The sequence below is a fragment of the Neltuma alba genome, unplaced genomic scaffold (genome assembly GCF_004799145.2).
Source record: "Neltuma alba isolate B1F8T4 unplaced genomic scaffold, ASM479914v2 tig00011576_pilon, whole genome shotgun sequence".
Taxonomy (NCBI): domain Eukaryota; kingdom Viridiplantae; phylum Streptophyta; class Magnoliopsida; order Fabales; family Fabaceae; genus Neltuma; species Neltuma alba.
The window spans coordinates 1-62,151 of NW_021636230.1; the positions used below are offsets into that span (position 1 = coordinate 1).

General features: G+C 31.5%; 6 protein-coding genes across 7 annotated transcripts in view; 4 read left to right on the forward strand and 2 right to left on the reverse strand.

Moving 5' to 3' along the window:
• Positions 1 to 5,972: 5,972 nt before the first annotated feature.
• On the forward strand, positions 5,973 to 7,163 carry LOC114715147 (transcription repressor OFP5-like). The gene has a single exon (XM_028899940.1). The coding sequence runs from the start codon at positions 5,973 to 5,975 to the stop codon at positions 7,161 to 7,163; it is 1,191 nt and encodes a 396-aa protein (XP_028755773.1).
• A 3,587-nt stretch (positions 7,164 to 10,750) lies between these two features.
• On the reverse strand, positions 10,751 to 18,694 carry LOC114715150 (heat stress transcription factor A-4c-like). Of its 2 annotated transcripts, XM_028899943.1 has the most exons (5): positions 18,684 to 18,694; positions 16,766 to 16,772; positions 14,470 to 14,891; positions 13,316 to 14,349; positions 10,751 to 11,463 (listed from the first exon to the last, which is right to left on the reverse strand). In XM_028899943.1, exons 3-4 carry the CDS (start codon positions 14,683 to 14,685, stop codon positions 13,363 to 13,365), a joined length of 1,203 nt encoding a protein of 400 aa, XP_028755776.1. In that variant the 5' UTR covers positions 14,686 to 14,891; positions 16,766 to 16,772; positions 18,684 to 18,694; the 3' UTR covers positions 10,751 to 11,463; positions 13,316 to 13,362. The 2 variants fall into 2 exon arrangements, with proteins under 2 accessions (XP_028755776.1, XP_028755775.1); XM_028899942.1 differs by lacking the exons at positions 16,766 to 16,772; positions 18,684 to 18,694 and having other exon boundaries at positions 14,470 to 15,346.
• Positions 18,695 to 28,579: 9,885 nt separating this feature from the next.
• On the reverse strand, positions 28,580 to 29,270 carry LOC114715151 (uncharacterized). The gene is made up of 2 exons (XM_028899944.1): positions 28,775 to 29,270; positions 28,580 to 28,670 (listed from the first exon to the last, which is right to left on the reverse strand). Exons 1-2 carry the CDS (start codon positions 29,252 to 29,254, stop codon positions 28,626 to 28,628), a joined length of 525 nt encoding a protein of 174 aa, XP_028755777.1. The 5' UTR covers positions 29,255 to 29,270; the 3' UTR covers positions 28,580 to 28,625.
• An 11,039-nt stretch (positions 29,271 to 40,309) lies between these two features.
• LOC114715146 (probable pyridoxal 5'-phosphate synthase subunit PDX1) lies at positions 40,310 to 41,730 on the forward strand. The gene has a single exon (XM_028899939.1). It carries the CDS (start codon positions 40,444 to 40,446, stop codon positions 41,368 to 41,370), a length of 927 nt encoding a protein of 308 aa, XP_028755772.1. The 5' UTR covers positions 40,310 to 40,443; the 3' UTR covers positions 41,371 to 41,730.
• Positions 41,731 to 48,621: 6,891 nt separating this feature from the next.
• On the forward strand, positions 48,622 to 49,689 carry LOC114715154 (nodulin-26-like). Its single transcript, XM_028899948.1, has 4 exons — positions 48,622 to 48,735; positions 48,819 to 49,043; positions 49,147 to 49,353; positions 49,624 to 49,689. Exons 1-4 carry the CDS (start codon positions 48,622 to 48,624, stop codon positions 49,687 to 49,689), a joined length of 612 nt encoding a protein of 203 aa, XP_028755781.1.
• Positions 49,690 to 61,410: 11,721 nt separating this feature from the next.
• Positions 61,411 to 62,151, forward strand: part of LOC114715158 (nodulin-26-like) — a 2,590-nt gene continuing 1,849 nt past the window's right edge. The window contains exons 1-2 of the mRNA XM_028899952.1: positions 61,411 to 61,778; positions 61,873 to 62,097. Coding sequence (XP_028755785.1) covers positions 61,671 to 61,778; positions 61,873 to 62,097 — 333 coding nt within the window. The 5' untranslated portion in view covers positions 61,411 to 61,670. The remainder of the gene's footprint in view (positions 61,779 to 61,872; positions 62,098 to 62,151) is intronic.

Sequence of the window (62,151 nt, forward strand, 5' to 3'; positions counted from 1 at the left end):
GGGCCAACTTGGGCTAAACCCACAACCTATGAGTTGGAGGGTGGCTTGTCTTCTTCATTTTTTATATATAATTAAAAATAAATATAAATAATTTAATATTTATTTTATTTATACATATTTAATTACAAATATCTAGAAAAGCTACTAATGAATTAACAATTATATGTGTCTTCATTTTATTATTGGTTGATATTTTCCATATTTCATCCATTTTTTTAAACTGTAGATTCGAATACATTTCTTTTAAATTCTAAGCATGCAATACTTTGAAAGTGGATACGCAAATAAATTTTAAAAAAATTTATTAGCCATATATTTAAAATAAAAAAGCATAGAGACATATATAGGCTAGTCCACATATAATCCATTAATTGAAGCACCAAAAAGTGATTTGGTCCAACCCAACCCATTCTTTTTCCTTTTCCCAACCTATAATAGGTCAAAACTCAAAACAACACATATTTATGTAGGGTGGGATAAGCTACATTCCCTCATCTAAGAATGTACACTTTTTGCCTTAGAGTTTCAAAGTAGAAGGATGACAGGAGTCCTTTCATATATGGCGCAAGAAATAATGGTAACCAACAAAAGAAGAGATTCCCTTTGAATCCAAGTTACTGAGAGTTGCCTTGCTTCTCGTCAGCATAAGAAAAAAGAACCTTACTGACTGTAAGGCCCTAAAAAATCAATTTAGTCAATAATTCTATGGCCTAGTAGCCTAAAAATTCTCTTGTAAATAGAACGTGGCAAGTTCAATCTCATTTATAATCTCAGGTTATTAGTGTCTACAAGTTTGAAATAATTTAATTATATATAATTCTTATAAAAAGAAACTAAGAATGTTATTATTTGTTGACCATATGAGTCCTTTGTTCGTTTGGAGTGGTGATTGAAACCTTCAAAAACAGTTTTCCAATCACGATTTACAAAATATGAAGTAAATATATAAGGAGAGTTTTATCTTAATTTATATAAAAAAATGCTTATAAATACTTTTAGAAATGATTTCAAAAGAGCACAAAGTTAATGGCCTACTGCATATCCCAATGCTAGTGGGGTTTTGCATAGGGGTTCTTTCCTATTGCTAGGGTTTGGCTTGATTCAATTTTTCTAGCAAGGTCAGTTGGTAAGAAAAATATTGGATAAAAAATTACTAAGTGATTTCTAAAATAAAATTTTCATGTAAATCATTGTAAAGACGAACACTTTTGGGTTTAGTAGCACAAAATGTCACCCCTTTGTAGGAGAGATCACGAGTGCAAACATGCGCTGATGTGTGCGGATGTGGGTGCTTGGATATATGTATGTGGCGTTAAATTGTTAAGTTAAAAAATATAAATCACTAAAAAATTTCACCTATTTTCTTTTAATTTTGTTAAAAAAAAAAGTAGTGCTACCTCTAATCCTTAATATAAGAACTAATTAGAAGCTAGATTTGGTCCTAAAACCTGAATATAATATTTCAATCTATATGGTCTTTTAAATTAACAATTTTTTTCTATAATATCAAGAGGTTTTCACTAAGAAATAATTTTAATACACATTATTAAATATGGTAGTTAGGGGAAGTTAATACATATTTGTTATGATTAACCAACTTAACTAGTTTTTTTAATCTCTTTAAATTAATTATCTAGTCTTTCTATTAAAGACTAAGGGTTTGTTTGGTTGGAGGGGAAGGTAGGGGAGGGGAGGCCCCTCATTTGATTAAAAATTTTGGAGGGGAGGCAAGCCAAAATGTCCCCTCCCCTCCTCTCCCTCCCCCCATTTTAACTCCCCTCCAAATTGGGGGTTTTTGGAGGGGAGCTAAGTTTTTGGACCACTATACTTTTATGGTTTTTTTAATATTCCACTACTACCCATAAAATATATTATTATAATTTATTTTCAAATAAAAAATATATTATCCTAAATAAAAATAAAAATAAAAATTATTATAATTAAAAAATATATTATAAAAAATTATTTAAAAAAAAAAATTATAATATTATAAAATTAATTGTTTTTTATAAATACATTATTTATTAAATATATTTTAAAGCTGAAAAAAAGGATAGCCTAAAGAGAATAAAATTTCATTTTTCTTAGAACATATAAAATTTTTTAATTTGATTTTTAAATATATTATTATATTAATTAGAATAAAAATTACTTTACTAATTTTTTAATGCACATATTAACATGATAAGACTGAATTTTTATTAAATTATGTAATTTAAATCAGATGTAAATTAATTTATATAATATATCAATAAAAAATATAAACTAATATGTAAGGATAAAATGGTAAATTAATTATAACTATCCTTTCCCTCCCCTTTTTGAACCAAACAAGGGATCATTAAATATCCTCCCCTTTCTTTCTTTTTAATCAAACCAAACAAGGTGAAGATAAAATCTCTCCTACCCTTCCCTACCCTGCCCTCCCTTCCTTCCCCTACTTTCTCCTCAAACCAAACAAGCCCTAAAGCTAGTAGGATAGATATGGTTGGATGATATCAAACTGGCCAATATGATTGACTCTGTCTGTTACCAAACTTAACCAAGTAGTCCAATATACTACCTCTGGCCCTAAATATAAAAATCAGTTGACTAATTTTAGTAGATTAAGAAAATAAGTTAAGTTTGTTATTTATAATAAATAGATGTTGTTTTTTTAAAATATCCTTGTTAATCAAGTTTATTGGCTAGAACTACTACTATTAGGAGGACTATCTTAGAAAAAAAAAGATAAATATGAGAGACAAAGTGGATTAGGATCTTATATTTAGGATCAAAATAAAAATCAAATAAGTTCTTATATTAAGAACCGGAGGTAGTAATTATTTATCCAACTCAAAATATTAGAACAAGTCCTTTACATTCAAATGAAAATCTGAGAGAAATCAGAGTGTTTATAATTTGCGAAAATTATTATGAACATATAACCTTTTCTTGCATAATATGAATTGAACGAAACTAGATAGATAATTTGCAACCTTGCTATTCTTTTGGGAAGACAAGGGTTGAGGCATATAGGTCCTATTTGGTATAATAAAGCATTAAAAATAAAGGATATAGATGAAATTGTAATTGAAAAAAAATATTAAAAAAGTATTTAGCATGAATAATTACTTGTTACATATGATTAGACAAACCCATTGAGGTGGGATTGGAGAATACCACATTCCACTATGGCGTTCTCCAATCCCACACACATATATATAGGTTTGTCTAATTCCACGTAACAAGAAATTTTTCATGTTAAGCATTTTTTTAACAAAGTTTTTCAATCCCAACGGCAATCCCTACCTTTTATTTTCAATGCTTCCTACCAAAAGAGACTATAGAGGAAAAAACACGAGTAATTATGAGCACAAAAGCTCATTACACAAATTAATTAGCAAATATTTCTACGCCCAAAGGAGGATCATCATCTATATATAATTAGTATCGTTATTTGCTTCTCTAAACATATGACTAATTTCCAAAAAAATATACAAGGTATGCTCTCTTTTTTCACTTGTGCAACCCTATTATTTATTACTCCCCTAGTCCTAAATATAAGACTTATTTTATAATACAATTTAAATTATAAAATAGGTTTTATATTTAGAACCGAAAGAGTATTTATGTGAAGCAAACGTGACCAATAAAATATAGAATTAATTAAAGTTACTTCAAGACTGGACCCAAATTGAAGTTATACTTAAAATATTTTTATTTGACCTAGGAATGTTTAATTATCAAGTTTGGATCAAATATTAGACATTTCTATGCATACCAGAATAGAAGTTTAAAATATGTCTAGTTTAACCCAAACTCAACTATTTTATTCAATTCAAACTGGAACTTCACAGACACTTAAAAAGCTAAGGTCTGCTTAAATTTGAAACTATTCTCAAAAAAAGAAAAACTCCAATAGCCATGTTATAATCTACTTTATCAATAATGCTCATAACTTCTAAAATCTAACGTCTGCCACTATTCATCAGTTTGCATCACTAATTATTTCCTTAACCGAATTGTCCATTGTTTGAAACATTACAAGTAATAAACCACATTATTTCCTTGTGCATTATAAGCTGTGTAGTTTACAATAAATTATATGCTTTATTTTAATATTAATGATATGATTAATACAAGCTTTATTGAACAAAAGATAGTTTTTTTTTCACGTAGAAAATGTAGCCCATACAAGTTTTCTGGAAAGAAAGAAAAATCCATTTATCTTGTGAAATTTCTTACTAACACATATAACCTAGCTACGAAAGAAATTAAAGAGAAGGCTTTTTGTTGGTCTAAATTAAACTAGAATAATTAAAAGTATACAAGTTGACACGTGGGACCCAAGAAGACCATCCCAACCCAGAAAACCAAAAAACCTAGCAACAGCCACACTGTACAAACCATGGATAGATGATTCAACGGGAAGATTGAGACACATTGTGTAAAGAAATAAAGCCAGAAAAAGAAAAAGAAAGAAAGAGAAGCAAAGACTTTGCAGGCAGAATATGAGTGGAAGGAGAACTTAGCCTTCTACATCACCATATTACGAAAAGAGAAATCTTAACAACTCCTTTATTCTTGTCTTTTATATGAATATTATGAACCCACATGGTTTCCTGCTAAATTATGCACGAATTGCTACAATAGACATGCTTCCTGTTACATAAACATTGAAGCTAATCTCCATTAAAGACAACATTCCACCTAATGCCCTGGTGTTGATGAAAATGACACATTGTGGGCTAGATGTTTAGTTATGATGATTACTTCAAGGCCACAGGCAACCTCCAGTAAGTCAGTCTTCTTGATTCTGAAACTAATCCATGTGTCCTTTACTTTCTAAGTCTCTTACTCATAACCTATGTTTAACTAAGCAGTCACAATAGCCCATTGGAATTACTATTATCTTCTTCAGTATTCGGTCTTATCTTAATGAATCTATCTCTTTGGTTTGATCAATGAAACGTAATGCCTGCTAAGAAAATTTTAGATTGAAGATAAATGAGAATGAAAGTGAATGAATGGTCTTGAAAAATCTAAGTAAGGGAAAAACTTAATTGAATTTCATTCCTGTCAATTTCCTTCTCCTTTATTTCCTTTAATCCACGTATATCTCAAGATTCATTTCTTACCGACTTCAAGATTAAATTTTTCATGCATCAACATATGAAATTTCATAATAGAATGGATCAATATAGTCTTCAAAAGATTACTCATATGTTGATCATCCAAAAATTAGGGTTTTCAAGATAGAACCGGAAAGATTGATTTACTCCCAATTTATTCTTCAAATATTTTAGCACAATCAAAACATTGATTTGAAAAAAGAAATTCAATTGTGGACTCTTCGACGCAATGAAATCAAACTCTGATCTAAAACATAATTTTTGTGATTAAAAACACATGTGGAAGCACATGAAATTCTATCGTTAGCTACATATAGAGATATGTTGATTTGGTAATAATACTTCGGGCCTTAAATTGAGAAGCATAGCTTTTGAGAGTGACTAATATATAGAGAACTAAATGAAGAAAAATAAAATCCTTTACAAAGAAAATTTAATCTACTCAAAAAGAAGATTCAAAATAGTGGCAATATTACTTTGTGGACATTAGGAGAGGTCCCACTATGACTTTGTGGGCCTAGAAAAGTGGTCCCCAGTGCTGGCACAAATCTTTTTACCAGTACACAATAGAAAGTGGGAAAAGTAGCTAAGGGGTCACAGGAATTGGGGCGGGTGTCTCCTTTGAAAACATAGGCATAGCGGGGATAGAAAAACAACTAGTAAGAAACATGCCTTCCTATTTAACAGCCTAACCTTCCCACTCCCCTCAGCCACATAAATCCCTCTTGTTCTTATGCCTCTTTCTTCCAGACAACCATAACTTTAGTTCTCTCCATTTGAAACTAGCATAAGCCAAAATCCAACCAATAAATTCCAATCCAAAAACACGAGAATCATATCTTATCAATACCAGCAATTATGAAGTGGGGTAGAAGAAAATCCTCCTCAGTTTCTTCTTCATCTAAACGATCTTTCATCTCTCATGTATCTCCCCTTTCATGGCTGTCCAAGTTCAAGAAGATGAGAATCAGCACAGAGCCAGTTCCTGGAAAATTGAAACAAAAGGGTGTGCTGAATTCTCCATCGGCTACTTCAATGCAGTATAGTTGTGGTAATGATGGTAGGTTGTACGGTAAGGATGATGACGCTTTTTGGAGACTTTCATTTGGCGAGGACAGCCATGAACGTAAGAAAAGTGAAGATACTGTGAAATCAGCAAGGCACAATTTGGATATAGGTCGTAGATGGAATGCTGAGAAACAGGAAGGAAGAAGAGAGGGGACTTCAACGTTCAAGGAGGATCAAAGAAAGTTGCCAAATGATACTAAGATTCTACCACAGATGAATGAGCGTAGTCGAGGAAAGGAATTTGAAAAGTTGAGGAGGAGATTTGAGAGGAAAGCTCAAAGAGTATTGGAAGAGCAAGTCTTAAAATTGGAAAGAGAAGCAGAGGATGCATCAGCTTTATCGTTAGTGAAGGAGACGCCACAACTTGGATCACCTGCAACAATTTGGACACCAAGAAGACAATCTTTTGCCCATTTTGATGATTTTAAGAAGTCTAGCCATGCGCGAATGAAAGATCGTGCATTTAATACTCTGAGCCTTCAGAAACATGAGAGACAGATTTTACATCAAACTGAGGAGTTGAAGGCAAAGACTGCAAAGAAGAGTGAGGCACCTCAAGTGAGCGGAGAAATCCAAAGGAGGAAATCAAAGAACAGCACTAAGGTCAAAGTATTTTCTCCAAGGATGAGCTCCAATGTTGAAACATGTAAAATAAAGGCTATAGAAGAGATGAGGAAAGCGAAACTAAAGATGAAGAAAGCAAAGGAGAAAATCAGGGAGGGAAAGCAAGGCTTAGATAGCTTTGCCGTGGTAAAGTTTTCATTGGACCCACAACAAGACTTCAGAGATTCAATGGTTGAGATGATCAGAGAGAAGCAGATCAGCCAGCCAGAGGAAATGGAAGAGCTTTTAGCATGTTATCTGACTTTGAATTCTGATGAATACCATGATCTCATCATCAAGGTATTTCGGCAGGTATGGTTCACCATGAACTTAGATAGTAAGGGTATTAAGTTAAACAAGCAATGCTGCTATGACTAGAACTTCTTTCTAATTGATAGCAAACTTGAGCAGAAATTCAAGTAGTTAATCTTCAAACTTCTGTTTTTTCCCGTGATGTTTTGCTTTTAGTTAAAATTCATTCCTTCCTTCAAATATTTCTCATGAAATTCAAGATAAGTTGCTTTAGGTTCACGCACGAGAAACTACAAACAAGAGTTTGCAGAGACGCCAAAAGTGATCTAGCAGTGGTAGGTTTGAGTAGTTATCAAGAGATTTTAAGTTCAAACATCCCCTCAGCTACATACAGTTCATTGTGCATGTATACTAGGGTATATATATAATTGATGTTGGGATACGTGTAGCAATATTTTGGGCATTGGCTTTGAGTTCAGCTACCGGGGGAAAACCTCTCGAGTGTTAGGTGTACTGAAAATTTTTTGGGAAGGAATCCAAATCTCAAGAAGTTATATTAATGATACAGTAAGATTGATGCATTGCTAAATCCACATCAATCTGATCGTAGTTAGATTTGTGCCTGCCTGGGAGAAAAAGTTAAATCTGACTCATCATATGTGCTTGAACAAGCACAATTTGCCCTCTTCTGGAGGCACATTATCAAAGCCTTTGCATTCTGATATTTTGAAAACCACTTGTGAACTTCAATGCAGACGACAAAGTTATCAGGCATTTTGGAAATTTTAACACTTCATTAGTTCAGAGCTCCTCTTACAAAGTTTCAAGTATCATATCGCGCAATGAATTTAAGCGATTATGTAGTGTTATCAAGAAATTATTTTGCCAGTGAGATCAATAAATGGTACAGAACATATACTACGTATGAGGCCGTATTATAGGCAACAAATTGGAGTAAATAGGGAATTGATGGGTGGCCCAATAGGACCAGTACACAACCCAATAACAATGTCTATACTACCTATAGTTTAACAAAAGCCCTTAAGGATGCTAGAGACCCATTACCTGACAGCTTTCAAGGCTCGCATTTATGCCACAGCTACACAGTGCCAAATAAGTCGATAAACAGTTATAAGGCTAAGACCTAGAGCACTTATAGAAGTTGGCTATCATAAAGCGGGAAGCAAGTAAGTTCTTGCTGACCTTCCATGGATTCATAAATACGTGCCATCAACTTTTGTCATGCTGCGAGAAGGCTCGATATCAAGTAACTTACTTTGCGTTACCCCTTGAACGCCTATCTTCTTGTAGATGCATATACATATTCGTGACCGTGACATATAGCTTGATGACGTTGAGCTCCTAAAAGACACATATTGGGTGACTGAACGGAGGCAAAACTAGCTTGATGGCATCGGGTCATAGCTCCCAGAAGTGAACTCTGCTAGATCCAACAGCTCAATATCACTCGAAAGTTGTAAAGCTCCCACGTCTCACCGAAGCAGAGCACGCCCCACTTCATTACACAATACCGTTCGTCTTTGGGAATCCTACCTCTTGGCCTTAAATGCCTATCCAAAAACAAAAAGCACTGCTTTTGGGCATTTAATCGAGCATATGCTGTGCATTTTACGAAGAAAGGTCAAATAATCTGCATTCGTAGTAATAATGAATACGATCATATCATCACAGTATTTTGCCCTCATTTCCCTATCAAATAGACGTACTGAAAGATAACAGTAGAAACATTTTCAAAAAAAAAAAAATAGGAGATAAAATATATTGAGATTTTAAGTTTAAGATCAAATTTAACATCCAATTATCTATTATATTAAGGACTCCAAATGGTACATATATGTGTTCAAAGAAATTACTCCCTATTGTACTTAATATAAAAATGAAAAAATTTCAGAAAAATACTTTTAAAATTTTAAAATATCAAATCAGGAATTATTATAAAATGGATTGTTATTTGTTTCTCAAATGTAGTCAATTGTTATTAAAGTAGAGTAAAAAAAATTTATTTGGAGTTTTGAAATTCAAGAGGTATTTTTTTGAGACTTTTCATATAAAAGTTAGATAACTTATTTGTAAATATAAAAAAAAATTAGAAAACATAATTATTTCTAAAAATATCTTTTAGTTTCTCTAAAATACACTCTTGAATTTCCCATTTAACTACAGTCAGTTAAAAAAATGTTATATTTTGGTTTTTAAATTATTTTCAAGATGCTTCTGAAAATTTACGGTGACCTCTAATTTTAAACATACTAAAAGAAAAAACTCCACAGCTACAGTCAATTTATTTTAACTTGTAAATTTAAATATGCTAAAAGAAGCAGACATAAAATTTGACTTGAGATTTTTGCTATCACACTTCTGCATATCATGATATGACGTCTATTTGCTCGTCCTTTTGCAATGGCAAACTAAACAGGTTTCTTGGTGCCTTTTTATGAAATTTAATAAAGGGAAAACCATATTAGAGGTACCTATACTTTTTTTCAATTTTCAATTTGGTACCTATGGTTTTTGTTCTTAACTAAATCTTTATTTTTCCTCTATTAACATCATTAATCCTTATGTAGAGACTAAAAATATCAATAGAACAAAGTTATAAGAGCTAATGTTGCTAAAAAGATAAAATTAAATGTTTAATTAAAGAGAAAAAAAACACATAGGTACCAAATTAAAAATTGAGAGAAAGTATAGGTACCTTCAATATGGTTTTCCCTTTAATAAATAAAGTGTATTATTCATAACTTATAAATAATATAATTCATTATAAAATATGAAATTTATAGTAATTTATGTACCTTTAGAATTTTCTAGTATTATATTTAAGAATTAAGAAATACATATTAATATTGATTAATAAATAATGACTCAGTGAAGCATACTCGCTAGATTCCTGTTGAAAAACTCATTAAACTCAATCAATTTGATATGTAAAATGGAATGAGAAAGAAAATGCAATAAAAATAATTTTAGAATAATTATCTCTTCAATCTTTTAATAAAAGAAATGATAGAAAGAAACTAATATTATTGAATAATAATAATATATAAAAGTACACATAATACATATACCAACTACCAAGAGTCCCAAATGAGGGGAGCAGATCCAATCTTTGACTTGACCAAAACCGAATTGAATTTGACTAGAACAAGTATGGATTACAGCTCGGAATCAACTTCCTTGGATGCAACGTACCAATGAGTGAAGAATAAGAAAATTCAAATGAGGACGCTTCAACTCCAATTTATAAATACATATAAGACTAAAATATATATTTAATCTTTTAATTTTGTATAATGTTTCAATTTAACCCCTTAACTTTAAAAAAATATATCTTTAATTCTTTAACTCTAAATTTTTTTAAAAAAAATGATGACATCTAGATCTTAAATGTTGATAAAACATTCTCAAATACTAACATATTAAATTTAATTTTCAAAAAATCCATGATCATTATAAAAAAATCATTGAAGCCTAATAATTTTAGGATTAAAAGGCCAAATATATGTTTTTTCAAAGTTAAAAGACCACATTTAAATTTTGTGCAAAATTAAAAAATCAAATATATACTTTAACTTACATATAATTATGAATTTTTTTCAATGGCATGAAAAATACAGCCTTGGAGATTTGGCTTTTGGCTACTAGGCCACATGAGGAAATGTCCTGTACCTGAAGTAATAGAGAGAAGAAACTGGTAAAGAGGAAATGAATGGTACATAAATTAGAGAAAAGCTACATGCTAAGAGTTAATTTTACAGGTGATCAAACAAAAATAACTGATAAGGCTGTGCAACATCTCAATCCATCCAATAAAAAATTGGAGCTAGCCTCAGTTACATCTACATTCTAACAATCATTTAAGTTCAGATCCATCTTTCATAGTTTCATCCCATGCAATAAATCCCAACAGAACTGAGATATCTGCAAGTTCTGAATCTGCCGTCTTCATTCACTTCCACAGAGCATCACCATCCACGACAACAAGAAGGAGCAACATTATCCCGCTGAGTAAGGTTGGCTTACATGCATCACATAATGCCACTGTACTGCATGAACCACTTTCACCAAGCAGAGCATCCATGCTTCAAATTCATTGGACACTCCAGAATGCAGATTCTTTTGTGTGCAAGGTGCGCCCTGTTTCCATCTCAGTATATTCACCTTTGTGTTCCTGCCAGAGCTAGGGCAGAGGAACTCCAATCCACAAACAACTATCGAACAAAAATCAGCGCAAGTAAAGTTCCGAAATGAGAAAGGTGGAAAGCCTTCAGTATTTGCTTTACACGTCTGGCATCAAAGCTTGCAATTAGCAATTCAAATTGTCTTCATATCCACAAGCCCACCCAGCCTCTGGCGCAATACCCAATTTGAAGCCAATTGTCGCATTCAATCAAAATCCTGATACCTGTAACGATACAACACGTCAGGTCAACTGCTTTTGTCAATCTCTAAGAGCTAAAAATATATTCCATTCCCATTTCAGAAAAGACAGGTCCAAAAGAAGCATGGAATAAGACAGGACCAGATTGTCTCCAAACATCTCTGATATAAACTAGTTAAATAGTGTGCTGGAAACACACGTGTCAAATATAGAATTCTGATCAAATAGAGAGCCAAATAGCAGCAAGAATCAACCTTTCAATTAATATGGAACTCCACACACACAGAGGAGCATGCGCGCACTTGTCACCTGAACCATAATAATCGTTCTTCTTTTTTTTTTTCTTTTTTTTCTTTCACAAACTTAAAACTAAAACAAAACAATTTGCCTAATCCAGGAACTAGTAGTAAGATTAGGCAGCCTGATTCCAATAAGAAATTATGTGCATAGCTTCTCATCATATAGCGTAGGATTTTTCATTCCCAACTATCAGTCTTATATTCAAGGTTCTCACTTCTCAATCATTAAACTTGAGAACAATACTCACTTCCCAATCATTAAACTTGAAAACAATGTACCAATTCCCATATGACGAAAGCTGTCATCAAAAAGAATGGCCAAGTAATTTATTGAAACTGGTATCAAAGCCCTGCAATGTGCTATTTAATGGCCTTGCAGATATTGCATGCCACAAAATCTTAATTACTCATCAATTTTTTGCTATAATAAGTTATTTGTAATAGGATCTATATTTTAATGCCCAAAGAAAATTCAGTTGTTATAAGGACCTTCAACATAAGGCCCAAAAACAAAAGGAACCTTCACCAAGTAAGGAATGTGATGATGTCAGAATTTCACCAAATGGTTGGACAGCAGACCAACATCAAGTAGCATCTATGTTACTCTACCCCTCCATATATCAAGAGATTTACAGAACTTGCAATTCTTTCGTTCAAAACATGACAACTAAGAATAAGCCCTTGCTACGCAGAGAAAATATCCAGGGTAAAACTTTCATACAATCGCATAGGTGCAGCAAATCACATTAATTTTAAACCCCCAGTAAAGTGAATGAATTATAACACAGAAAAGACGATTTTAAGTAGCCATAAGATTTATTATGTAGTTGAACCCCACCTACAATGACCTTCATTGCTGGGCAACTATGTTGAACTTTTTACTGTATTATATGTCAAATCAAACTTCTTGCACATGGTACTCATTTGTGGTAAGCCACATAGTATTGAGGAGTTTTTGAGTGACGAATATGCATAATATCTTGTATTTTTCAGTATCCTTCTTTCCAGTAACATCTTATCCGTAAGTGAAAAACTAAATTATTAATATCAAACCAATAGTCTTTTCTACTCTTACACATCAATTTACATTGCGTATTCTCTCACTTGTCTTATTTACAGTTAATATTCATGACATATGCAGAAATGCTCTCGTTATCCAAATTCAACTGTCACAATTTGGTGCCCTTCGCCTCTTCCTCCCTCCATAGGATATAGCAATTCTAGATCACAATGGCAAAAACAAGCTTTAATTCTTGAAAATTACATCACATCATCATCTTCAATATAATTCAAAGGTCACTCTCGCTGGAGAAAGCATCAAAGGGCATCTGCAAATAATTTTTTCCCTATGGTGAAGTATAAAAATGCCAACATCACAATTTCATAAAGGTTTAGTCCTAATAGAACACAGGGACTAGTTGCAAACCACCCCCCCCCCTCAAAAAAAAAGTGAAAAAGAACAAAAACACAGTCAGATTAGTGAACAGTCTAATCCACTGAAATCAATGGACGAAGAAACGTTCAACTCAGCGTGTGACCGTGTGAAATATTACTGTTGCAGAGCAAACGAATCATACCTAAAATTTTTGTTGGGCATCACAAGCCGGATGGTAATTCACTGCAATTAAGTTTTCTCTGCTTGACTAAGATGCCCAATCTGTTCCGGAAGATTATTTACAGTCGGCACATTCCACCAAAATCTATTTACTTCAATAGGTTTTCCTTCATTCTTTCTGGCACCAGAATCCTTCATTTCCATCGGCACCTCTTGTGTCTCTGACGAACCGGGATTCTCTGTCAAGAACTGTTCCCAGAAGACATCATTAACACCAGTCGCCACGGTGGTTGTTTCCACTACTTGTTCTTTTGATGGAACAGTCTCAGGAACAGCAGATGCAGCAGGCTCAGCATTCATGTCTATTCCAGATGACTTTGGCTGAATTTCAATATCTAGTTGCACGCACGATATAGATGGACTATCAGGACAACTTGTAGACTCATCAAAGTCCAAGTTTGAAGAACCCTGAATAAAGGTATCACCAAAGTCAAGTGCAATGTTCTCCCAGAATAACAGAGATGATTCCAGCTGATTCAATCGCTCCATGTCTGATGTCAGCATGGAGATTTCTCTAGGTAACATTTGAGAAGTCTCCATAGGATCTTCAATGCTAGCTTCATCAGAAAAGGATCCACCTCTCGGCATCCTTCGTTTTCTATCCGGGGATTCTGAAAGTGACCAGAGATTTAAAGCAACCCCAGGTTTCTGCAAGGCTTGAGAAATTGAGGAAACCATCTTTTGTTGCTTCTGTTCCAACTTTTCCAAACGGTTGCTTGAACAATGTATTTGTATCTCACAAGTTTTCCATTCCTGTTCATATCTCTGTAAATCTAAGGCAAGTACTTCTTTATCTTGTTTAAGCCTCATTATTTCATCACTGAAATTCTGCCTTTCTGATTCAGACAATGGAGAAGGCCCATGTCCCTGCTGATTCTGCAAAGAATGACTATGAACTGGTTTTCGCCTATGGATACTCTTCAAAAGATGTGGTTTTCCCCTTATAAAATCATCATTCGCAAATTCCCACCGTTCTGGGTCGACTTTTCTAAAACCCTGTTCAAAAGGAGAGGGAAAATGATCAAACACAGTCTAAGCTATCAAAACACAGAAAGGAAAAATGAAATGCAAAACAAGCTGTAACTACAAGAACGTGAGAAGATTCGATCTTCTTACATAAGTATTCAGCTGCCTGATGAAACTCGAGAAGTTATTATGTTTAAAGAATCTTGGTAGCAAAACCCTTGCAAATTCGGTCGGATCCCATACTACAAAACTTTTACTAGTGCTGGTCCAAGAAACTACCGAATCCGAGGAAGGATCCTCCACCATCTCATATGTCTTCGCCAGGAAAGGAGGTAAGGAACCAGAGCCAACCTGAGCTTCATCCATGGGAGAAACTCAAACCCAATTAAAATCCAAGAGTCAATTAATCACCACTTAAATTCCCAATTTGCGACAGAAAAGAGAATCTTCAATCCACATACATATACTGGGCAGATTCCAGATCAAAGGACAAAAACCATTACTCCTCCGTGCAATTTGACCGAGACAAAAACCTACAATGATCTCATTCTTCCTCACCGGAATCAGCCAATCTATAATCCACAATTCATTAACAAAAGCCAATGATTGGACAACTCTATCTGTCCTTCAGAACCTTCGCGATTAAACAAGACAAATCCTTCAACAAATCAAAGCGCACGCGCTTCGCTTCTCTCCATTCAGATGCTCGAACGCTTCATGCTGAAAATAAAAGCAGCCTCTATTGTCGCTGAAAGCAAAACCCAACAAATCATTCTGACCGGTGTTACCTATACATACCCAAGCGAGTAAAATTCGTTCTGTCACCACACACGCTAGAAGCCCAGAGGATTCTTGCCGGCTTTGAATAGTACTGCGGTCTGATTTTTCCAGAGCGGAAGGAAAATTTTCTCCTTTTTATGAGAAAATTATAAAAATGAAAGCTTGCAGGTAAAGTAACAAGAATAGGTTAATTAAAATCCAATGAAAAATAAAAGGGATATAAAAGGATGAAATAACAGGGAAAGCGGGACGCGGAGATGCAGAGGAAAGGGTTTCCTTTTGAGGGTCATCTCCGTTTGACCCACGGAGAGAAGTTTCGCAGAAATTAATGGCGAATCAAAATCAACGGATCCATATAATCAATAAAACTTAAATCTGTATAAGTATTATTTTATATTGTTGCAAGCCTTTTTAATATATTTTCTTCGGTCACGGCGTTTCTGTTTTCTTAATTATTCTAATATTTTTCCGGTTGTTAATATACAGGACTTAATTACTAAATTAATTTTTAGTCTCAATATATAATCTATTTATTATATTTATTATTTTTTAAATTATTCTGACTGATAATCTCTCAATAACAATTAAGTAAGATATAAAGAATATTAAAAAAGATGATTACAATATTTTAAAAAAATATGTCATATTTCTACTAACTTACTTTTTTTTTAGTTAAATTGGTGTTATATTATGGAGGAGTGTTATTTTTTAGGGGAAAAAAATTGACCACAATCCTCATTTGGTGGATATTATTCTGGTTTCATTCAATATTAATATAATAATATAAAGTATATTAACTAAATTTTTGAGGATTTTCTTGATATTAACTTTGATATCTTACGAAAAAAATTGCAGAAAAATTCTTCATGGCAAAATTTATTTTTCAAAGGTACATGAAATTTGTTTAAAAATCCATGTGCAACTTATTTTCAGTAGGTACAATTTTTCTTTAATTATGTGCACCATTTTTCAATTATATACAAAATAAAAAAAATTTAAATGTAATTAAAAATAGATTGTACATGGCTGAAAAATAATCACAAAGTTGAGCTGCACCCACTCAATTTTAAAAGTGTATGTGAATACCTTTTTTTACATTTTTATAAACTCTATTTTACTCTATCTATGATACTCTATCGATCCTTAATATAAGATCTATTTAACTAATTTGATTATATTAAAGAAGTTAGGTAAGCTAGTTAATTACAAAAACTATGACATATTTTTTCTAAAATACTATAATCATCTTTCTTAATATCTTATCTTCCTCTTTTACTTGGTTATAATTGAGAGAGTATCTATAAGAGTAATTTAAAAAAATTGATAAATATGATAGATAGATCTTATATTTAGAACTTAAATCAACTCAATAATTAAGTTTTATATTAAATACTGAAGAAATAATAAATAAAATAAAATATTGATAGAAAAGTTCCGAATGGCTGATGTGTAAACCATTGCACATTTGCTTAAGTATTTTATTTAGGATGATAAAAGTCATGTCACGTGACAGATAAGAGGAGCATACCTTATTAATTTGTTATGAGAGGCACACGTAATATGTTTTTGACCTATTAATATTAACCAACGCGATTAACGACAAAAAGAATAGTCTTGCGGATCTTAGATTTCCCAAAATAGCCCTGAATTTCATTGGGGGGCCGACCATTGGGCTGAAGAGAGGCGGCGGCAAAATTCCACAATGTGGGGCCCATCTTATTTTAAAATGAATTAATTAATGGCTACGATATTTTAAAAATTTGTGATAAAATAAAATAAGACATTTGGGCGAGGGACAGAGGATAAGGATCACAGCTTCATTGATGATAGGAGATGGCGTGGCTTCAATCTGTGTGGTTTGGTACTTGGAATGATGGGATTGGCAAGACAGCATGATTGTGTCTCTTTTTTATATTAAAATAATTGCCTATAATTATCTACGGTAGTAGTATTTTTAATTGAAGATTCATCTATGATACTTATATTTTACATGTTTAATTGCTGTTACAAAAATTTTACCTTTTATATTCAAAGCTACAAAGCAAGCATTAGATATTTAAGATACAAAGAATGGCTAAAAAAAAAAAAACACTACCTCCGGTCTTTAATATAAGACCCTATTTAATTTTTATATTGGTCCTAAATATAAGACTCCAATCCATTTTGTCTCTCATATTTACTCAATTTTTTTCAAAATAGTCCTTCTAATAATTATAGTTTTAGCCAACATACTTGATTAGTAAGGATATTTTAGGAAAGACAACATTTATTTATTAAAATAAATAACTTAACTTCTTTTCTTAATTTTCTCAAATTAGTCAACTGGCTCTTATAATTAGGACCGGAGATAGTATTTAAGAAGAAAGAAGTAAATTTTTGTATTATATTTTTCATATAAATGAACATCCTAATTTTTGAAGTACATCCTAATTAAATATAGTTAACTTTTTTTTATGGTGAATAAACGACCAAATGAGAATTAAGTAATTTTTTTGTCAAGAATATTTTAAGATGAATACATTAATTACGATCTTAATGTTTCGCAAAATTCTTTATAAATGGAACCATAAAATACAACTCATAATAATAAATGAGTATTATATATTTTGTCATATGAATATAAAATTGGAATACATATTTTTAAGGGATGTAGGTGGAAGGAATACTTATCAATCAAACCTATTATTTGTCATATTTTGAATGCTTGATACATTTTTTTTCATGATACATTGCTTATCAAATTGAAACATTGCATTTAAAGTCATATTTTTTTGTAAAATAAAGTATATTATGCACTTGTATTGTTCTCATATGTATCAGAAAGATTCTGATCATCATGATTTAACAAAGCATTTATTCTAACTAATTTACAGAATTTATTTAATAATGATATCATTGGAGGGGTCGTATCAAACAAGTAGTACCGTAAAATGCTATATTATATATTTAAGACTATTACTATTAATTAATAATCACAATGGAAGGGAGCTTTTGATAGAGTGGCTCAAAATGCACTCTTGCTTGGTAACCTGATATGCGGTTGGGATTTGGGAATAGCCGTCCCTTTCATTTTCAGTTTTCATTTTGCTTTCTCATCATTTTTTGTTAAAAGTTATCTCTTTCAAGTTTTAAACTGTAAGCAACTTGCCCATCAAGTAAAAATAAAACATAAAAAATTTAAATAATACATCATTTGATGTGAAAGTTAAATGATATGTTTTTATAATAAATATATCGTCAGGGTCGACTATATGAATTGCGTGAGGTCGGGGGCCTCTCTACTATATATCCATCTGGTCCACTTCTTTCCAGTTCCACTGAACGGTGCCATTTTATTTATTTCTTCCACCTCCAACTGTGTCACGCGGTTTTGTGATAGTCAGAACATATCTAAACAAATAATTAAAAAGGAGCGAACTCGTGAAGGCAAAAAGGGGAAGAGGGCAAGGATGCAAAGGCCTTATCTTCTTTCTGTCAACAGCACTGGAACTTGGGGAGGCAACGGATGAACAGTAGAGAAATTTCAATCAAGAAGCTATTTTGATATTGGATAGTAATGGACCGATTCTGAATATAATACTTACTTTATGTAATGTAAATTATACTACCAAATAGACGAGTAGTTTGGTATGACTTATTTATCTCTTACATATTAGTCGTAATCCACATCTCTATTTTTTGTTTTTTTTCAATCTTTCTTCCAGATTCTCACTCTTTTTTTTGGGGTACATTCTTCTTTTTTCTTTTTTTTTCAGTTTCTCCTTTCAGTTTAGGTAATGGATACAAATATGACTCCCACACTTGGTCTCGAAATTTGAAAATATAGAAAAGTCATGGCAATATTGGGTTGACCATGGGAGAAGAATATGATTTGGTGTTAGAAAAGAAAACTCTAATAAGAGCAAGAAAGATAGTTCTATCATATATTACAAATATGTTTGTCATAAAAAAGAAGTGAGAAAAACAGATAAAAGAGATTTTAAAACTAAGAAGTTTTGACAGGAAACGAGCACAGAGTTACTGAACTTCTTTTGGACCATGATCATTTTTTGGAGTCTCAAGAAACTATTCATATGTTTGCATCACAAAGAAAATTACTAGAAGTCCAAGGATATGCTTTGGAGCCTGCCAAAAATGCCGGGATTAGGCAAAAGACCTTTTTAATTTAACAAGTAAATATACAGAAAGGAGGGCTAATTTGGAATACACTAAAGATTATTTAAAGAGTTATTTAAAATTAAAAAGGCAGCGGGAAATGGAATTTGGCACAACAAGGTGTGTAATTCGTTATTCTCAACATCAACTAATAGAAAATCCTTCATTTTCATGATTTGTAGAGTATGTCATATCGAATGAAATCACATCGCATAATCTATCAGCATACATGCTTCAGCCCAAAACATATTAGTTATTTGTTCTTTCGAGTCTATCTAATAAGCATGGAAAAAATGAAATACTTTATGTTAGTTGAAGTTGAAAATAATGAATTAGACACCCCGCCACACCAAATTCCATTTTCCGCTACCTCCTTGACTTTAAATAACTCTTCAAATTATTTTTAGTATATTCCAAATTAGTCCTACCTCTTGCATATTTACTCACTAAATTAAAAGAGGCTTTTTGTCTAATCCCAAAATCTTTGGCAGCCTCCAAAGCATATCCTTTTGCTTCTAGTAAATTTTCTTTGTGATGCAAATATATGAATAGTTTTTTGAGGCTCCAAAGAATGATTATGGTCCAAAAGAAGTTTAGGAACTCTGTATTTTTCATCCACCTTTTTAATTATCATTCGGACTTCACATCCTATTCTTGTTTCTTGTTGAGGTTTTTTAGTTTTAAAATCTTTTTTTACCTGTTTTTCTCACTCCTTCCTTATAACAAACATATTTGTAATATATGATAGAATTATCTTTTTTGCTCTTATTAGAGTTTTCTTTTACCCTATTATTCTATCATAGCCAACCTGATATTGCCTTGACTCTTCTATATTTTCAAATTCAAGACCAAGTGTGGGAGTCATATTTGTATCCATTACTTAAAGTAAAAGGAGAAACTGAAAAAAAAAAGGTACCCAAAAAGAGAGTAAGAATCTGGAAGAAATATTAAAAAAAAGCAAAAAAAAAATAGAGATGTGGATTAAGATTAGCATGTAAGAGACAAATGAGTTATACCAAACTACTATCCAATATCAAAATAGCTTCTTGATTGAAATTTCTCTACTCTTCATCCGTTGCCTTCACAAGTTTCGACGCTTTTGGCAGAAAAAAGATAAGACCTTTGCATGCTTTCCCTCTTTCCCTGTTTTCCTTCACGAGTTCGCATCTTTTCGGAGAGAAAAATATGAAGAGGGTTTTTCTTATTATTTGTTTAAATATGTTCTGACCATCGTTTAGTGGAACCACAAAGAAGTGGACCAAATACATAGTGGAGTCCAGTTAGATTGCACGATATCATTAAGTTCTATCAAAGATCAAATCTTTAAAGATATTATTAATTAAAAGATCTCGCTTGGTTTATAATTTTATTAAGCATTCTCTTTAACCCTCATCAACCACTTTTTAGAGGACTTCATACTATTTAATTAATCATTCTCACCAGCGCATCGAAAGGCTTTTTTTAACTGTGACCAAACCATCTCAAACAATTTTTTTACCGTTTTCTTATTGATAGCACCTATTCTAACTTTTTCGCATACTAGTTTATTATGAATCCTATCTTTCTTGCATAATTATATATCCCTCTCAATATTCTCATCTTAGCCACCCCCACTTTATACTCATGAGATCCTTTTAAAGTCCAAAACTCACTACTATATAATATTATTAGTCTTATAACAGTGCAGTAAAACTTCTTTTAATTTTATTGAGTACCTTCTCATTACAAATAACTCTTATCCTTTTTGACCCATTTTAAATTCTATGATTAAATCATTTACAATTTTTTGACCATTTCTTTTATTAAAATAATAATATTTTGATCTTTCCCACCTAAAGTCTTGGGGGAAAAAAGTTTGAAACTAAATTGAACAACAAAATTAAAAGAAGAATCAGTATTATTAATAAAAATCATGAGAACTCCGATAAGCTATAAATGTCAAACACAATGATGAACATAATGTGCTAATCACTATACTACAATCTAAACCATCCGAAATCTAATATGGATGGTTCAAATTTAAAATTTTTAATATACAATTTTTTTAATGATAAGTTTATTTTTTAAAGATATGTTAGTTATGATATTATTTTATTTTAAATTTTGTATCTGTTAAAAGAAAAAGTTGATTAAAATATATAAAAAATTTAAATTCAATATGAACTATCTAAAATTTATCTGAATAGTTCAAACTACAATGAGTATTATATACTCGTTATTATGATGAGTGTGGACTGTGCATCCAACAACGGTCCTCCCTCGCTGGTCAAAAAAAAAAAACAACGGTCCTCCCTCTTTATGCGAGTTAAACGCGGTACCACAATTCAAATGTTAGCTATAGGACATACCAATGTGTCGTTATAATCTTTGGAAACAACCTTTTTGTATTGTTAATTTACATGAAAGCGGTTTAAGCCAACCCATCCCATTTCCAGTAATTTTTCCAATCATGAGTCTTTACCTATAATGTTCAATCAACTATTTGAATCTATTTATTTTAAGTGATCTCACATGGTACAGAGTAAATATATGAAAAAATTTTATCTCATAAAAAAAAAAGTAAAGCTTATTAAGCACCCTCACAACCACGTAGTTGTCAGTCTTGCTGTGAAGTCACTATCAGTAAAAAAAAAAAAAACTAAAAGCAAATATTCCTAAAAAGAGAAGAACAATTTCTGAGTAACATAAAGTAGTTATTGGCTAAAATTATCCAAAAAATATAGATCGGATAATGCTGCAAAAATTGGAGACGGCAAAGAGGATAATGTGGCACCCAAACGAATTGGATGGCATTTCCTTTTCTGCCAGCTGCCATATCCAATATTTATATAACAAAATTTATGCCTTGCCATAATTTTTGCCAAATCATAATTCATAAAGTATATTTTATAATTCAAAACTTGAAAAAAAAATTTTTTAGATATATGCAAACCAATTTTTAGGAGTCATGTAAATTTGGATCCGACTAATTTAAATTATCACATGAACCAATTTCTATCAAGTATTTTTCATTTCCATTTACAATTAGTGAAATTCTGAGTTATCAGAATAAATGTTAAAAGAATTTATAGAACTCAACATTAATGAGTTAAATTTGATTATTTTTCATTTAAAAGAAGTTTTGCTTTATGTAGTGGAGAGGATCTCCAGATGCTTCTAAACAATGTAATAATTATAAATCGAGAACAATATATTGAGATTGCAGTCACTGCAAGTTTTTGTTCTAAACACATTTAGCTTGTTTTCGATTGATGCTGATAAAAGTTTTTTTCTTCAATTGACATTTGCAAATTAATGTTGAGATAAAAGTCTATTAGTATAATGGGATTTATATTTAAATAAATTTTTGATAAAAAAATAAATTTGACATTATTGATTTATCTAGAAATACTTTTTTAGGTAGTTGTATAATTTTTCAAACACCTTCTAAATATAAAGAAATTAAAAGTCACAAGTAGAAAAAAAATTACTCAACCAAAATGACTTTTGATTGATTTTAAAGTCATGTCAAATTTTTTTTCCATCTAACTTGAGGTCAAATCAGAAAAGTTCTTTTCATACCCAAAACTAGTTCAGTTTACTATTTTGCCAGAAAAATCTACCCGATAGGTTGGATGTAAGGGCCATTTTAACCATTTTCCTCAAAAGGTTGGCCATTTTTTCATAGCAATGGAAATAAGAATCTGAATAAGAATGAAGGCTGATGAGAAAAATATAAGTACATTTGACGTGTTTAAAAAGGGAATGCCTTGTTTCCAGCCAGACAATAATAACTCTGGTATAAAAATATATTGAAATATTTGTTATTGCTTTTTTCCCGGTAAAAAGCAGAAAAATTTCCCCATCTTTTCAATAGGTAACTGTAAAATATTTAATTTACTTAATTAGAAAAATTGTTATTCACGTGCCGAGTATTTTTCATCACAACAACATTTTCTTCTAGGAACATGATTGAATGAAAGTGCTCGGCAACCATATCAAAACAATCGACCTTGGGATGCACACAAATTTATCATATTGAGTCAAGGGGGACTTGTGCTCTTGCTCATACTTTTCTTTATAAGAAATTCAAAAATTTACATTGTGTTCTTTTTTTACCATGAAATTTTTATGTTGTGTTGAACTTTACAAAACACACAGATACAAGTATGATTCTTAACATAGATCATTTGTGATATATTTTTATATAAAAAATAAATTAAATTGACAAATTTTTTTAATTTTACCTATTTTCTCTCTTTATATTTACAAATCATTCACGTATTTTTCCTTTTTTTCCAAAAAGAATTAAATAAAGGCAAAATTAGAAAATAAGTATTAAATATACTATAAGTGAGTTACATGTAGGACAAGACTTCTCCTTACAAATGACTTAGGGCTTGTTTGGATTGACTTATAAGTAACTTTTTAAACGTGATTTATGGAATGCGAGGTAAGTATGTGAGAAGAGTTTTGTCTCGACTTAAGTGAATTTACTTAAAAGTCTATTTTAAACAAAACTCTAAGGGTGAAAATAGATCAGGCGGCCTGTTAGGGACCTACAGCCTAGCCTGTTAAAAATTAAACACAGGCTCAGGCTTTTTTAGGGGCCTACTTTATTTATCAGGCTAGGGTTAAGCTTTTTAGAAAGCCTATAAAGACTATTATGCCGGTCTGGGCCTGTAACATATATTAATAATATGTTATGCTCAGACCTAATGCCAAGAAGATAAGAGCTTTGCCACTTGCCCCAGGTGCTCAGTTGTCACCCAACAAGCATGGTTTATAATTTTAAACCAAATTAGTTAATTAGTTGGCAAGAAAAAAATTATTTAATCTACATTGCCCTCGGCTTCTTTTATGATGATTCACGACTCTTCCTCTTTAGTTCAAACCAAAACTCTAGCCGCTCCTGCTTGCTCTCTCCGGTCTCCACAATCGTGCTCAACTACTGACTCTCCAGCCTCCGTTTTTCGTCCGCGCTTGCCATTACACTACTCGGTCTCTAACATTCATTTGTGCTCACCGTTGCGGCTACTCAATGTTTCTTGCCTTGCCTATCAGGTAGGATATATATTAAATCATATTTGTTTTGAATGGGAATGGGGAATCATAAATTAGATAGTATAAGAATGGTATAGTATAGTCCAAGTGAAATATTGTATTTGTTTCATGTCTTTTTCCCTTTCCCTTTCCCTTCAAACGAACAATGTGTTTCAAGCTCAACCCCCATGTTCTGAAATTTCCTGGCAAAGTTTAACTTGATTCTCTTGAAAATGCGGCGCCGGACTAAGCTTTAAGTGCAGTCCACTCTTATCTCCTTATGGTTCAAAGCTCTTCTGTTTCACTTTTCTTTTTTCCTGCATTGCGCAACCTTTCTAAGTAGGTAGGCATTTTATTAGACAAATTGGATTCCACTAAACCAAAAGTTCATTTCACATATCGATGATGTTAGAGTCTTTATGTTCTCAGAATTACCAGTAAGGGCGAATTCAAAGATAAACTTGAAAAACTTTGATTGGAATTGGATGCTTTAAGTTTCAAAATTTTTCTTAACCTTTTCAACGTCTAGCCCTTGAATGCAAAAAAAAAAAATCGTAATAAAATATTTTGTTACTCTAACTTCACAAGCTTGCAATCTTCTTCAGTTCTTTTGTATATATTATTTTTTAGGCATTCTGTTTCTTCTGTTGCACAGTCGTATCAACTTTTATATTTTATACCCATGTATCTTCTGATATACAGACATTGAAGTCTTTCAAAGAAAAAACCAAAGGTCCAAATTCCAAAAATGATGCTTTTCTTTATTCTTGTTAAATTATGTTATAATCTAATATTATTATTTTGATTTCTTTTTTTTTAAGGTGTTCGAGCATGAAGAAGAAATTAGCTTAAAAGTTTGATGATTTGCAGCTAGTGGCTATATTTCCTTTTGGTCTAAGTTGTTGTGATTTTAATCAAAATTGTTCTGTTGTTGTATTTTGTGTTATCTTGTTGATTAATCAAATCCTGCCAACCCATATGTTGTATTTTAGATGATTTTGGATGAGATTGTGTTGTTATAATTTTAAATTGATTTATGTAATTAAAGCCTATTTTCAGCTTGTTTAAAGGCTTAGGCCTGTTTTTTGCGGATTCCTGTTTTCGGCCTGTTTGAAGGCTGAGGCATGGTAGCCTGTTTGTAGATTTTGAAAAATACAGACCTTTTAACAGGCTTTAAGTCAGATCAGGTTTCTGTACAGGCCAGGCTCAGGCTAATGAAAAAGATTATAACAGGCCACAGGCTAGACTCAGGCTGTTTTGTTACAGGACAAGCATGGCCTGTTAAGAGGAAAACCTGGTCTGTTTCCACCCCTACAGAACTCCAAACGAGCCCTTAGTGATGCAATTAGAAGCTCTTTGTTTTTTTTTTTTTTGAAAAATACATTTGCAGGTCCTTATAGTTTGATCAGATTTTGAATTAGATCCTTATAGTTTTATTTCTTTTTATTGAATCCTTGTAGTTAATTTTATTAAATTTACAACTCCTTCCGTTACTAATGTTGCAAACACCGTTAACCCACAATAGCAAAGGATGATCTGACAGTGCGCTCTCTCTCCCCTTCGTCCTCATTTTGACTTGATTCCTCAAGTTTTAAACCATAAGTTTTGGTCCATTGGAGAGGGTAAAATGGTATAAATTTTTATTAAATTATAAAGACCAATGTTATAAATAAAAATAAACTCAAGAGAATAAAATCAAAATGAAAGCAGTTTAAGGGGTCAAAGTTTGTGTTAATCATTTAAATATGATAATTTTTTTAATTTGATTTCTCTCATATTGCACTTGATCATTTGCTTAATTTGATTTCTGTCGTAGTCCCGCCGTCGATCGTTTCTCTGGCTTCCGTTCAACAACGAAGAGGGCGAAGAAGTGTCATAAGCGACTGCCACCAGAGAGGCGTTGACGAGGAGGAGAAGCTCTTTCTGAGATCTGTCAGTTTTCTTGCAAGGAACATGTGGTTTTTTCCCTCCTAAAATTCAACCCCCACAATTTTAAGATAATACTCTTTTTGTCTTTAATATAAGATCTATTTGACTAATTTGATTAGATTAAAAAAGTTAGGTGAGTTAGTTAATTATAAAAAAATATGATATGTTTTTTTAAAACACTATAATCAACTTCTTTAATATTCTCTGTCTTTTTCTTACTTGATTATATCAGATGGAGTATTAACATGAATAATTTAGAAAAAAATTGATAAGTATGATAAATAAGTCTTATTTTTAAAGTTAAAATCAATTTAAAATTAAGTCTTGTATTAAGAATCGAATAAATATTTTAAGAAAAGTAAAGTATGGGACTTTAATCTTGTCTGTCCTTTTACATTTTAATATTTTTTATCCGAATTACTTGTTCTTTTCGGAGAAGCACTTTAAGAACAGTAACATTTTTTTTAACCTAATAATGACAAAGAAATAAGTTATAAATTAATAAGGAGATTTAATTGCAACATTGCTGGAATCATCGTTCTATCCTAGTCTAGCCATCAATTTCCCAATCCGATCATGCCACATATATGACCCCCCCGACTGATCATATACATTAAAGTGGGAATTTACCTTAAAAGTCTTTACTGATGAGCCAATTTTACTATTAACAATATTAACGCTTAATATTGACATTTTAACAGTTAATATCAGTTTTTAAATAAAAGTGGGCAACATTACTATATTTGTTTTGGTCAAAAGGCAATGTTATTATGTTTTGAAACTTTCAAAACAACATTACTCCTGAACAAAAATTTCTACTCTTCCAGTTCTTAATATATGACTCAATTCTTGAGTTGGTTTTGGTCCTAAATATAAGACCCATTTCTCATATTTATCAATTTTTTCTAAATTATCCCTATGGATACTCCCTCAACCATAATTAAGTAAAAGAGTGAGATAGGATATTAAGAAAGATGATTATGGTGTTTTAGGAAAAATGTATTACTTTTCTTATAATTAACTAACTTACCGAACTTCCTTAATCTAATCAAATTAGTTACATGAGTCTTATATTAAAGATCGGAAGAGTAGATAAATTTGTATCTTAACTACATATTCTTTCGGCGCTATTTATATATTAAATTTTTAATATAAATGTATTATTTTGTCATTCATTTATTATAATGTGGATAGTTATTTCTTTTGAAAGATATACATTAAATAGGGGTAAAATTAAAAATTTATTATATTTTAATGAAGAGTTAATATATTTTAAGATTTTCCTAGCTTATGTGAAATATATTAAAAATGTTTTATAAATAAGATTAAAGGAGCAACGTAGAAGAACGTCAAGAGATCAGTAAATCTTGAAAAGGCCCAAAGACGCAAAACAGGCTGGTTATCGTAGCATAGAATATAAGAATTAAATTGCCCCACGACACAAGGCCGGAAAAACAAAAAGCCCAATGACTGGAATATTGTTGCAGAGTACTAAGGCCTCCATCTCCAAGGTAATTAGGCCAGGTCCTGGTTTTACTATGCCGTTATGATTGTCTGCTGGTCTTTTGTGTTAGAGCAAATGAAACACACCACTTGTTCGAACTCTCCAAGGAATCAAGGGAGAAAATTAATTAAGAAAATTAATTCATAGCCAAAGGCCCCCCATAATATAACTAATATAGTGAATTTCCTCACTAATTCAAACAAAGAAGCTCCAAAATCTAGACATAACTACACTGAATTCTTGATATTCTTACATGACCCTTGTGATGATACTATTAAGGGGGAGAAAACTTTATCGACATCACAAACATATACTTTTATTTATAATTTAAATAAAACTATTTAAAAATCTATGATTGAGAAAAATTAAAAGTTTAAGAACTCTGCTATGAAAAAAATTATGATTCCCTGGATGTTCAAGCTGACGAACAATAAAAAAACAGAGATTCAGGGCCAGAGCAAAGAGGACTGTGTTTGTAATGCGCAAAATTGTAAGTTAAAAACTCTAATAATTTCACATTTTCTTCCTGTTTAAAATCAAAACACTGGCCATGTATGCTTATTTATAAACAAATACATTCCTTTTTTGAGCAGAATATACAAATACATTCATTGATACACTCATATATATATATATATATATATATATATTTACACACATACATTACAATGCATTAGTAACAGTAAAAAGATTACCTGTCTGACAAGATCACAATGTCAATTCTCCAAAGCTTATGAATTTCTTCACAGCGTCTCTCATGTCTTCAAAACTATCGGAGACCTCAAAAAATTTGATCAGCTTCCATAGTTCTTGATCACCAAGATCATCGATAAATGGCCGAATGCGAATCGCGTTGTTAGGCTGTTTCGCATACGAATTTGGGTTATCATCAACGATAACAACCCGTTTCAAATCCCTACCCATCGTAGACAAGTCCTTCACAAGCTTCCCATCTATTTCCCTGCACGAATCACGATAAAGCCGGTGAGAAATCCGTCCGTTCCGGTCAATCTGATCAAGAACAATCGAGGCATAAGCTTCCAGCGCAGCCGTGAAAACCACCACCTCATACTTCGCCGCCAATGATTCTAAGAAGTCATCCACTCCTGGCCGCTTCAGAACATAGAATGTCATAATCTCACCGTCGATTTGCGGCCTCACAACAAAGTCAAATCGTTCTGGTGGTGCATTGGCCTTGGAATGGACTAAGGTTTCGTCCAGGTCGAGAAAGACGGTTTTTCTATCGGGGGAATTCAATGAGGGTAACAAGAAGGGATCAGAAAAGAGATTTATGCGAAAAGAGTTCAAGGATTGTTCATAAAATTGTTCTTCTTTCCAGTGGGGTATCTTTTTCAGGAACCGATAGCGTTTATGGCGACGATTGGGAGTGGAGATTTGTGTCAATTTGGAGAAGAGTTTGGTGATCCGGCCGCGGATGGAGGAGAGGACAGCGGAGGAGATAGTCACCACATGTTCGATCGGAGATTTTCGCTTACGGCGAGGTTTCATGGATTTTGTTGGAATTCTTTTGATCTTTGCTACCATTGAGAAGATTTTGAACAGCTTTTTTTTTTTTGGGGGGGGAGGGGGGAGAGACCGTTGAGGTGAGATTTTGCTGCGAAAGAAGAAATAGAGAAAAAGCAGAGAGAACGGTTTTTTTTTTTTTGGGGGGGGGGGTAAGAGCAGAGAGGATGGTTGAAAACAAAGCAATTCAAATCCTGGTTTGGTGTAACGGTCACGCGTAGGTTCGGGATCGAGGTTAGATTCTTGGCTAACATAGTCGCAATGCAAATGAAAACAAGGATAATTACACTCAAGGACTAGTATCCTGCCTAATATCCAACACAACACAACTTAATATTTAAAGAAAATTACTTTCACACCACACAACAATCCAAAGTAAAAAAAAAAAATCATTTAAAAACACGGAATTATTCTTAAGTCTTGTATCTTTTAATTTTATATGAATTTTAGTGTAAATTTATCAGTCTCCATGGTTGGTTGCCGAAGATCATCGCCGGCCAACTATCGCAGCCACCACCATCGGTGACAAGTAAATAAAGGCAAAGTGACTTTGATGCGACATAAATCTTGGATTTTTGTTTTTTAATACTACGTCTGGTCCTTAATATAAGAGCTAGTTGGCTAATTTAAGTATATTAAGAAAGTTTGTTAAGTTAGTTATTTGTAATAAGTATGTATTATTTTCTCTAAAATACCACTTGCCAATCATGTGTATTGATTAGAACTACAATTTAATGAAACACTTAACATATGTAACTACTGTAGGGATTCTTTGAAAAAATAGATAAATATGGAGACAAAATAGACTAGGGTCTTATATTTATGATCAAATTAAAAATCAAATTAGATCTTATATTAAAGACCGGAAGGTAGTAAGTGGTTGAATTCAGTTTGTGTACGTAGTCAATAATGACAACCAATGTACCACTAGTAAAGGTTATTGGCAACTAATGAAAATTTTAGTGCCTTTCACCATCTTATTCTCCCTCCTGATTAATCTCCTGTGCCACTACTTGTTGTTTATAGGTAATCAAAGCAATCATACTCGAATCACTGTCAAGTATTAAATGTGTATCTCTCATAACATGAATTCAAGCCCTAATTTATTAAGTTATGGGAGATTAGTCCTTTTGATTGGGCTCAACTCCTATTAGTAACCTCATATGTAATTCAAAGATTGGCCAATTCAAAAATCAAAAGATCATTTGGTTCCGCTCTTTACTTCACTCTTTTCATTTCTGGGACTTCTTTTAACACATACTCTTCATCTTTTGTTTTTTTTTATACAACCATGCTCTTCATCTTTAAATCGTTTAATTTGTGTCATGGTCTTCTCCATACCTCTCTATCCATTTGTACTTTCTTAGGTGGTCCCTTTTGTTAGAACATTTTGTAATTCCTTGGAGATACCTTCATCACCCTTTATCTTCAATTTGTTGGTCGCTTTTGGATTTTCTACTTTATTTTTCGTCACTTTTATGGTTTGCCTTCTCTCACTAAATTTCAACCATGCATCGTAATGCCTCCCTGTTTTTATGATAACCTTTTTGTCCTATCCTTGAATATTTTCCCAGCCTCTGTCTCAAAGCAGACCATGCTTTCCATTATCGTGCATATTATTGGTGTGCTTGCTGGTACGTGTCCATAATTTTTGGGAATATTATAGTGAATTATTCACATGTAAGGAAACTAATTATTGATAGACCTTTTCAAATAGAGTTATTACTAATAAATTATCTTAAGAATTTGAGGGCGAAAAACACACACATATATGATAAATTGTAAATTTTTTAAAAAATTTGACTCCTAATGTTAGAGAGAATGACTTAAATTATTTCTCAATTGTAAATTTCTTCTATGCTTGATTACCAGAATTGACATTGAAAGGGTAAAAGCTTATTTGCAGCGGTATGCTGGAGAAATTTGATAGCAAATTGTAGAAATGGCTAAAATCAATTATATATGTTCTCTCCTCGTCTTGCATATGTTATTTTTCCTTCGTCAAAATCCATAGATATATTACAGACAAGATAGATTAACTAAATGCCAACTTCTAGAGACTCAATAATGGCAAGCAAAAGATGGATATTTCTCCATCTAGCAGAATCTATATAATTTGCAGATCAAAAGGGGACACAGATTAAGACTTGCGCAAAATGGAGAACTCTTTTCTTCTTCTTAAACAAATCTGGAGAGTATTTTCTTCATCTGCTTGTTCTTTTTCTCTCTCTTTTCATATATACTCCTTTAGTCGTATTTATAAGGTACTCCCAGCATGTTTCACACATAGCAAGAAAAATATTAAATTTTATTAACTCTTATTTAAAATTTAGTAACTTTCTAACTTTATCCCTATTTAATATACATTATACCTCATGTAAACAAAGTCAACACAATAATAAATGAAGCGTAAAATTGTACATCCATACAAAAAATTTCTCTCGGTACCATATAAATAGGACCCAAAAATGTCTTCTCTCTGTGCCCTATAAATAGGTCTAGAGGAGTAGTTATCAGATATATATCAAGTATTATTAAGTCAAATTTGAGCATCATTAAGCTCAATTAAGGATAGGTCTTCCAAAAGAGTTTTTTACATTTACGCATATTTAAACTTGATACCTTATGCTTAAAAGGTTATGACATTTTCTATTAGGACTAACACCTTTTTAAAGTAAGTCACAACTATTTTATTAAAATTTGTAAAGAGTCTTATTTTAAGGAGTAATGGGTAAGGTCTTATGAAGAGGACAAGAAGAAGTACTTGTTATTCATCATTTAGAAGCTACTCATTAGGTGCTTAGCAATCTTGAAAAGTACTTCTGAGAAGGACTTTTCTATAAAACGAAACAAACTCTTCCACATATTTATTTCATAAACAATAAAAGTGCTTTTGAAACCATAATTTGGTTTCTATCCAAACACTCACGTATCCCTTTATATGATATTTTAAGAGAACACCACTTATTTAATGGCTATGCCAAGCTAAAGTAACCTTAGCTTACTTATTTTCACTTGTCCGATTTCTAAGAGCAGTCTGATTCGAAATCTTCTCCCTCTCCATTCCTCGTACATTACCAATATTGTATCAATTCCTTGCATCAAGTCGTTAATTCAGAAGCATCCATATACTTTTGTTATAAAGAAGATTGTTTTTACCTATTAATCTCTCGGTTATGTGTAGCTAGAAAAGTAGCAATGAAGTTATTCATCTATCTGGAAAAAGAAGTGATCCCTTATCCATTTAATGGAAGTCAAATATACTCTTAAGTTGGGCGTTATACCGTCTATTAGAATGTCAATTTGAAGATGTACATGGGAAGTCACCTATAGGATATAATTAAAGGAGAATCTCACAAAAAAAATTTTACAAAAGATAATAGCTTCTAGAAAAAAGGGATAAAAGTTATTTTAGATAATAGATTTTTGAGAAGACTTGATTTTGTTAAAATAATGATTTTAAAAAATTGAGAATGTTTGAATAGTTGTTATCACAATCACTTTTTTATGTACAAATTAATAATAAAATAAAATAAATAATAGGTAATTATATCTATATGTAAAATCAATTTGTTATTTATATAATTGATTAACAATTAGTATGTATATATATTTTTGATAAAACCAAGGTTTTGCACCTAAAAAGTATGGAAAAATTTGGCTTATTGGAAAACCAGTTTTCGTATATTAATCAATTATTGAATTTTTAAAGGTGTTTGGATCGTTTTTTTTTCAAAAGCATAGTTTTCTCTTGAAAACCATGGTTACAAATCTCAAATCAAAAATTCATATAAAAAGGTGTTATTATTTGTAAGTCATTAAAATGTGAGAACCAAACTTAATTTGTGATTTAATATTTTTAAACTTTTTTGTTATGGAATTCTCTCTATAATTTAGGTTAATAGTATACTACCTCCGATTTCAAATACTAGATCGCGCAATTTGCACTATAAATTAAATTAAATCCTATTTATATTTAAGATGGGAGATAGTGTGTGTAGATATATAAGTGTGCAATACATAAAGTCGGGCTTTAAAATTTTGGATTAAAACGTGATATCAAACCGCTTATAAACATTATTTTTAAGCCCTCAACTGTACTCTCACCGTTTCGCTCACGAATGTCATTAATGTTTCTAGTGATGATACTTTTGGTCCCGTTTGACAGAACGGTAAAAATCTCTTATAAGCACATTTTATATAAATCAAGACAAAATTTCTTTTATATACTTGTCTCATATTCTATAAATCACTATTAAAAAACAGCTTATAAGCTATTTATAAACTGTTCTAAACGAATCCTTTGTTTATTGTCCATAGTTTATGGCCCTTCCATGCAATAAGTTTTAAATAAATTTGATCTTTTCACCAACCAAAACACCTCAAGGGCGTTCCTAGCTTTTCCAAAACATGGATGGCGACTTGTGCGTGGGAATTTTGTTCTCATCCACAAATAAAATGCGATTAATAATTGGCCAAAGAGGTATTCATCACGGCTCTTTTGAGGAGAAGATCGATCCGCAATGGCTGGTAGAAAATGGGAGGACGGACCACAGAAAACTGAAGAAAATGTACAAAAAATATAAAATAAACAAAGCATTGTCGTTTTGTAACAAGTTGGGGGGCAACAAATCTTGAGCATATCATTCTAAAATAGTACATCGAAATTTAATATAAGAATTTGTTTGAATATTATTTCATCTATTTTATTTTTTATATTTATTTATTTTTTTAGGATAGTTTTTATAATAATGTTAGTTTTATATAATACACTTAATTAGTAAAAGATATTTTTTTTAAAAATAACACATATTTATTATAAATAACTAACATAACTAATTTTTTTAATCTCTTTAAATTAGTCAACTAACTCTTCTATTAAGAAATAGAGGTAGTATTTGGTACTTCAATTCTTCAATGGGGCTTTGGGCAACCCAATAAGTTGGCTAATTCGGTTGAGCCAAGCATTGAGTTTTACTACCTCCAGTCCTATTTATAAAACCCCGTTTATAGACTACAAAAAAGGTTTTATAATTCCGATCGGAGCTAGTATATGATCTATAAAATGCTAAAATTTTGGATATCAAAATTACTATTATATTTATTTTTAAATACTAATTAGTCATTAATTAATAACACTCTGTCGAATCCTTTATATAAGATATAAATAACCAATTTATGTAGATAAAAAAAATTAGTTAAATTGATTGAAAACAATAAATATATAAAAATATATATTGATTTTTTCGAATATATCCAAATTTATATATAGAAAGGTTGGTGAAAGAGGCGGAGTTGGTGGAAAAAGAAGCAAGAGAGAATGTTTTTTTTTGGGGGGATCAAAGAATCAGCTCTAAAAAAAAAACAGAGAGATGTAAGAGAGTCTACTAAAAGAGAGATAATTAAAATATAATTCTTGATTAATGTGTGATAATTAGTGCAAAGATGTATAATCAATGGTGTAAAGGGCAGGATTTTTAAGACATATATAAAATGTAGCTTATAAAATAAACCAACGCTCTACAAAAATTGTAACTTGTATATTGTACTGAAGAGAATAATTATAAAATATAATATATTACTCCCTCCGGCCTCCGGTGAGCAACATCTAATCAAATCAGTGTATATCAAAATGTTGATTAAGATTAGCTGAAAAACAATAAATTTGTTACCAATGTAATTTATTTTATTCATGACGAGATTAAGTGAGAGTGAATGTGAGTTAATTAATGTAATTGAATTGTGTTTCATGTTATAAAAATAAAAAGAGCATTTTAAAATTTTAAAGAAAAAATGTTGCTTGCATTTAGAAGCAGCCTTGTGTCAGATGATGTTGATTTTTTTTTTTTTGCCAATGGCAAGAGAATGTTGGTTGTACTTCTCTAATTGTATTTATAAGATACTTCTAGTATGTTTTATACATACGAAGAAAACTATTAAACTGCATTAAATATTAAAATATTATAACTTTTCAATTTTACTTATATTTAATATATACATCTTTTTTTTAAAAAAAAATCTCTAGTGTACTATAATAAATTAAAAACAAAATAATACATTCATGTCAATAAATTAAGGATAAAATAATACATTCATGTTAAAAATTTGATAAAGTGACTTATAAATAAGACTAAAAGACTTCTCCTTCTGTTTTATAAATAGGACCAAAAGATTACATAAGAGTAGTGACAATATTATATAATTAGAGAAAATAGAAGGAAATAATTCCAAAATACTTCCTTATAACTCGAATGTATGAGTTTCATAAGTAATTTATGAAAATCAAGAAAATTAGTTAAGTGTGTTATTTGTCCAAAAATATGTACTCCTCCGGTCCTAATTATAAGACCCAATTGACTTATTTGAGGAAATTAAGGAAGTAAGTTAAGTTGGTTATTTATAATAAATAAGTGTTGTCATTCCTAAAATATCCTTGCTAATTAAGTATATTGGCTAAAACTATCATTATTAAAAGGATTATCTTGGAAAAAATGCATAAATATAAGAGACAAAATGGATTGGGTCTTATAATTAGGACCAAATAAAAAGTCAAATTGGGTCTTATAATAAGGACCGGAGGAGTATTAATTTTCTTAAAATACCTCTTAATTATTTACAATAAAAACTATTCTCATATAAAAGCTCTTCTTTAGTATTAAGTGTAATGGATAGAAATAATTTCTCAAAAATTATAAATTTAGAACATAAAATATATTAAAATCTTATATTTTAAACTAAAAGCCCATCACCAGGCTGAATTATACATTTAAAAAGAGAAGTATCAAATTGGAATCAAACATCTAGGAATTTTCTTTTTAAAAATATCAACGTCACTTTGAGTGGGATCATCATGTGATCAAGGTTAGGTAGGGACAAAGGCCAACATAGCTACTGACCCCCACAAAGGTGTCTCACTTTTGTACACGTAAAGAATAACTGCACATGGTTCCTCTCAAATCTCAATAGTATATTGCGGACCTTAAAAAATAGATTATAAAAAGAATAATATCTCAATTATACTACCTCCTGTCCTAATTATAAAAACTAGTTAACTAATTTGAAAAGATTAAAAAAATAAGCTAAATTAGTTATTTGTTATAAATAAGTATTGTCTTTCCTAAAATATCTTTTCTAATTAAGTTTATTAGCTAAAACTACTATTATTAAAGGGACTATCTTGAAAAAAATGCATAAATATGAAAGACAAAGTAAATTGAGATCTTATAACTAGGACCAAAATAAAAATTAAATGAGATCTTATATTAAAGACCGGAGGTAGTATTTATATATAGCATTATATTAAGACTGTGCATGAGTCGATTTGATTTTAATTAACATCATCTGGTTTGATGCTTAACTTGAGATAATATAATACTCTTACGGTCCTTAATATAAGATCCATTTAACTAATTTGATTAGATTAAGGAAGTTAGGTAAGTTAGTTAATTATAAGAAATGTAACACGTTTTTCCTAAAATACCATAATTATTTTCTTAATACCCCTCTTCCTCTTCTACTTGATTATAGTTGAGGGAATATCTATAGGGGTAATTTAGAAAAAATTGATAAATATGAGAAATGAGTCTTATATTTAGGATTAAAACTAACTCAACAATTAGGTCCTATATTAAGGACCAGAAGAGTAACATTTATTGGCATTGTGCCTTTGGACGCGTACGGCCCTAAACTAGGCCAATTTGATTCGGAGTTTGGAAGTTTAAATGGACAAACTTTCATTTTAAAAAAAAAAAGGGAGAGAAGCAATATATTCTAATTCACGAAAAAAATCATACCATATATATGATAATAATGACAAATAAAAATATTTATAAGAAAAAAAAATCTATCATATTTTGAAAGAACTAAATAGGATCTGTACATTACTCAGAAATTAAAGAATAGATCATGCTAATACTATTTATAATTTATTAATAATTTATCTTGCTTAATATATTGATATTAAGGAATAAGCACTATTCAAAAGCTAATAACGATCCAATCTAATAAAAAAAAAAGAAGCTAATAACAGTGATGGGATAGGAGGGTAACATAGAATATTATATATTAGTGTTTAAATAAAAAGTGTAAAATAAAAATATTAATTTTGTGGTCAAGTTGGGTTAAAAATTTAAAATATTTGCGATTTGGGAGCCTCAACCAGCGACCTGTCCTAGGTGAGCGTGATTCTTTTAAAAAATAAAAATAAAAAATAAAAGAACGGTCTCTTTTGTTTTGGAATGGTTCGTATGAATGAATGATTGATATAATAATACGTAGCCTTGATCTGTGTATTTCCCCAGAAAAAAAAAAAAGAATTCCATATTGACATCCAATCCTTCTCACAAAAGACAGACAGAAAGAAATAACGGTTAGAATTGAAAAACTATTATGCTTCATAAATAATATTTTATGTATAAATAGTGTGAATGTAATTCAAACACGCAGATAATATTACAATATTAACCAAAAAAAAATTAAAAATTTTGCATAAAAAATTAAAGAAAATCAATAGTGATTTTGACCGTGAAAAAAATTTAAAATTTGCCAGTGATGTCAATCTCACAACAGTTCAAACAAACTCGCAATAAACTGGTATGCCTTTTTTTCCCCTCAACCAAGAGTTTATTTATATCAATAAATAATAAATAATTATTCAAAATATATGATTAAATAATCAAAATTAAAAAAAATCACAACAATTAGATTTCAAATAATTGAAACTAAAAGCATTAATATTCATAGTTTATTACTGTATTCAACAAAGAATATTTTAGAAAGAATTACAATCAAGTCCCATGAAAGAAAAAAATTACAAAACAAGTCTTAGAGGTTGTCATTCTCTACTATAGGACTTGTCATTACAAGTTACTTAGATTGTTATTGGGATATTTTAGTAATTATTTCTCTTCTGTGGGATTTGATTATAATTCTCCCAATATTTTATGAATTTCATAGATATAAAGTCATTAATCATGATAAAATTAAGAAAATTAGCATGAATTTAAAGGTAAGTTAATATAATTTATAAGTTAGAAATACAAAATGATAAACTCGGTAAGTGATCTTATAAATTTAACAGAGTTTGCAACGTAAAAACAATAAGCTTGAAAAATCAACTGTGGAGTTTCATGACAATATTTGTGATTCTTAATTAATTAATTTTATTTGATTTCAGATGGGAATCAATTTTCTTTTTGGTGCCCCGCAAACAGCACATTCTGCCTGCAGTAGTATCTAATCTTTAGGGAGTATTGAGTGTGGAATATTTTGGTATATGAGAATCATTTTTCATCTAAAGTGAATGAAGACGCTGGCCCCAAATAAACAGTAATAATAAGGCCACAACAAGATGGAATAATTAATTCATGTGCAGACATACAAAATTTCACCAAATCAAGATTCATAAGCCATCGTGACTGACACACATGTTGTCTTGTACTCTCATACCAAATCAAGATCTGCATTTAATTACAGGTTCATCAAATTTTTATTTTGACTATTGTAGCTTGATATTGCTGTTTTATGGAGTGTTTAGATGGAATTAAAATCATAATTTTAAAACCAACAAAGCCCGACACAGTTGGTAGCTGTCTGGGTCCCTTAAACATTATGTTCTGGGTTCGAACCAGGGCGTGTGCATGGAAAAGGCTTTGTTGGGAGAAGCAAAACCCACTTATGTAATCTCTACGCCTCGGGAGGATTAGTTTCTGGCTATCGGCTAGAGGATATCACCTGGTTTCTACCAAAAAAAAATCATAATTTTAAAAGTGTTTTTACAGTATACGAAGTAAATATATAAATGAGTTTATCTCGATTTGCAAAAAAGTATTTCTTAGAAGCACTTTTTATAGTGCCCAAACACCCTCAATTAAAATAAGTGCTTGTACATAATTTGAGATAAAACTCTTCTTATATATTTACTTTAAACACAATAAAATTATTTTTGAAAAATTAATTCAAACACTTTTAGACTAAATTCTTATAAAACTACAAGAAACAAAATTATCAATTACAAATTACATGAACCAAAAATGTAAATTATAAGAACCAACAGTAGTATTACTCTATGAAATCAGCTTTTATATCAAATCAGCTTTTGTACACACAAATAATTGGGTGGCATAAGCTAGTTGCTACCACCATACCCCAAAAGTCCAAAACCCCTATTAGCTCATGTCATACCGATAAACTCCTTCCTCCTTTTTTTTTTTTTTTTGACCGGATAACTCCTTCCTCCTTTCAACTCATCATATTATAAACGTATCCCATGTGCTTCATGCAATTAATGCATTATACCCACTATATAAAGTGACCAAAAACATTGTTATAATTTCGACCTAAAATTGCCATTCTTCGTGATAACTGCATATATAATATGGCTGATGTTGCATATTTGGTTCTGTAATTTTATATAAAATTTTAGTTTAATCTCTTAATTTTAAAAAAAACATGCATTTTTTTTGAACATATATAAAACATATTTTCGGTCTTCTAATTCTAACCATATTTCTTTGTAATAATTCTTGTTATTTTTAAATTAATTTTAATATTTTAATATTTAAGAATTTTTTATTAACATTTAAAATTTTGATATCAATATTCTTGTTAACAACACCCTAACATTAAAGAATCGAAAATAAATTTTATAAAATTGAAGAATCAAAATTAATTTTCGTGCGAAATTTAAAGTGACATTAGTTTTGCTCCCTAGCTGCTGGAGTGCTCCCAAAAAACTTGGAGGAGTACAATGTAATCTCAAATACCTTGACCATAAAATAAAAAAAAAAATCTCAAATGCTATGCAAACTCATTCAGATTAATTCAATCTTGAAAAATAATTAATATAGCAAAACAAAACATAATTAAAATTTAAAAACTAATATGTCTTGATATTTGATATTTTATTTATAAATATGTATGAATCTAATTTAACCACGCAGATGAATATTCCTTGTCCATTCACACAAATCCCAGTATTTATATAAATAAATAAAAATGTAACATTTTATCTCATTTCTGGGCATTGCGTGGCCCTAAACTCTCGTCAAAGCCTATGGTGGTTCATCTCTCTTGTGTATTTAACCTTCCTCGGAACCCAAATGCCCTCCCCATCCTCCTTCCTTCTTCTCCACTGCTTCCTCCTGTGAGGGCTTTCGTATAGCCTCTCTACATTTCTTATCCATTTCTCACTCTTCCTCCTCTCTCTGCAAATGGAAGGATCTGGGGTCGTGACTGTGTATGGTAACGGAGCAATCACGGAGACGAAAAAGTCTCCTTTTTCCGTTAAGGTCGGTCTCGCTCAGATGCTCCGTGGCGGCGTTATCATGGACGTCGTTAATGCCGAGCAAGCTCGCGTCGCCGAAGAGGCCGGTGCGTGCGCCGTCATGGCCCTTGAGCGTGTCCCCGCGGATATCCGCGCTCAAGGCGGTGTGGCCCGCATGAGCGACCCGCAGCTTATCAAAGAGATTAAGCGAGCGGTTACGATTCCTGTGATGGCGAAGGCGCGTATTGGCCATTTCGTGGAAGCTCAAATCCTGGAAGCTATTGGCATCGATTATGTGGATGAAAGTGAGGTACTCACTCTAGCTGATGACGAGAATCACATCAACAAGCACAATTTCCGCATACCGTTTGTATGTGGGTGCCGCAATCTGGGCGAAGCGCTTCGCCGGATTCGTGAAGGGGCGGCAATGATTCGAACCAAAGGGGAAGCCGGGACTGGGAATATAATTGAGGCAGTGAGGCATGTGAGGTCTGTGATGGGAGACATTAGGCATTTGAGAAACATGGATGATGATGAAGTTTTCACTTATTCCAAGAAGATTGCTGCTCCTTATGACTTGGTGATGCAGACTAAGCAACTAGGTAGGCTTCCGGTGGTGCATTTCGCCGCTGGTGGGGTCGCAACGCCGGCAGATGCAGCGCTAATGATGCAACTGGGCTGTGATGGGGTTTTTGTGGGGTCTGGAGTGTTCAAGAGTGGTGACCCGGCCAAAAGGGCGAGGGCAATTGTGCAGGCTGTGACACATTACAGTGACCCAGAGATTTTGGCTGAAGTGAGCTGTGGATTGGGTGAGGCCATGGTTGGACTCAATTTGGACGATAAGGTCGAGAGGTTTGCCAAAAGGTCGGAATGATATTGATCGATTGATGAGGGACCTCGTGGCATTCGAAGCAAGTGAGCCGTGCATGCTGGTCTCTGGAATTTGAAGAATATGTAGTCTTGCGAGGGTTGGATCTATTTATTTCAATAAGGTTGTGCTCTGCTTCGGATTCAAACTACGTTAGCCTAAAAAAGGATAGCAATTGGTGCCATGTACTAGTTTCTTCAGTAGTATATTGATAGGTGTTTTAAATACTCTGTGCAAGTGTTTAATCAAGTCTTTCATGTCAGTTCTTTCATCAGTTATAGAACATTTGTTTGAATACTCATTTTATCGTTGATATCTTAGTTAACCTGTTTCAGTTCGTTCATTTAAGCGGTGAAAGCTTAATTAGCTTCCTTGCAATTATTTCTTTGTTAAATTGTAGTTGTTCATACTTAGAAGCTTTTGGACTTGCTGGTGATACCTGCCATCAGGACAAAACTGGAATTCCAAAGAGGGAACTGATAGGAGCGTCGTTAGTTTATTGCTCAAATTGCTACATGATGTATCAAACCTGATCAGAATGAACTAGATTCTGCTTCAGTAGTCGCTGTGAGCGATTGATTTCCTTTGGCAATTGACTCTGAAGCAGCTAAGGCGGTCTTTTTAGCTTCCATACTTACAGAGAAAATAAACAAACTAGGAATGCTTATCAGACCTCAAGCCCCTTGTATCTTCTTTTGGAGGGCAGCATTTTCCAAGGTTTTGCTTCATCTCCTCATGACTGGGTTAGATTTTTTCACTCACCCATTTAATTCCATCTTTTTTCAATTGCTAATTTGTTCTGCTTCTGTTCTCTTTGGAGTATCCCAGTTTATTTCATCTTTAACGGTTACTAGTTCTGCTTCTGTTCTCTCTGGAATGGCTAAGCTTAATACCGGGACCGCTCCTTCTTGGTCAATGGGGATTCTTCAGGATTAGCATTGTCACCTCTTTGCCATTTCATCGCTATAGTTCCATCATACAAGTATATCTGTTAACTGAACAATAAACGGGGTTTTGATAATGCATCATGAACAAATTTGAATGGTGCCAGATCATGTATGAATAGTTCTCTAGTAGGTATTTGCTTCCTATACTTAATTCATCCTCTGTTTTCACAACTGAAACCATTATTTCTAGGAATCCTTTGCCTGTATCTTTATCCTTCAGCTTCTTGAACAACTTCCTCTATGCCTGTGGTAGAGATCAACAATGGGGAAGCAGCATCAAAGAGACCACTTGATTCCTACAATGATACTGATCTTGAAATGTTCTTCACTAAGAAAGCCTTAAAAGGTAAGTGTTTAGATGATGCTGGAAGTCACTATTGGTAATTACTTTGCATTTTGTATTGACAAGTTTCTTCCTTTCATGTGGGCATATCGCCTTGCATTTTTGCATCACATCACACAGTTGACTTCAAACATCAGTGTATCGATATAGCAATCAATATATATCAACATATATATTCCATGGGAAGCTGTATCATTAACAAGCCATAAAGTCGATAACTTATTGCCCCTTTTTCCCATGGGAAAAGAGGCTAAACATGTTATGGATTTTACCCAATCTTAATGTAATGGGGTTCAGTTTTTGTACAGTTGCATCAACCTTTCCTTCTTTCCCGTGAGGACATTTATTGAATCGTCTGGATTCATCTCAGGCTGGGTTTTTTGCATTGATGTGTTGGGTACTTTCAATCTGCCTAACATTGCTTCAATAGGATGGATCCTTTAATGCTGCGAAATAGCAGTCCCAAAAACAAAACAAAAATGTAAGGCAGTGTAATGTTAACAACCTTTCTTCCCAGTTCCCGCATTACCTCTCCCTTCTGTTTCATAATTATATATCGGAAAAACTAGAGGTTAGGCGCCTGCTCTTATTTCCTGACGGACCTTGGTTCCAACCGGGCTGTTCATTTGTTTTCATTCGTACTAGTTTGGTATCACTGGACCCAACTCTATAATTAATCTAATTTATGAATTTGAAGGTACATGTCCAGGCCTAATCATGGCCCTTGCCTACCAACATTTGTCATGTTGCCTTCGGTTTTCTTTGGCGAGATGGATTGAATGGGCCATCTCATTTGCAGAGAAAGTTTGAAAATGTACTCTCTCATTTATAAGTTGTTTTCCGTATGTTTTATGCGGATTAAAAAAAATCTTAAATTTCATTTATGAGAACAAAATCAACACAATAATAAATAAAAAAAATTATATATTTATGTTAAAAGTTTCTCTCTCTGTCTTATAAATAGACTCAGAAAAGTAATTAATAAGTTATTGCCAACAATAATTAGGGTGTGTTTGGGATAGTGGTAGTAGAAGTAATTTTTTTTTTCAATCTGACTTTTATAGAAGTCAATAATATAATATGATTTATGTTTGGATTGGGTTTTGTAAAAAAGTCAGTTTAAGAAATTGAAACTTGTTTGGATGATATATGTAAAATAAGTTTGGATGTAAAATGACTTAAAAGGACATGATTTTATTAAATAGTACATATCTAATATTAGGTATATATAATGTGACTATTTTAAAAGAGGTAAGGAAAATAAAATTATGTTTGGATTAATATTTCTAAAAAGTCAGTTTGAAAAATTAAAACTTGTTTAGATAAATAATAAAAAAGAGGTTTAGATATAAAATGGTTGAAAAGGACATAAGTTTTTATCCAGATTTAATTAACTAATTTAAAAAGATTAAGAACATATAAGTATTTTAGAGAAATTATCATATATACATACAATTTGATAAATTTTTAAAAAATAATAATTAAATTAATTAAGTTATTGGCCTTTTTTTCAAGAGAAATTCTATCTTTTTATGTTTTATAGTACAAAGATGGATCCCATTTTGTCTTTTTCCCTCTTGTACATCTTCTCTCTCCACGGCAGGAAGGAACTTTTTCTTTAAAAGTAACGTAAAATAGCTTTACTGATACTGCTCGTTAGGTCCAAAAAGTTCATTTCCACATAAGTGATTCCAAACATATACTAAAACATAAAAAAGCTTTTGCCTATTGAGATGCACGTTTGGGACCCCAAACATGATCCCAAACAGACCCTTAGTCTAGTTGGTGTAAAGTTGACTTATGACTTGTAAGACCACAAGTTCAATTGAAAGCATATTCTAGTCTTACTTAAGACTTAACTCACCCAAACCCTTTTCATACAAAAAAGAAAGGGATGTTTGGATAGAAATAAAAACATGATTTTAAAATGCTTTTACGATATAGGAAGTAAATATGTGGAGGAGTTTACCTTAATTTGTAGAAAAGTACTTTTGAGGTTACCCAAACACCCTAGAAGAGCTATAAATAACAATAAACATCAATAATAATATACCCTCCTCAATGCAAAATGCAAGTTTGTGTTTGTTAATAATTTTTTATCCTTATCAAAGGGAAATTTTATTCATCGTAACTAAGGAGAGCTAATTAAGTTAATTTGATTTAAAAATAGAACAAATTTTTAAATTTATTCATATTTGAAACTATAAATTATATCTCCTAAAAAGGAAAATTGTTCCCTAACTTTTTTTAATATACATTGTATCTCTAACTTTAAATATGAACTCTTAAAAAGTGTAATTATGACTTCATTTGGTAACTTACAATAAAGATCACTTACTTGTTCTTAAAAATGTCTTACACTAAGGATAGGAGGAAGTATTTAGGTAGCACTGGAAAACGGGCGACTTCATTTGGTAACTTATTATATAGGACATTAATCTTCTTTTCCTAATTTGTCCTTGTTTACAATTAAATATGGTAAATAGTTAATTCTTGTGGGAAATGTTATCTTTGATTTATAAAAATAATTTCATGCTGTAACTTTTTGTTAAATTTAATAAGCTGACTTCCTTGAAGTTACTCATTTCACTCCATAACATAGGATGCTTTTAACATATAGCAGGCTGTTAAGGAAGAAGCTCAAAATTACTAAATTTAAAATCAGTTTGGTAATAATATTTTAATATGTTTTGACAATACTAAACTTGCAAATAAAATATATTTTTGTAAAAATTCCTTATTTATGATTTAATAATTTCAAACTTTTTTTTAATGGAAATTCAATTTTATTTCAAAATATTATGAAAAGTGGACTTATTTTCTCAGTTGTAGAAAAATACACTTTGAAACGTCCTATGTTAAATGAAAAGATATTTTAAAAACATAAAATATCCTACACTTTGAAACGTCCTACGACATGGACAGGATACAACATAACTTATAAAAATTTGAGGAATGAGCCATCAACATTCAAAGATCATTCTAAAAACTAGTCAAAAATTGAATCATAACTTCTTGATATCTAAAGAAGAACTTACCAAACCCAAACTACAATTTGTCAAAATTGGAAAAATAACTAGTCACCAGAACCAGAATTGTACTGTGACTGGGCTAGAGGCTAGCGTGAGAGGGGAATGATAGTGAGGATCCCCCAAATGTGCGAGGAACTTCTATTGATGATCTGGAGAACTTCAAATGTTGCTCTACCAGCTGGGGAGAACTTTTGCGTCTCCTTTTTTCTGCAGAGCCATTGGTGAGACTGGTTTGTGCACAACTTTCAGCAAAACAGATTCCTGAGGAGCATCATACTTCCTATGGTTACAAAAGAAGCGATCATGAGTTGCCAAATCTTGTATCGGAAACTCCATGCCCTCTGGAGGAACCTCTGAGACAAGAATAATGTCGTACGTAGTTATAAGAAACATGAGCCCTTTTGGCCCTATGGTACAGTCAGCTCTTTCTGCATCTATCCATGATGGACTTGTAATTCCCAATCATTCTATATTCATACCTTAAAGGCTGCTGTGTGCCGCTGTCCTCCATATCTGATTCACTCACCCTTTCTGGTTCAGTATGATTTCTGTCACACCAATTTCCAACACTTCTTCGAACAGAGTAGAACTTGATGGTTTGTTGGAAACCAAGTTCCTTTGTGCCTTTTTTCTTTCAAATAACATAAGATGGCCGGCAGCATCTAATTATCCACAAAAAAAAAAAGAGAAAATTGGGGGGAAAAGAATCCCTCATTAGAAATTTATTAGTAAGAAGAATCTGTATAAATTTTACACACAGTACTCTGTAAATTTTGTATAGATAGAGTACCAAGAGTGACAGTAATAGGTTTGAGAATCTTACACGCCATATGACCTGTTTCTAAGAGCACTTATCCCAAATTATGGCATGAATGATACGTGAGCTGAAATAGAGATTATCCCTATGTCATTATGAAATTTAACTAGACAATGAATAAAGGGGAAAAATATTACTCTTCCGGTCTTTAATATAAAACCCATTTAACTACTTTGATTGGATTAAAGAAGTTAGGTAAGTTAGTTAATTATAAGAAATGTGACATGTTTTTTTCTAAGACACCATAATCATCTTTCTTAATACCCCTCTCCCTTTTTTACTTAATTATAGTTGACGGAGTATCCATAAGGATAATTTAGAGAAAATTGTTAAATATGATAAATAAATCTTACAGTTAGGACCAAAACCAACTCAACAATTGAGTCCTATATTAAAGACTGGAGGAGTGTTTTTTTATTGGAGTGACTTGACCTAATGTGATAGTCTAGGCCCCATGCACCCAATGAAGGGAACAAAATCCTTTTCCAGTGCGTGATTATCTTGGTTGGTTTCTTATTCATTGATTCATTCATTATTATTATTTTATTCATTTCATTATTTATTTACTATTTTCATCAGCTGTTTCTTTTTGTTTCTTTTTTATTTTTCCATCCATCACTTTCTCATAATTATTTTTAATCAGCACTAAATTTAAACCTACGATCAGCCCATATTATTAACATCCCAATACTACCGGTTATCAAGTTAAGGCTGGCAAATCCTCAAGAGATTTGGAGAATTGCTTGGATGGACATTAGTTTGTCGACAGCAAAGCAAATTCAATTGCCTCAGTGGCAACATTTTAGACAAAACATGTTATGTATTATGAAACATGTGCTCCAAATGTTTATAATAAAAAACTGAATGAGTATGTAGATTGAACCTCGTGATCCATTGCAATAGGCTCCTATAACCTAACGACATTAAACACAAACGCCACCGACAGAGAGATAGGAAACTTGATTCATAAAATATAAAAGGCATTTACAACGTATCGAAGCATATTCGCAAAAGGGTCTCAATTCTATGGCTTAGTGAGTAACTCATCATATTCCCACCAATGTCTTGGCTTCCCATTACAATACGATGCCATATAATAGGCATATATGCCGTGAAGAACACTATGCGCTTGCATGAGAAAATGATCAAAGCGAAGGAATTAATAATGATCATACTACTTCCGGTCCTGATTATAAAACCTTATTTATAGTCTACAAATAAAGGTCTTATAATTTACATTGGAGATAGTACTCATTTAAGCAGCACCACTCTCTCTCTCTCTCTCTCTCTCTATATATATATATATATATATATGATGACTTTAGTCATCTTATCTGGCGACTCTCTCATATATCTTTCCTAGAGATTGTTGCTCCCCTGCTCTCTGTTTATTGAGTTTGTAGAGCTAAGAGATTTTCACCTCATGGATAATAAGATTTCTAAAATCTTGATGGCTAATAAGTTTCTAATATATTAAGATAGCCTTGGAATATTGTTGCTTATCTTTTCATTTACCAAGATAATTGGAGGATTGGGTGGCGGCATATTGTTTTTTAAGAAAAAGAAAAACAAGGAAACAGAAACTTGTTATAATGTAATTGTAAACCAACTTCTCTCATGTGTCAGGGGTCTTTGTTTCAACTTCTCACAAGTATTTACATGCAAGCTAGACAACATTTTTTTTTTTACATACTTATCTCATATATCATAAAATCACTTCTAAAAAGTTAATCTAAATATTTTCTAAATCTTGAAAGTTGGAGTGATAGAAACCATGATTTAGTTTCTAGCATTGTGCTAAGTACAAGTTGTAGCATCTTGATAATTTGTTTTATTTTTGAGAGCATGTGGATCAGTTTGCCTCAGAAAACTCCACAAAGAACATGAAACTCTTTTGAGAGTCTTCAACGATTTCTCCAATGGGAATTATAAAATAAGTCTCCTTCATCCATTCGAAGAAAAATCGCCAAACCCATTTCTCTCAAATTCTTCATCCCCCAGCCTTCTTGGACTCTTCCGTGCCCATAAATTGGCGCCTCTTCCTCCTCCCCCTCTCATACTCTTACTCTCACTCTCACTCTCTGTTGATCCGCCGTCGTCGATCTGTGATAATCGGTGATGGCTGAGGCGTCTGCAACTAAAGGAACCCATGAGGTTGTTCTGAACGTCAATGGCAAATCCAATAATAATGAAGATTCCTGCGTCTGCCTCTTGGTCCCTTTCTTGCAGAAGGTCCCTCCTCCTCCTCCTCCTCTTTCTAAAGTCTCAAACTTTCTATCTGCAGAAAGTCGCTAATATATCTATTTAATTTACAGTTGGTGGCGGAATTCGTCGGGACATTCTTTCTGATGTTTGCAGGCGAAGCATCCGAGGTGGTGGACGTGGGCTACGGCAACAAAATAACGCTTACTGGGATTGCCGTAGTTTGGGGTCTCGCCGTTTTAGTTCTCGTCTACGCCGTTAGTCACATCTCCGGCGCCCATTTCAATCCCGCCGTCACCCTCGCTTTTGCTTCTACCGGACGATTCCCCCTCATACAGGTCAACCACCTTAATTACCTTCATTATTTTCGATGTCTCATATGAAATAACATGCGTGTATTAATGTTGGTTTGTTTTGATTCATGTTACGTTGATGTTGCAGGTACCGGCTTATATATCAGTTCAGATTCTGGCATCCATTCTTGCGAGCGGGACTCTGAGGCTCATTTTCACAGGAACCCATGACCACTTCGCAGGAACACTATTATCTGGGACGCATCTTCAAGGTTTTGTGGTTGAGTTCATCATCACCTTCTACATCATGCTTGTTAAGTATTCTACCAGTGGTGTGGCCACAGATAACAAAACGGTAATTAAATATCAGAATTCTCTTTTTCTTTCCTTTTCTTATTTTTGGGTTGATTAACTTTTCTGATACGTACGTAGATGCTTGGCGAATAATGGGGTTGGGAATATAATATACTTAGCCTTTGATGAAATACTAAAGAATGGAACTAAAATGAACTAAACGTCGTTAATTAATTAAATGTATAAACTGATATGCTGCTTAGAAATTGCTTTTGAATGATAATTTATTTTAAGATTTTTATTTGTGTTTATGTGATTTTGAACTGTGCAGATGAGTCAGGTGGCTGGTCTGGCGGTAGGGTCAACCATGTTGCTCAATGTGATGTTTGCCGGGTGATCATCTTTATTATCCCAAATACTAATAATCTTCACTTAAACACAGATCTCATTACAATGTTTGAAAAGAGATATTATATATTCAAAATTTATTGTTTTTAGTGTATTTATTTGTGTGATAGGCCGGTGACCGGGGCGTCCATGAATCCGGCGAGAAGCTTAGGGCCGGCAATAGTGTGGCGCCAATATAAAGGAATATGGGTGTACATGACAGCGCCGGTGGCCGGAGCAGTGGCAGGAGCATGGGTGTATAACATCATGATATATACAAACAAGCCAATGCGAGAAATCACAAAGAGTGCTTCTTTCGTGAAAGCTTCAAATGTGATTCCTTCAAGTGATTTGATTCACTAACACATTCATCATTTAAATAATGCAAATTTACAACTGAAAAGATATTTAACACCATTCAAATAACAACATAAATTTGGTCCTTAGGTATTTACCATCGATGTCGTGCATTGTATGTATTAAAATAATCTTGTTTACTTCATTTTTGTAATTAATCCTTGGAAGTTTGTAACTTCACATCTGTTAGTTTATGTGTCACGTTCTAATATACTAGCTCCGATTCTTAATATGTGAGTTAGATAACTAATTTGAGGATATTATAAAAATTAATTAACCTATTTATTTGTAATAAATGTGTATTGGTCTCATTAAATTATCCTCTTCAATCATATGTATTAAATTATTGGAATTATCTCTTAAAAAGAAATCCTTACAATTGATATTTTGCAAAAAGATGAGAGGTAAAGTGAATTGAGTTATCATATTTAGGGAACCAGTTTCAGTGCTCATCACTTTGATGAGCACCTTAAGCTCATTAGACTTGGGCTGTTTATATCTGATTTGAACGGTCCAAATTTAAAATTTATAACTAATTATTTTTAAATGGAAAAATATATTTTGAAAAAAATGATAGTTGATAGATTATCTCTATTTTAGATTCTATACATATTAAAATAATTATTTTGAATAAATAAAAATAAGAAAGAAATCAAATCCAACCATTTAAGATCGATATTGAATCAAATAAAGGGTTAAAAAAATATTTGATTATATTCATCTCCTCATAATAATATTGAGATTCAATATTAAGATGCTAACTTTCCCATTAGTTTTAAAATACCACGACAATTCTTTAAATTTAAAAACGATCGAACTCACTCTAACCAAGTTTTCAGTTGCTTTTAAATTGTTTTATTAAGCTTCATTTAATCAAAAATATACAATCCAATATTTTTATTCTTCATTGGGTATAGATAAATACAATTCAACAAAACATCACAACGGGATAAGGGTTTTTTTTTTTTTTACCCATACAACTGAGATAAGGGTGTTTGTGTTACGAGAAAACAACGCAAAGTTCGGACAGCATTATTGTGTTCATACAAAATACTTTTAGAGTAAAATAATTTAAAATTTGACAAATATATATTCCAAAACTGAGAAGAAAATCAGTAAGAATTAATAAAGAAGTTCATATCGAGTTCCCATCTTTTTGTTTTTGTTTTTCTTGTTTTGGAGTGAAGTTCAATGGTATAACACATGCATTGTATTGTTGGCCAAGAAAAAAACACATATGCGACCTATTGCTTTGTATATTGTTCAGTTATGATAAAAGCTAATGAACAGCTATAGTTATATACTACATTCGGTTCTAAATATAAAAACTAGTTGACTAATTTAAATAAATTAAAAAATAAGTTAAGTTAGTTATTTATGACAAATATGTGTTATCTTTTCTCAAATATCCTTACTAATCAAGTTTATTAGTTAGACCTATCATTATTAAAAGGACTATCATGGGTAAAAATGGATAAATATGAGAGACAAGGTGAATTAGAGTCTTATATTTATAATCAAAATAAAAGTAAAAGAGGTTTTATATTAAGGACCGGAAGTAGTATATACCTAATGAAAAAAATAGTTAAATCGTTAAAATTGTATGTCCCCCCCCCCCCCCCCCCTCCCCCCTCCCAGGTAAACCACCAAGCTACAATCATGATCATAGCCGAAAGGAAAATTATTACAGTTGGCGGCATCCGATAATTTAAAATATAAACCTTTATGCTGGTCAAAAAAAATATAAGCCTTTATGAATAATACATTACAAAATGGAAAACATATTATAGTTTTTTTAAAAAAAATTCCATAGATTTAACACATGCATGCATATAAACATATCAAGGTTAGACTCAAGATCTTATCTAAATATGGTGGATGCCTGGTGGTGTTATCACTAGGACAACTTATCGTTTACTTAATAATATCTTTCCATATTACCCTTTAATTTGGTTCAATTAAATTATTATAAGTAATTACTTCATTATTTTATTGAACTTTTTGTTTTGGGGTGGGGGCATTACTATAAAAAAGAGCTTTACGATACTAATTTACGGCGGTCATTAGAAAAAAACTAGTATAAAAAACATGACGGTAGTATTTTTGTAATTATAGAAAAGTAAATTTCACTTTTAACAGAGGTTATCCAAAAAATCGCAGTAGAAAGTTCTTTTTACGGCGGTTTTTTAAAAAAACCGTCATAAAAAAAAAAAGCCAAAAAAAAACTTTTTACGACGGTTTTTTAAATAACCGCTATAAAAAGTCTATCAGAATTTTAAAACTCGTTTATCGCGTAATAGTTTTCACTTTTCAGAGTTAGAGCTCATAGTCTCCCATTACCATCCCCACTTGATTTTCTCCCTCCTACATTTACCGATGTTTATCCTTTGCTTTTATCGTCTCTGCCATGTTCTTCCATCATCGTCGATGTCACTGTCACTATTGCCGTCGCCATTAGCTCATCCTTTTCATTCTTATTTGTGAGTTTTCACCCTTTCTCCTCCATTCTTTCTATGGGTTTTATAGTTTTTGTAGTTTGGTTTTTTTTTTTTGTTAAAAATATGATATTTATTCTAAGTTTAAATAGATCTGATTTTTATTCCTCTTCCTTCTTTAAATTTAATACTTGAATAGATTCGATTTCTCTCTCCTTCATTTTGTATATCAGAGTTTGACAGCCTGAAATTCATGAATTTTATCATATATGAATCTTTGATTTTATCTTTATTAAATCCTAGTGACTTTGATTTGGTAGTTGAAGGTGAAGCTAAATGGTGCTATTACGGCAGAAAGAATCTACGTTGTTCCATCAGAATGCTTTTAACTGGTGACAGGTTATTTATTTATTGATTCTCAAACTCCTTCCTTTGGGGTTTTGTTCTCCCGTTTCATCTTGATCAACAGGATAAAAGGTAAACTAAAGAAAAAAAAATCACGGTGGTTATTTATATGACTGCCGTAAAAAGTCACATACCATGGCGGTTTTTAAACTGTTGTAAAATCCTTCACAGTTTACATCGATAACATAAATGTCGCTCTCACAACCGTCTTGAAAAGCTCATTTTAATTGCCGTTAAATGTCTTTTTTTGTAGTAGTGGGTGGTTTGGAATTTTTTTTTTACTAAAGTATAGGTATCCTCTTATTAGAGGCAATTCTATTCGAAGTACTGTCGGGTACTTTTGTTTGGAACTTTTGTTGAACCTATGGGCTTTGTTTTGCATTGATGTGTTCTGTGCTTTCAATCTGCACAACATTGCTTCAATAGGGCCGCATATCCTTTCTAGACTATAACAATATCCGTTGTCCTTTTTATATAGGGAAAACCATATTGGAGGTACTTATACTTTTTTTCAATTTTCAATTTGGTACTATGTTTTTTGTTCTTAACTAAATCTTTATTTTTCCTCTATAACATCATTAATCTTTATGTAGAGACTAAATATCAATAGAACAAAGTTATAATAGCTAATGTTGCTAAAAAGATAAAATTAAATGTTTAATTAAAGGGAAAAAAAACATAGGTACCAAATTAAAATTGAGAGAAAGTATAGGTACTTCAATATGGTTTTCCCTTTTATATACTATTATTTATTTAAGTTTAGTGTTACAATTTCATAAAGTGTCTTTCATTTCTTTAATCTTAATATCATTAGTTTTATTTAAAAAAATATTGATATTGAAATTTTAAAGGAAAAGGTTTATAATTGAATATTTTACTGGTGAGAAAAAAAGAGTAGTAATGCTTATGTGTATAAAAGTTATATAGTACTAGTTTTTTTTTTCATGTATAAAAAGTTTATGATTTTTTCCCCCCAAGTTGTCCTTTCTAAATTTTTTTTTAGGTCCAAAGTTTTCCTTTCTAAATTTGATTTGATGTCCTTTCCTACTTATATGGCCCGTACCTGCCAATATTTATTATATGGCCTTCGTTTTTGTTTAGCGAGATGGATTGAATGGGCCATCTCACCTATAGAGAAACTTTGAAAATGATTACCAACAGCCAGCCTTAATTTTTCGGCCTGTAAAAAAAAATTCTCTAGATAAATGTTTTATAATGTAAAATAAAGCACTAAAAAGCTTTTAAAAAAAAACCCCTTCCATCCGATGTATTTCCTTTGTTTCTTAAAATAAAAGTTAAGATATTAATTTCTCTGGCAAGAAAAATTAGTTTGTGCATATTTAAAAAATTAGTTAAATTAATTATTTGTAATTAATGTGCATTAATTTTTCTATAATATCATTTTAATCATGTTCATTATAGAAACATTCTTACTATATACAATTGATAGGGATACTTTGAAGAAAAAAATTTAGCAATTGCACAAAATAGAGTAAATTATCGTCTTATATCTTGAAACAAAATGAATTTCTTATCTTTTTTTTTCCCACCAAATAAATTTTTATCTAACTGTGATATTTAGGATTCGGTACTATATATAAACTTTGAAGGATCCTTTAAAAGTAGGAGAAAATTATTCACAAGACAAGTGTAGAAACTATTTATTCTCAATGATCTTAACTATTAAAATTTGAATTTTTTGTATTTCTTTGTGTTTTAGTGGAAATACTATTCTTTTTGGTCAAAAATATTTTTAAAAAAATAACAAATTTTAGGGTCTTTAATCGTCATTATTTGTCCCTCACTGTCATTTTCTCTGATTTATTGGAGCATGACGCCCGAGCAATGCAGTACTACATCACAGTGACCTCATGCAAACGACCACAATCTAAATTTGATAGAAATATGCTATTAATAAAAAGTGGTTCAATAAATTTAATTTTGCATTCAGCGGTCAAAATGAGTTATCAATCTCTGTGTTATAATAATAAAGTATTTATATACAGTTTGTTTTAAAAACTAGAGTTGAGACTTGTTCCCCAAAAAAAAAAAAAGATAATGATAGAATTTTATATTATATATCCTTAATTCATCTTAATACGAATTTTAAGATCAATATATACAATTTTTTTAAGATTACAGAGGAGTTGGAAAAATCATAATAATGCCAACTGCCAATAAGTAAAAATAGTCAAACAATCATTTAATGTAAATAGAAGTTTTATTTCCAAAGGCTTATGAATTATAACAACCAAGGCTGGTCATGCAGTTGACCCTGAGTCCCAAGCCATAACAATAAAGTTCAAAGAAAAAGAAAAATACTCCCTCGAATCCTTTTTTATAAGTTACAATTTTTTAATAGGTCTGATTTTTTATAAGTTATACTTTGGGATGTCTAACAATTTAATATTTTTTTTATTTTTATTCTTAATTGATTGTATATTTCTACATTGATTGTAACAGTTTTCTCACTCACTCTTTCTTTTACTCACTTTTGCCAAAGAAAGATAAATTTGAAGACAAAGATACATTTCCTACCCACTTGTTAAAAAGGCAATAGGAGGTAGCTAGTAAGAAAGAACTCAAAAAAGAAACCAAAATAAAGAAACCCAAAAAAGATACAATAGATGCTTTTTCCACATAAAGTGGTAAACACAAGGGTCTTTGTCTGCCATGATTCATAAATGTCTAACTCTCAAAGTAACGAATTTTTGACTAATATGGTTAGTTGGTTTGCCGCCCCAAAAGACAAAAAAAAAAAAGAAAGAAAGAAAAAGAAGCTAATAACATGATTGGCTATTTGGCCTCAACTAACTGAACAAGAGGGGCTCGTGTGACATATTTTTTGGGGTAATCCTTTACCATATCTAATTAAAATAAAAATAAAAATTGTCTATATTAAAAGTTAATTCCTTACATATACGAATAATTTGGATTCAATTTGGCTGATAATTAATTTTATTACGAATATAAGTTGCATGTGCGACACACAGTGGTTCTGATTAAATTGGTCCGCCATTCATGGAAACTTATTACTACCAAACTCTTAGACTAACCTATAATCAAGTGAAACAAATTAACGGGAGTTGAACTTGGTTGTTCACTTTAGCGGTTGCTATATATTGATCTATCCATGATATGATCATCCATAACTAAAGGTAGAATAATAAGATCCAATATTAGTCAAAAACAATAGAACGTGTAAGGGCAACTATAGGATGCAATGAAAGCAAGCATGAAACAAAGTCAAAGTGAGAAGAAAACATGATGATTGGGACATTCATAGTGTGAAAGTGTTGATGATTTTCTTTCTTCTTCTTTTTTGTGTGTAAACACACATATCTAAATAATATTTAGATCTATTAGGTCATATTTGAGTATTACTACCCCGTCCTAATTATAAGGGCCAGTTGACTAATTTGAAAAGATTAAGGAAGTAAGTTGAGTTAGTTAATTATTTGTTCTAAATAGGTGTTGTCTTTCCTAAAATATCCTTATTAATCAAGTGTATTGATTAGAACTATCATCGTTAGAAGGACTATTTTGGAAAAAATATATATAAATATGAGAGACAAAGTGGATTGGGGTCTTATATTTAGGACTAAAATAAAAGCCAAACAGGATCTTTTATTAAGAACCAGAAGTAGTATTAAGTTTGATTAAAGGTATTTTTGTGAGAGAATTATGATATCATACGATTTAATTATCAAAAAGTCGTAATGATAAGTAAACAACATGAACCTGTTGTTATGTTTTAAACTAAACCTAGTTATTACATGCTACCATGCATCTCAATTGTTAACATACTTTTAGGTAATTAACTTTTCTTTTTTTGGCGTTACAGTAATCCCCCCAATCCCTCGCAAAAAAAAAATATTTTTACTTGATTTTTGGATGCTTTTTCTCTTTTATGAGATTCGAAACATCAATTTTCATTAAGTGAAATGGACTTACTTTCACTTAACCCAACGATTGTTGATAATGTTTTGATGAAATGGTTTAATTTTTAAATTAAGGAAGGTGAGAAATTTGTGCAAGCGCGTTGAACTAAAACCTCATTTTGCTTTAGTGTTATGCTTGGACTTGGTCTTCGTCTTCTTTCTCGTCAATGGGTAGATAAATGGGGGCATGGAGAGTGGTTGAAGTTAAGATTCCACTATTTCGGTTATTGCCCTTTTTAAAGTTTCACTTTTTCATGTATTTTGACCATCTAAGTCTACCACGCTTCAATATACTCGCATATTTAGCAAAGAATTAAAAAAAAAAAAGAATGAATCCATGTTTTACATGGAATCTGAAATAAGTCGTACTCTTCACATTTGCTATAAATATTATGATTTTTTACATCTATATATAATACAATGGGAGGGTTGAATTTGGTGGAAGAGGTTAGTGTCTTAAAATATAGCAACCCAATATTACACTAATTGTCAAATATTTGAAATGAACTTAATTATGTCAAAAATGTTTAAGCCTAATTAAGAGAAACGTTGATTGTGGATAATGGTTTCAGATACCATTAATAAATCCGGCAAATATGTTTCCCGTCAGTTAATTATAAATATTTTTTTAAATATTCGAATTTTATATTCAACTTGAATAGTACTTAATATTTATTATTCAAAAAGATAAATTTGGAGATTATAGAATTCAACTAACAGAAATCCAATATCCAGCTGTGGAATTTTTAATTCTATAAGAATAAATTAGTGGATAAGCAATGATCAGAGGTAGCAATAAAGTTCAACACAAGTCAATCAAATACGAAGTGCAAAGATTGATTACAGAGTTGAATAAATTAACCAAAATTATATATATATATATATATATATATATTTCACCTTCCATTCTAAATATAAGAGCTAGTTGGACATTTAATTTGATCATAAATATAAGGCCTTGATCCATTTTGTTTCCTATATTTAATCATTTTTTCTCAAAATATTTTTCATAGTGAGTGCACGTTAAAATATTTTTATTCTATTACACATTTACACATGATTAACAAGAATATTTTAAAAAAGACAGCATTTATTTATTACAAATAATTAACTTAACTAATTTTCTTAACATTCATAAATTAGTGGATAAGCAATGATCAAAGGTAGCAATAAAGTTCAACACAAGTCAGTCAAATATGAAGTGCAAAGATTGATTACAGAGTTGAATAAATTAACCAAAATTATATATATATATATATATATATATATTTCACCTTCTATTCTAAATATAATAGGAAGAGCTAGTTGGAGATTTAAATTGATCATAAATATAAGACCTCAATCTATTTTATTTCTCGTATTTAGTCATTTTTTCTCAAAATATTTTTCATAGTCATTACATATGTTAAAATATTTTTATTCTATTGCATATGATTAATAATATTTTAGAAAAAACAACCCATTTATTATAAATAACTAACTTAACTAATTTTCTTAACATTTGTAAATTAGTTATATAATTCTTATATATTAAGAACCAGAGGTAGTGAGTGTATATCACTCATTTAATTACTGAAGGATAACATAATTACTTGGAGACACACACTTATACACACACAAGTGCACAATACAGAACATTTGCAAATGACAACGTATGGCATGACAAAGAGGTGATATCAGCCACAACATGAAAGACGAGAAAGAAGAGGGGTACCCTGATTTGATAAAGATTGTGAATTTTTTGAGGTCAAAAGATGGCATTAATAACATGAAATGTTAAGTGTTATAAAAATGCAAAAAAGCAAAAAAGAAGTGTGAAGTGAATCTTTGATTCCGAATAAAAAGGTTTTTCTCACTACATCATCATTATATATGCCAATGTTATTGTACTTTCTTTGTATCTTTGTCCACGATCAGGCTATAATCCCCACTTTTCTTGAATAAGTATGATTGATCTAAGTTAATATTGTGTAGTCGCATGATTTATTGGTTGGAGAAAAAAAGTCACATGATTTATTGAATTTTTTACTATTAAATTATAATTATAATTTTGTTGGCAAAAAATTAAAATATTAATTTTAGCTATTATTATATATATGGATTGTTAGATAAACTAATAGAATGTACCAATAAAAATATTAAAAATACTTTTCCAGGACAAAAACATTAATTCATGGGCTAAAAATACATTATCTTTTATCTCTAGAATTATTTTTATCTTATTTATTTGAAATATTAAATATTTTTTAGCTGGCAAATCAGACTCAGAAGTCAGAAAACCTATATAGGGCATCTTTTCTTCTGGTTAAGACCAAAGGGTTCTTCCCTATTTAATACTTGTTCATTGTATTTGTATAATTTTAATTCTTTATTTCTTGTTAGACCCTTCGTTCAAATATTCATTCAATGCTTCCATGTGTTTATTCACTTATAAATTTCTCTCATTTTTTAAACTCATTAATGCATTCTGTAGCACGAAACACTCTGTTGGTTAATCTGCTTAATATAAAAACTAGTTAAAATTCAATTGGATTTTAAATACTCCTCCGGTCCTTAATATAAGACCTATTTAATTAATTTGATTAGATTAAGGAAGTTAGGTAAATTAGTTAATTATAAGAAAAGTGACACATTTTTCCTAAAACACCATAATCATTTTTCTTAATACCCCCTCTCCCTCTTCTACTTGATTATGGTTGAGGGAGTATCCATAGGGGTAATTTAGAGAAAATTGAAAAATATGAGACATGGGTCTTATATTTAGGACTAAAACCAACTTAAGAATTGGATCCTATATTAAGGACCGGAGGAGTATGAAATTTTAGTTTATTTTGTCTTTTATATTTGTTTATTTATTTTAACTTAGTTTTTATAGTAGTTACACATGTTAAATGGTATATCAAATAGTAGTTTTAGCTAATATACATAAATGACAGGGGTATTCTAAAAAAGATAATACATATTTATTACGAATAGTTAATTTAACAAATTTTTTTAATCTATTATTTCTTATATTAAAGACCCAACTAATATTGCTTTTCTTTGTATTTTTTTTCCGGCCATTATCTCTCTGCTTTTTTTTTTTTGGCCCCCAAAGCCATTATCTCTCATTTCTTTGGTTTTTAATCATAAAATTTGTTTGCGTGTGCGTGTTTATTTCTTATCCAATTTTACCGCATCAGTCATGTTGACGCGAGAAACAAACTTAATACTACCTCCAATTCTAATTATAAGAGCTAGTTGACTAATTTGTGGAAACTAAAAAGATAATTTAAGTTAGTTATTTGTAATGAATAAGTGTTGTATTTTTTAAAATATCCCTACTAATTAAATATATTTAATAAAACTACTATTATTATAAGAACTTTCTTAAAAAAATACATAAATATGATAGATAAAATGGATTGAAATGTCATATTTAGCACTAAAATAAAAATCAAACGAGTTTTTATATTAAAGATAGGAGGTAGTATATATTTATCTAAAAGAAATTAATTTCCTTATTTACCTAAAGAATTAATTGTTCTTTATACAAGTTTGCCCTATGAGTCATGTTCACGTCACCCAAAGACTTCATTTCCCTATTAATCTCCTTGTCACTGTTGCTGGCACCGTCTGTTTACAGACCAATAGTCTTTTTGCCATCTATAGCCCAATACAGTTAAACGTCTTGCTCTCTTTTTTTTTTTGGGGGGGGGGGTGTAAAGGGATTAAAAAAGTCAATTATACAGAAATTTTGGTTGTAGAAAAATTTTCTCATGAGAACTATCTTACTTAATTACGAATATATAAATTTTAATTAAAAATAAATTTTCATCTCATATATTGAAAACAATTATGAAATTACTTCGACTGAGTGGATATTTGTTTTTCAACAACCAGCTAGAAGAGAATATTTCTAATGTATTGTGTCTTTCTGAAATTTAATGTACAATCCTTTGAGTATCATTTTTACAAGAAACAACTGTCTGTGACTTTTTGTCTCGTTTATAAGAGATATTTAGATGATGCTTTAATTTTTTTTATTAATTTCGATTAACATATTTATTATCTCTCAACCCAAAACATTATTCTGTACTTCAGCAACTCTTTCAACCATACATTCTCTCCTGTCTGCTCCACAATCCTTTTTATTCTACTAATCTTTTTTTATCTCCTTTTATACTCTCCATCTCCTATCTCTTCATAAATAAAATTATTTTTTAAAAAAATTATAATTTTTATTTATTTATTATTTTTAACTTATTTTAACTAACTTTTTCTATTTGATGAACTTTTTTTTATAGAAAAAACAGATGGAGCAATGAAATTTCTGTTTTTTAAGAAAAGGAAGGACAATTTTATGAATAGCACTCCAAAATTATAAAATTTGTGACGTGTGAAAGTGAAAATGAAAATGACGTGGACATGGAGCTATTCTGGGCAATGATATTGATGTGCTTTTCTGTAATTTCGGTGGGTAGTTGGGGCAGCCTTGAATGCATTATATAACCCAGAAAAGTCCATAATTACTTGAAACTTTTCGGAAGCCTTCAGGGATATCTCCAATGGGAAACCTCATCAAAAAACAATTAATTCGATCGTTTAATTATTAATTTAATTAGATGCTCCTCCAATCACTAGGACAATCCATAAATCTCCTTTAACCATTCCAAGAAAATCTCTAAGCCCCTTTCCCTCTAACTCTTCTTCATCCCCAGTCTCCTTTTTGGATTCTTCCCTCCCCATAAATTGGCGTCTTTCCTTCCCTCCAGATTCTCACCCACCACCCCAAAACACACCCACTCTCTCTCTCTTCCTCTCTCTCTCTCTCTCTCCAACAGTTGCTTCGTCGTCGTCCGTGATCGTCGGTGATGGCGGAGGCGCCTGCAGCCAACGGAACCCATGATGTTGTTCTGAACGTCAATGACAAATCCAATGAAGACTCCGGAATCTCCTTCTCCGTCCCTTTCTTGCAGAAGGTACGTCCTTCTCCTTCTCTCTCTCTGAAGTCTGAAAATTTAATCTTCCCAGAACGCTAATCTCTCTGGGGTTGTCGGATTTGGTTATTTACAGTTGGTGGCGGAATTCGCGGGGACATACTTTCTGATATTTGCCGGCGAAGCAGCGGTGGTGGTGGACAAGGGCTACGGCAACAAAGTAACGCTTCCTGGGATTTCCATAGTCTGGGGTCTTGTCGTTATGGTTCTTGTCTATTCCGTTGGTCACATCTCTGGGGCTCATTTCAATCCTGCTGTCACTCTTGCTTTTGCTTCTACCAAACGTTTTCCCCTCAAACAGGTCAACCACCGTACCTGACATTAATTTTTCGATTTCCCCTATGAAATGAAGTTG

What these genes read in the sequence shown, in the direction of transcription:
- LOC114715147 (XM_028899940.1), top strand. Translation starts at nt 5,973, where the DNA reads ATGAAGTGGGGTAGAAGAAAATCCTCCTCAGTTTCTTCTTCATCTAAA.
- LOC114715150 (XM_028899943.1), bottom strand. Translation starts at nt 14,685, where the DNA reads ATGGATGAAGCTCAGGTTGGCTCTGGTTCCTTACCTCCTTTCCTGGCG. An exon ending in TCAGGCAGCTGAATACTTAT is followed by an intron (nt 14,350 to 14,469) that starts GTAAGAAGATCG and finishes CCTTTTGAACAG; the next exon opens with GGTTTTAGAAAAGTCGACCC.
- LOC114715151 (XM_028899944.1), bottom strand. Translation starts at nt 29,254, where the DNA reads ATGGTAGCAAAGATCAAAAGAATTCCAACAAAATCCATGAAACCTCGC. An exon ending in CATTGGCGGCGAAGTATGAG is followed by an intron (nt 28,671 to 28,774) that starts GTGGTGGTTTTC and finishes TGATTCGTGCAG; the next exon opens with GGAAATAGATGGGAAGCTTG.
- LOC114715146 (XM_028899939.1), top strand. Translation starts at nt 40,444, where the DNA reads ATGGAAGGATCTGGGGTCGTGACTGTGTATGGTAACGGAGCAATCACG.
- LOC114715154 (XM_028899948.1), top strand. Translation starts at nt 48,622, where the DNA reads ATGGCTGAGGCGTCTGCAACTAAAGGAACCCATGAGGTTGTTCTGAAC. An exon ending in GACGATTCCCCCTCATACAG is followed by an intron (nt 49,044 to 49,146) that starts GTCAACCACCTT and finishes TTGATGTTGCAG; the next exon opens with GTACCGGCTTATATATCAGT. An exon ending in TGGCCACAGATAACAAAACG is followed by an intron (nt 49,354 to 49,623) that starts GTAATTAAATAT and finishes TGAACTGTGCAG; the next exon opens with ATGAGTCAGGTGGCTGGTCT.